We start from the raw sequence: 72,089 nt of genomic DNA, 5'->3' as shown, positions 1-72,089 counted from the left end.
TCTGACTGACTTACCTCACTTAGCATTATACCCTCTAGATCCATCCATGGCGTCACAAATGGCCAGATTTTATTCTTTTTATAGCTGAATAATATTCCACTATATATGTGTGTGTGTGTGTGTGTGCGCACACACACACACACACACACACATATATATACCACTTCTTTTTTATCCATTCATCTATTGATGCACACTTGGGTTGCTTCCATATCTTCATATTGTAAAAATTCTGTAATAAACATAAGGGTGCATATATATTTTCAAATTAGTGTTTTTGTATTCTTTGGTTAAATACCCAGTATGGATCATATGGTAATTCTATTTTCAACTTTTTTGAGGAACCTCTGCACTGTTTTCCACAGTGGCTGCTCCAGTTTGCATTCCCGCCACAGTGTAAGAGGATTCCTTTTTCTCCACATCCTTGCCAACGCTTGTTGTTTCTTATATTTTTGATTTTAGCCATTCTGACAGCTGTGAGGGGACATTTCATTGTGTTTTTGATTTGCATTTCCCTGATGATGAGTGGCATTGAATACCTTTTCATGTGTCTGTTGGCCATCTGTAGGTCTTCTTTGGAGAAATGTCTGTTCGTGTCTTCTGCCCATTTTTAAATTGGATTGTTTGGGTTTTTTTGTGTGTGTTGACTTGTAATAGTTCTTTATATGTTTTTGGATATTAACCTCTTATTGGATATGTGATTTGCAAATATATTCTCTCATTCAGTAGGTGTGCAAAAGCCTTTTATTTTGCTATAGTCCCAAGAGTTTATTTTTGCTTTTGTTTCCCTTGCCTTGGGAGACATATCTGTAAGGCTGTTGCTATGGCCAATGACAGAGAAATTAACTGTCCGTGTTCTCTTCTAGGACTTTTATGGTATCAGGTCTCACATTTAGATCTTTAATTCATTTTAAATTTATTTTTGTGTATGGTGTAAAAAAGTGGTCCAGTTTCATTCTTTCACGTGTAGCTGTCCAGTTTTCCCAACACCATTTGTTGAGGAGACAGTCTTTTTCCCATTGCATACTCTTGCTTTTTTTGCTATAGATTAACTGACCATATAATCATGGATTTATTTCTGGGCTTTCTATTCTGTTCCACTATAGCTTTGTAATATATCTTGAAATCTGGGATTGTGATACCTCTGGTTTTGTTCTTCTTTTTCATGATTGCTTTGGCTATTTGGAGTCTTTTGTGGTTCCATACAAATTTTAGGATTATTCGTTACAGTTCTGCGAAAAATGCTATTGGTATTGTGATAGGAATTGCATTAAATCTGTAGATGGCTTTGGGTAGTATGGACATTTTAACAATATATGTTTTCCTAATCCATGAGCATGAAATATCTGTCCATTTTTTTTTTTGCCATCTTCAATTTCTTTTATCAATGTTTTATAGTTTTCAGAGTACAGTTCTTTCACCTCCTTGTTTAGGTTTATTTCTAGGTATCTTATTCTTTTTGGTGTAATTATAAATGGGATTATTTTCTTAATCTCTGTTTCTGCTACTTCATTATTAGTGTATAGAAATGCAACAGATTTCTATATATTAATTTTGCATCCTGTGACTTTACTGAGTTCATTTATCAGTTCTAATAGTTTTTTTTGTGTGTGTAGTCTTTAGGGTTTTCTATATAGTATAGCATGTCATCTGCAAATAGTGTAAGTTTTACTTCTTACAAATTTGGATGCCTTTTATTTCCTTTTGTTGCCTGATTGCTGTGGCTAAAATTTCTAGTACTATGTTGAATAAAAGTGGTGAGAGTAGTCATTCTTGTCTTGCTCCTGATCCTAGGGGACAAGCTCTCAGTTTTTCCCCATTGAGTATGATGTTAGCTGTGGGTTTTCATATATGGCCTTTATTATTTTGAGGTATGTTTCCTCTAAACTTATTTTGTTGAAGGTTTTTATCATGAATGGATGTTGTACTTTGTCAAATATTGCATCTATTGAAATATGATTTTTATACTTTCTCTTGTTGATGTGATGTATCACATTGATTGATTTGCAAATATCAAACTGCCCTTGCATCCCAGGAGTAATCCCACTTGATCATGGTGAATGATTGTTTTAACGTACTGTTGGATTCAGTTTGCTAATATTTTGTTGAGCAGTTTTGCATCTATATTCATCAGGAACACTGGCCTATAGTACTCTTTTTTAGTGGTGTCTTTATCTGGTTTTGGTACCATGGTAATGCTGACCTCATGGAATGAATTTGGAAGCTCTCTTTCCTCTTCTATTTTTTGAAATAGTTTAAGAAGAATAGGTATTAACTCTTCCTCAAATGTTTGGTAGAATTCACAAGTGAGGTCATCTGGTCCTAGACTTTTGTTTGTTGGGAGTTTTTTGAATCCTGATTCAATTTCATTACTGGTAATTGCTCTGTTTAGATTTTCTATTTCTTCCTGATTCAGTTTTTTTTTTTTTTAAAGATTTTATTTATTTATTTCACAGAGAGAGACACAGCGAGAGAGGGAACACAAGCAGGGGGAGTGGGAGAGGGAGAAGCAGGCTTCTGCCAAGCAGGGAGCCTGATGCGGGGCTCGAGCCCAGGACCCTGGGCTCACGACCTGAGCCGAAGGCAGACACTTAACGACTGAGCCACCCAGGTGCCCCATTCCTGATTCAGTTTTCGAGAGGTTATATGTTTCTAGGAATTTATCTATTTCTTCTATGTTGTCCAATTTGTTGGCATATAATTTTTCATAAAATTCTCTTAGAATCATTTGTATTTCTGTGGTGTTGGTTGTTATTTCTCCTCTTTTATTTCTGATTTTGCTTATTTGAGTCCTCTCTCTGTTTTTTTTTTTTTTTAATGAGTTTGGCTAATGGTTTATCAATTTTCTGGATCTTTTCAAATAACCAGCTCCTGTTTTCATCGATCTGTTCTATTGTAGTTTTGTTTGTTTGTTTCTATTTAATTTATTTCTGCTCTAATCTTTATTATTTCCTTCCTTCTACTGGTTTTGGGTTTTGTTTATTCTTTTTCTACCTCCTTTAGGTGTAAGGTTAGGTTGTTTATTTGAGATTTTTCTTGCTTCTTGAGGTAAGCCTGTTTTGCTATAAACTTCCCTCTTAGAACAGCTTTTGCTGTATCCAAAAGATTTCGGACTTGTATTTTCATTTTCATTTGTCTCATGTATTTTTTTCTTTCTTTTTTGATTTCTTAGTTGACCCATTCATTGTTTGGTAGCATGTGAGTTAACCTCCGTGTATTTCTGTTCTTTCCAGACTTTTTCCTGTGATAGATTTCTAGTTTCACAGTGTTATGTTTGGAAAAGATGCCTAATATGACTTCAATCTTTTCGAATTTGTTGAAACTTGTTTTGTGGCCTAATACATGATTTATTCTAAAGAATGTTCCATGTACACTTGAAAAGAATGTGTATTCTGCTGTTTTAGGGTAGAATGTTCTGAATATATCTGTTAGATCCATCTGGTCCAATGTGTCACTCAAAGCCACTGTTTCCTTGTTGATTTTCTGTTTGGATGACCTATCCATTTATGTAAGTGGGCAATTAAAGTCCCCTACTATTATTGTATTACTACTATTGATTACTTCCTTTATGTTTGTCAATAGCTACTTGAATTATTTGGGTGCTCCTATATTGGTTGCATAAATATTTATAATTGTTACATCTTTTTGTTGGATTGTTCCCTTTATGATTACGTAGTGCCCTTCTTTGTCTCTTAATACAGTCTTTGTTTTAAAAAGCTTATATTTTCCAATGTAAGTATTGCTACTCCAGCTTTCTTTCTCACTTCCATTTGCATGATAAATGCTTTTCCATCCCTTCACTTCCAATCTGCCTTTGTCTTTAGGTCTAGGCAACAATTTTTAAAGTTTGGTTAAATATCCTGACTGGAATTACATTGTGAAGGCATCAGGATATCTAACCAAACTTTAAAAATTGTTGCCTGGATATTTCTTCATCTTGTGATGATGTGAGATGGTAAAATGCCTGCATGAAGAGAGGAAGTGAGGTGAGTGGTGTACGCATTGTGACAGAGCAGGCTGCTATTGGCCTGATCATCTCTCAGAAGAAGGATCATCTGCTTCCAGACTGTGATTGGCTTCAGGTTATTGAAGCCACAGAAAATAAAAACTGAGGGTAAAGTGGGGGATACTGTACCTGAGGACTGAAAGTGAATGAGTTCCTCAATAAGATGGAAGAGCCCAAAATAGTTTGTTGAGGACTGAGCCTTGGAAACACTGTATTTTCATGCAGAGAGAGATAACATCATGGTTGGGAGAAAGGTGGATTTTTTTGTTACTCCTTTTCTAGCATCTATTCACTCTTCTGTTATTTTCTTCTACTCCTTCCCACCATTCAGTGTACTTTCATTGAAATTAATGCCCACCTCCACCCTCAGCTTAGGGAGAAGTCAAGTGATCCAAATCTTGCCAATCAGACCTCTACATTCTTGATGTTACCCAATTAGAGCCACCAAATCACAGTGGTATTTTTACTGGGCGTTCTGGAAGAGGTTTGTCTTCTTTACCTCTGGATCTAAATCTATAAGCATGTGGATTCAGAATTACTGGTAAGTCCTTTTAAACCCTGAGCCGACCAGAAAAGCATCCCCTATAAACAAAGAAGAAGCTAGTCCTGATTACATCCTGTGAGCTGTGAGCCTTGGATAGAGCTTTGTCCATAGCTCTGTTTACATCTAGAATTTTCAGTTCTGTAAACTACTGAATTGTTCTTACCCCAGTAAATGAATTTGGGATTTGGGCTCTCTGTTACTTCAGACCAACTATAATGATACAGAACATATGTAAGCTTTCTTTTTATTTTGTGGAATTGGATGTGAAAAGTGATAAGCAGGACATTGTTTGCTTTCCTTAAATCACTTTCTGAAATTTTAATAGCTGTCTTATGGTGGACATTCGTGGTCAGTTACACCTGCTTCAAATGGTTAACTCCTTATCGACAGGATTAAATCTTCTCATAATATATATTTTCGTATTGTGTGTATGTATGCATGTATGGTACGTACATATGTCTATGTACACATGTATATATGTATTAACCTGTGCTTTTTCTGAAATAACAAACCCAAATTAATAACTTATGAAAATTACTAACTTTTTAATTATAAAAATAACATATTTTAGCTGAGTTTTAAAAAATATAAATTTTTATGTATAATTCAGTACTTTTTTGCTTATATAGGATTTGCTTAAACTTTTCTGGGTATTACCATCAAGAATGAGAAAATCAATTCATGATGTTATTTCTCCTATAATTAGAAGACACTCATTCCTCAGCCAAGTGCTTCAAAACATCAGAGGAATATGATATCGAAAGCCATTTGAAAACTTTCATTTGTGCTTTCATCATCTGATGAGTGACACCGATTATCAAATATCTGATAACAATTCTTCCAATTAAATATTCCCATTTTGCAATTGTATTTCACTTACTTTTTTCATTTGCTTCACTTTTCTTATTGGGGGCAGGAATAAACAGACACTGGTAATCATGTAATATACAAATTGACACTATAAGATTTTCTTTTTGGGATATATGCTTTTTAAAGTCTTAGGTTGAACAAGATGATGAAACAAAGTATTCACCAAGTTGAGATTTACAAGACTATAATTCTAGCTATTAAGATGGTAAGCATGAGGATGACATCTCTCAGAAATGGGAAGAGATAACATATGTAAGAACATTAGTGAAATGTTGACTCCAATGTATTTTTGTCTCCTGATATGTTTAATGGCTTTAAATATATAAATACACCACTAGGCAAAGCCAAAAGGTCTCAGTTTGGGTTCTGATAAATTCACTGATTTTCCCATTGACAATAAACAATTAGGATGTTTCTAAACATTTAGGGTAAATGTTTAAATGACAATAAACATTTAAGATGTTTTCTATTTGGGAAAAGAAGGAAAGTTTTGCTATTAGGGAGAGATAGCCATAGAACCTATGGAAATGCAAATAAGAAATCTATTCTCATATTTTGCTTTCACAGATGATTAAAACCTATTTTACTAGGAACACTATATCTCAGCTACTAATATATTCTGTCCACAGAATAGGGTCTCCAACCATGGAGCAGAAGTCTCTAGAAAAGAGCCCCAGATGAAAAACCAAATGATCTTAGAGGTGGAAGAGGCCTTAGAGATCATCTGACCCAATCCTCTAATTTTACAGTTGAAAAAACTGGAGCCAAAAGAGGTTAAGTAACTTACTCAAGGTTGCACCACTAATTATTGGCAGAGTTAGGAGCCAATAGGCCTCTATTTTATTATTAATTCTGCTTCTGATGAGCTTCATGACATAAACCAAATACCGAATTTCTTAGTACTTTAGCTGCTTCTGTTTAAAATGGAGTTAATACCCCCTGGTTTCTCCGTATTTCAGAAGCATACTGTTAGAGTTTGTGTGACTCACGAGCAAAGTATGTATGCTTCTATGAAAAGCAAATTATTGATTACCAATCTATCAGTTAGGATTCTTTGATGACAAGCAACAGAAAACACATACAGCTGACCCAAGCAAAAGTGACTTGACCAGAACGATATAAGGAGGCTCAGAGTCTGAAAGGGGATGTTGAATAACTGGCTTAGCACAGATGAGAATGAGTGAGCTAGAGAAGGTGTTGGAAGTGGGAATAGCTCTTACCTAACACCAGTGAAATGGTTCTTTTCTGGCAGTCATTTCTACCAGTGTGGGCCTCTTCTGGGATCCAAAACTCTGGAAGGGAGAATTGATTAGCTCAGATTAGATCACAAATGTACCTCCTTTCCCCCAAACAGAGCAGTGAGAGAAATCTACTGCAAAGAACCTCCAAAGCCCTGTTAGCTTCCTTAGCAAGAAGAAAGGGTGCCCCAGTTACAAGCCTTCCAAGATGACACATAAGGAGGAAAAGGTAAATTCCTCAAAGAAAATGGAGATGCTGTTAGGAAGAGAAAATTATGTACTGACTAACCAAAAACATAACAAATGTTTACTATGACCACCACATTTAAGTTGCCTGATGAATTTTGTATTTGGTGAGATAGTGCTAAATTCAAAACTATAAACTTAGGCCATGTGTACTTGATAAAAGAGCAACTTGGTATTGTTCTGATGGCCATTTCAGAACAATCAACAAATCAATTGAGTGTGCCACATAAGAAAGCCAGAGTCACTGAATGGACTTTTAAATGGTCAATTTGCTGATTATGTAGGCAAGACCTGCTTTCATGATTCTTCTAATACAGTTATCAGCGAATGTTAGCTAAGATTTAAGGGATAAAGAAAAATGTTTCCATTTGAATTAGGTCTAGACACTAAATTCAGCATCTGTTGATCAAGAAGCCAGTACAACCTGATCTTCTACCAACTTGACCGAACTTAGTATATAAATACCTCAATGTACCTCCTAGACCTGAAAGACATAGGATAGTGAATAAATTCCTCCATATCAGGTTCAAATAGCTCATTTCTCCTGGGCTTCAGCAGCAATCATTTTATTAGAAAGACTGAGTATCTTGGGCACCTGGCTGGCTCAGTGGGTAGAGTATGCAACTCTTGATCTCAGCGTTGTAGGTTCGAGCCCCACATTGGATGTAGAGGTTACTTAAAAATAAAATCTTAAAAAAAAAGACTGAGGATCTTAAGCAAAATCTTCTTTCCCATCTCTGGCTTAAATTTATTCCCTTCTAGGGAAAAAAGAAGATATTTCTAAAAATATTAATGACAGTGTGAATATATTTTTCTTAAAAATATATATGTACAAATTTGAAGACCCTAAGCTAAATAATAGATAAAAGAGGAGTCAAAAGTATCTTTCTCTTTAAATGCCATGTAAGATTTTCCCCACTATTTGTCCCCAGCTCACCTCTGAATTCCACTATACTTGGGTCATAGTTCATTTCAAGGACAGTGTGATCTTTGAAAACGAGCAAGATCACGTTACTCCTCCAAATGAAATTCTTCACTGGCTCCTCATAACCTTCAGCTTGGCATGCAACTTCCTTCACACCAAGGCATCCAGAGCCCCTAAGGGTCAGCTCTCTGCTGGCCTCTCATCCTCGGCTGTCCTTACTTGCCACTGCAGTGAGCTCTATAATCACGCATGCACGGCTCTTTGATGTCTCCCCAATTTGTCATTTAATCTCTTGCTTCTGCTTCCTGCACTAGAACTCCTTTCCTCCTTCTTTACTAATTCATCCCTCCTTCTGGTCTCCACTCCAGATACCACTCCCTGACCCAAATCCCTTCTTTGATTAACTTTGTTAATTGTGGAATTTTCAGCTCACTTTTCTTCCCCTCCAGAAACTTTTCTTGACCTTTCTAGTTTTCAGGAGGAGACCTCATCTATGTCCTTCCAATAATGCTGTCTGCATGGCTACCACCATCAAAGCACCCATAACCCTGCACCGTCTTATGTATTAATGAATCTAGCTCTTTAATTAAAACTGTGAACCCCTTGACACATAGATCGATGGAACAGAATAGAGAGCCCAGAAATGGACGCTCAATTCTATGGTCAACTAATCTTCGACAAAGCAGGAAAGAATGTCCAGTGGAAAAAAGACAGTCTCTTCAACAAATGGTGTTGGGGGAAACTGGACAGCCACATGCAGAAGAATGAAACTGGACCATTTCCTTACACCACACACAAAAATAGACTCAAAATGGATGAAAGACCTAAATGTGAGACAGGAATCCATCAAAATCCTAGAGGAGAACACAGGCAGCAACCTCTTCAATCTCAGCCGCAGCAACTTCTTCCTAGACACATCGCCAAAGGCAAGGGAAGCAAGGGCAAAAATGAACTATTGGGACTTCATCAAGATAAAAAGCTTTTGCACAGCAAAGGAAACGGTTAACAAAACCAAAAGACAACCAACAGAATGGGAGAAGATATTTGCAAATGACGTATCAGATAAAGGGTTAGTATCCAAAATCTATAAAGAACTTATCAAACTCAACACCCAAAGAATAAAAAATCCAATCAAGAAATGGGCAGAAGACATGAACAGACATTTCTGCAAAGAAGGCATCCAAATGGCCAACAGACACATGAAAAAGTGTTCAGCATCACTTGGCATCAGGGAAATACAAATCAAAACCTCAATGAGATACCACCTCACACCAGTCAGAATGGCTAAAATTAACAAGTCAGGAAATAACAGATGTTGGCGAGGATGCGGAGAAAGGGAAATACTCTTACACTGTTGGTGGGAATGCAAGCTGGTGCAGCCACTCTGGAAAACAGGATGGAGGTTCCTCAAAAAGTTGAAAATAGAGCTACCCTACAACCCAGCAATTGCACTACTGGGTATTTACCCCAAAGATACAAATGTAGTGATCCGAAGGGACACATGCACCCCAATGTTTATAGCAGCAATGTCCACAATACCCAAACCATGGAAAAAGCTAAGATGTCCATCAACAGATGAATGGATAAAAAAGATATATCACACACACACACACACACACACACACACACACACACACAATGGAATATTATGCAGCCATCAAAAAATGACATCTTGCAATTTGCAATGACGTGGATAGAACTAGAGGGTATTATGCTAAGCAAAATGAGTCAATCAGAGAAACACAAGTATCATATGATCTCACTGATATGAGGAATTTGAGAAACAAGACAGAGGATCATAGGGGAAGGGAGGGAAAAATGAAACAAGATGAAACCAGAGAGGGAGATAAACCATAGGAGACTTTTAATCTCAGGAAACAAACTGAGGGTTACTGGAGTGGAGGGAGGTAGGAGGGATGGGGAGGCTGGGTGATGGACATTAGGGAAGGTATGTGCTATGGTGAGAGCTATGAATTGTGTAAGACTGATGAATCACAGATGTGTACCCCTGAAACAAATAATACATTATATGTTAATAAAAAATAAAAATTAAAAAAAAAAACAACCCTGTGAACTCCTTACACAACAGGAAGTGTTTCTTATTCCTCTCTATACTTCCAATGTCTGACACAGTACCTGGCACAAACTGTATGAGAAATTCATGTTTATTGAAGACAACAGAAGCACCATTTTATGGCTAAGGAGGCATCATTATCATGCCCATCCTCATCTTCTGCCATGGCTGAAAGTTAGATATTATCATCCGTCTATTATCCCCATGTTGAGGAAAGGATAACTACATCTTCTCTGCTTAAAGAAAAATTGCAAGGGGATGCTCTACCATCACTGCGTACAGAATTAGGCTTGAGAACAGCTATCCAGTCATCTGGCCTCCTACCTGGAACGGGTGATGACTCCAAGCTTTTCATTCAGCATGAAAACCTCAGAAGACTTATCTCACAGGCAGTCAGGGGATGATTTGAAAAGCATTGGCTTGAATTCTTATAGAGTCTACGATAGAGGGACTAGAGGGTGCAAAAACAGACAGCCTGGCCTGCTCTCATGGTGATTTGATGTGATGGTTTCCCAGTGGAAAGCAAAGGACAGGTACAAGGGCAGGCTGGGCCTGGTACTTTTTAGCAGCATAGAAGCTGTGGCCCCTTGTGCACAAGGGCTCCAAACAAAACAAAACAAAACCCAAAACCAAACCAAAACAAAACAAAAAACCAAAAATAATGATAAAGGAACACCTCTCCTGCCTGCAAATGGATGGGAAGAAGGCCCCTGGACAGGAAAGAGCTGTATTGTGATGTTAAAGGCTACTACTCTTTAGTCTATTTTCCCTTTCTCAGATTTACTGACTAGCATTGGTGAGGTTGAAGAAAGATGAGGTTAGCTACATATTCAAGTTCCTGGGTCTCAGCGAGTATGACCACCGGCATACCTGTGCTTTTGTTTGCATCTTCCATGAGAGCCTTTCTCCATGCTAATTCACCAGCAGCTGGTCCAGAGCGTCACACAATACAACGTATTTTTAAAAGCTGGCATCATTTGGACTTTCTACTCATAGCAAATTTGAAAAGTTGGCATTTACATTCCCTGAAGTATCTATTTCTAATGAAAACAATGTCAGAGCCTTAAGCACTTTGGCATTTTCTGGACACACTATAAATATACAGGATATATTTTATCATGTGCTGTATGTTAGAGCACAGGGACAAAGAACAAGCACCAGGGAAAATGGTTTGAGGCAATCCTTTCAACATATTTTCCAAGGCCATTTCAAATGACTCCCAAGTCCTTGAACTCCCTGGTGATCATTTTAATAGCAATAAGATCCATTTGGTAACTGGCCTGGACAGCAGGTTGCATTTGGTTCTAGCTGATATAAAGTCTACTGTCTTTTGTTACTAAGGAGACAGTATTCTAGCCTATTATAAAGGTGTTTAAAGCTGTCCTCGTACCATATCCTTAAAACTTTAGAATGCTGCTAAGCATGTCTGCGTAGGCTTCTTCTTCTTCTTCTTTTTTTTTTTTTTACCCCCCTATCATTGAACTTCTCATACTCTTTCCATTTAACTACCCTTGACTGTTGACTTTATCATATTTATCCTGTGCTGAAACCTTGGCCAACGAAAGGCATCTGCCAGGACGAGGAAAATAGAGGGTGCTCCAGCTGAATGCGGCTTCATCTCCTCATGGAGTAAGCACCATCTTACTGCAACTCATTTCATTATCTGGTTGGGTGATTTCTGGAACCAGAGAAAACAGGGCAGGACTCCTGGGGGCAGACACACTTATGAAAATAATTTTAGTCTCCCTTCTGATCTTTTCCCCCTTTTGGAAACATCAAAGAGAGCTGAGCAGGCTGGTGATGTTCCAGGCTGGATGGTTGCCATTCGTGAATGGCATTATAAGAACACTACCCTGACTTCTGATTTGCCAGAATCTATCAATTGGATATAATTAGAAGACAGATAATGGAGTTGCCATTTGGAGGATGTCCCTTTATATAACAGAGGAGGCTCCGTCTGTCCAGGATGTAGTCACTGGCTGAGCGACAGCTGTGCGTGCGCGTGACCAAGGTGTGGCACCTCTGGCAGATGGTATGAAGAACCCAGCGGAAACAGGGTCACTTCGCGTGTCGCCATGGAAGCGGCATCTTGACAGAGCAGTACCCATAAAAGTGAAATGTTTAACGATGAATAATTGTGTTTGAAGCCTTCTTACTCCACATTTCCATGGAAAATGAAACCACAGGAGGCATGAAAACCTCTAAAGGACCTTTATACATAGATTAATGTGGTAATTCTCTCATTACTATGTTCTGAAGAAGAGCTCCTTTCACCAGGCTCTGTGTTTTGCCTTCAGTTATAACATGGCTTTGCATTAAGTGTTTTAATAAAATGTGAAATTAAATGATCATCCCTGGTGATATTCGGCTTTGGTTGAGGTAAGGAAAAATGTAACTTCCACAGTACATGAAAGCCAAAGAGATTACTTCGCCCCCAATGAAGAGATCATTGGTCAAATGACATGGTTTCCCATGAGTCTGCACCTCTCCATTAATTGGGAATTTGTTATTACTCTCTCCTGCACCTTTGAGAATTATATGTAATGTAACCAATTTATAGCTGTGGAATACATAGGCTGTCAGAAGCAAACCAATGTAATTTATTCTCTTTTGCAGGTATAACCAGGTAGTATTGGGGAAGGCAATTTTTAATAGGGATAGTTTATGCCATTTTTTAAAAAATTATCTGTACTTCTTTCTGTTGTAACAGTTAACAGGAGACAAACAGAAGTTTCCTGAGCAGCACTGATCTATTGACTGTGGACACATTAGTAATAAGAGACATGAACGATAAAGGGAGATGGGATATGATTCTTTTGTAGAGAAAATGATGAAACATCTTTTTATGTGACTCATCCCAAAATAATGAAACAGTCCTTCAAAACTGTTGAGATTTTTGTTTGTTTTTAAAGTAAGTGGTATTGACTAAAGAGCATAAAGCCTTCCCACTATGGATCTCAGGGAGGCAGGAAGAGTTTTTACAGATTGATGGTTCTCGTAGGGTATTAGTACTCCAATTTTTCCCTTTTCCCCAAGACAAAGCCATGCTGAGGCTGACAAACCTGAAAGACAATGGCTATAATGATCCCATTCATTCTCCACAAAGTCCCACCATTGTTTCTCCCTGACGCTTACACAGCAAAGACTCAGCTCTGAGACCCATTACCTGAAGCAATGGTTTAGAACATGTTCTCAGAACAAAGACTTCCTGGGTTCGAATCCTGGTTCTGCCACTGATTACCACGCAATTCTCTTAACTTTCCTCCAGCTTAGTTTCCTTGTCTATAAATTGATCATACAAATCTCATATTCCCATGTGAAGATTAAATGAGATACTATTGAGGAAGCACTTAGGACAGATCTTGGCATGTGGTAGATGCTCGATAAATGTCAGTTGTTGTCAGATGTAGAATTCTAAACTCCCCTAAACTCCAACTCCTGTCACCCCTCATTTCATGACAGGTCATAACCATGATTTAACTGGACGATGGTGTCATTCCCTTAACGAACACATATTTCTAATCCAGGAAAGCCTGAAAGTTGCCACATTGCGCTCACTGTTTTTGAGAATGTCTGGGGTCCAATCTGTGGGACACACTGAACAGGTTAAATCTTACCAGTGTCTTTCTGGGCCTCAAGGACATTCTCTATTTTAGCAAAATTGAAAGTGCTTGCTCTCTGTGTGGCCTCACATAGAGACGCTTGATTTGCATTTCATAAGTGAGAATAAAGAAAATAATGACAAAAAATGCAAATAATCCTCTGTGGTTATAACAAAATCACTTGTTATTGTCCCCTTTTCCTTCATCTGGCTACAACATTATACAGTGACTTGCACAAACAACATTCTCAAGAGCTATCTGTGAAGTAAATTAATAAATATACAGTGTAGTCCCGCACAAGAAGCACACTTAATGGTTACGTTGTTTTCGCTGTGAGTTTAAAACCAGGTTTAATCCTCTAGTATGCGTGCGCGCGCGCACACACACACACACACACACACACACACACACAGTTCTTGCATTATGTGCCAAATACATATATTAATTGGTCATTGGGCAAAAAAAAATTGGCATCTGTTGATTACAAAGCCAGGTGAGAACGTAGAATTCATCTACACAACATGTACACTTTACATATTTAAAAATGAACATTTGACATCTAGGATTGTTGCATTATTGACTCAAGGTCACAAAATAAATTAGAGGCAGAGCCAGAACTAAAACTCAGACTCTGTCCAGATCTCCATCCACCCTATCATCATGCCTTTATTGGTAATCTTCCTCTGATCTTGCTTTCAATTATTCAGATAAATGCTGAGTAAGACCTTGGGAGAATCTGACAACATACCCTATCTTTATTTCTTGCCCCCACATGCCAGACTAAGGTCAGATTTTTAGTCTTGTATTATTTCTTGATTCAAAAATTTACACACAATTCAGTTATTTCCAGAAGGATTAATGGGTTTCCCTTGTGTTAAAAGATATTTACACCAGAGTCTTAAAAATACTGAGTAGCATTACAGAAAATAAATCAATGAAAGTTCAAGTTACATTTCAAATATCAATCATATGTTGACATGTCTGTCCCTTTCAAATTACAAATTGCTAAGAACTGTCTAGCTGGTAGCAATTGCTAATGTTTTAAATGCAAGTCTTCTGTGAAACTACTACTCCTAAAGGAACAGTTTGTTTCCTGCAAGAGATTTATTTTCACTTTTTAAGAAGTTTTATGTGTGCTGTATTCAATTTTCCTACACTGTAATCACACTATTCCTAGTACCCTCTTGCATGGCAAATTTGCTTTCTCACCCTCTGATAATATTTGGACATATTTTTTTTTTTGTTTAAAAATATGCTAAAAGGAAACTCATGTCTTCATTTGTGATCGAAATCGTTGTTCATCAATTAACTGGCCAGTTCCTAATCATGGTAACTTCGGCCCATTGGAAAAAGGAGCATTTTGGCTAAAAACCCACTGCTGCCACCTAGTGTTACTGGACAAACACTGTCTCAGCTTGATCCCTTGCCTTTGTGTCAGAGACACCACCCTTTGTATTGAGAGAGAGACAGAAAGAGATCAGTTACTTTAGCAATGATCCTGGTAGTTAATTATTTAGGAAACTTTTGTCTCCTTCTATTGACTCTTTTATATTTGAATAGTCTGGGTTCCAGACATGCTTCCTTAATATGCCTGGCATTTGAATTCTTTGAAGGCTTTAAATTGATGAATACTAAAGACAATGTGGAGCTTAAGGCAATCATTCATATTGATGAAGTTCACTATAAATAGATGTATGCTGCAATAACCCACATGTAATAGCAGTGTGTCCTTTTTATTCTACCCCTATTGATTCCAAACCCTCAAGGATGTTGTTGTCAATAGCTGAGTCAACAGCCTCAGAAAAACTCACAGACCACCAAGTCACTTTGCGTTCCAGGGCAAAGACAAGCCCAAGAAAGAATCCCACTACCGTATTCCAACTGAATTGATCAGACAAAGTACAATAATTTTCCTGCGTGAGAAATTATTTCATTGAATAGGAACTACCTTTCAAAGGGTCTAAAATGATGAGATTTAAATGACTTTAAAGATTCATATCCATTTTATGGAGGTGATTACATGCCATTTGATGGAAGCTATTCATGGATGGTTGTTAGAAATGTAGAGTTGGAATTCCATGGTAAAGAGCAAGCTGGAGGGGCCGGTGTGTGAGGACATGAGAAGCAGGTGCCGAGAGAGGAAGGGTGCTGGGACTTCACCTCTCGCTCTGTGGGGGTATAGGAGATGTGTGTCCAGAGATCCAGGAAGTCGGTCGGAGAGGGAGCCTAGTAGAGAGGAGAGCTCTATCTCAGAAACGGTTCGGAGGAACCGTAAAGTAGTAACAAGTGCATAGGACTGACGGTCTCTAGATGTGGATTTTTCCATTAACCTCAATGTGTTCTTTTGAGCCACAATCTAACTCTGTTGGGTCTTTCTTACTCTTGCTTATTCCCACAGACCATACCTGCACAAAACAAAATTGGGAAAGTTTTCTTTATCGATGAGATGAAATCTCTGGGAACATTCTCTTCTGAAAATGCAAATAACAGGAGCTACTTCTTGGTACCTTCAGCTTTAAGATATATACAAAGAAATGGGCTCCCAAATCTCAGTGGCTAACGCCCCGATAAAAGTTTGTTTCTCATTCATATGCCCGTTAAACACAAGTGTTCTGTAGGCAGTCTTCCGTGCTGGGATGTGGGGACCAAGGGCCCCTCTGTTTTGTGGGACATCCATCCAGTTGGACCTTGTACCGTTTCACTCCAGCCGGGGAATGGAGAATGAGCGAGTGTGGAGAATTGCAGGAGACATTTGTATGATCAGATCCGCATTGCTTTCTGTCACTTTCACCCTCATTCCACTGGACAGAACTCACACCTTTGGCCACACATATGCTTCATAGGCTGAGGAAATATTGTCTGGCCAAGACTCGTGCTCAGGAAGTAGAGGGAATAGGTTTTGATGAGTATACAGCAAGACAATGAATGTATTACATACACATCTTCCAGATACCACATGTTTGTCAAATACAGAGGTCAGCGAGCTACAGCTTATGTCTCCAGCCTAGCATACTACTTGTTTTTGTTTAACCCATGAGCTAAGAATGGCTATTACCTTTTCAAATAGTTGGGGGAATATAAGAGAGAAGATACACAACGACCATCATTTATGGCCTACAAAGTTTGGTATTTATTATCTGGGGCCCCTCACAGATAATAATGTTGACTCTTAGTCAACCTATAGCATTTAGTGTCCTGGACAGAACCAGATGTCATCCTCAAGAGGGCATCAAACGGGGGCATCTGGGTGGCTCAGTCGGTTAAGCGTCTGCCTTCGGCTCAGGTTATGATCTCAGGGTCCTGGGATGGAGCCCCATGTTGGGCTTCCTGCTCAACGGGGAGCCTGCTTCTCCCTCTCCCTCTGCTGCTCCCCCTGCTTGTGCTCTCTTGCTCTCTGTCAATAAATAAATAAAATCTTAAAAAAAAAAAAAGAGCATCTAATGAAGGGACTTACATTTGTTTGCTACTGCTGCCAAAAAAATTACCATAAATTTGGTGGCTTAAAACACACATGTATCATCTTGTAGGTTCTGTGGATCAGGAGTCTGGGCACAGCTACAGTCCTCTGCTCAAGGTCTCACCAGTTCACAATCCAGCTGTTTGTGGGAACTATGGTCTCATCACGGGCTTGAACTGGGGAAGATTCCTTTCCAAGTGCCCTCCTCTTGGCAGAATTCATCCCCTTATAGTTGTAGGACTGAGGTCCTCATTTTTCTGCTGACCAGAGTCTGCCGTCCGGTCCTAGAGGCACGCGTAGTTCTCTGCCAGGAACCCCCTCCATGGGCAGTTCACGCGAGGACTGCTTTCTCAAGACCAGCAGAGCCTCAAGTAATACAACCTAATTACGGAGTGACATCCCATCACTTTGTGATGTTGTGTTGGTTAGAAACAAATGAGAGTCCACTTGTGCTCAAGGAGAAGGGATTACATATGGCCATGATCCATTTGTGCGTGGGGGCCGGGGGGGGGGGAACATGTCACCTGAGGGCAGGGCATCTGCCACAGGTTTAGCAGAGTTGAGGGGAACCCATAAGGGACAGGGAAACTTTAGATTGTGGGAAGCTTCTGCCACTGCGAGGCATGAAGAGAAAAGGAGAGACAGTGACCAGAACCGGGTGAGACTTCGAGCCCCAGGAAGGGACCACCCCTCAGGACCCACTGCCAACAGGAGGAAGCCCAGCAGGAGTATCGGGGGAATAAAAGCCAGATCTTCTCTTCCTTTCAGTTCTCCAGCTGTTGCCTGCCCCCGCCCTTCCCCGCCACCACTGCCAGTCCAACAGAAAGGCAGAGGAGCAATGCAGACTGATTGAGGCAATCCACAGAACTCAGCCTCAGCCTCACAGGGCAGAGAACAGGGTGGAAACAGGTAGAGAATGGATCTGGAGGGGAGAATAAAAGGAATCCCAAATACAGGGCTTTTGTCTTTCTCAAGTTTAAAGGAAACCCGCACGTTTCCAATGATAAGTCTAATACTTATCTGGAGCAAAACCAAGAATGACCAGGGTCTGCAACCATTCAGAGGACCGCCAGGGCTACTCAAAATCAGCTGAAGAGAAAACACGACTTGGCTCACCGCAGAGGTGGGTTGATCTCAGACAATGCCGATGCCTACCCAGCTCCTGGAAAGAAAACTGCAGCAGCATCTATTATTCTCATCACGTGATGCAGTTGGAGAATGTTCCTTACGGAAAAATGAAGACAGCTCCACCCAACACCGAGAACAGGTGACACCTGCTAGTACTTCCCATTTGGATTTCTAGCTTAGTGTCTGTTTTTAGATGAATTATGAGCCTTTTCCTACTGACTCAGGCCTGCTTTGGAAACAGAGGCATGCGCCCTCTGGGGAAAGGTGGTATTGAAGAGACTAGCCTTTCAATGAGCAAATTTCTAAATGGTCGAGCCATTTGACTACGAGGCTGGCTTCCCCAGCCAGCCACTGAGCTGCATCGACTGCGGCTAGGAGACCGTGCCCTTAAAAACCAAGAGCATATTGGATCTGGAATTGCTGCTGGATAATTAGAGAGACAAAGACAAAAGAATTAAGGCACATCGTTCTTGGCATGTTTCTGGATGTTTTTGTTTTGTTTCCAGCATATAAGAGAATAGATGGTGATTATTTAAAAGTGAGCTTGGAATTCATATCATTCTTAAATAGTTCATGCATGGAATGTAAGTAGGTCTTGTATATAAGACCAAAAGTACCAGAGATGCCAAAAGTGAGAACAGGTTTTAGAAACAAGGATTTGAGCAGGAGTCTACTGCTAATAAAATTTCAGTAAATCCTTTAGTTAATACTGGAGGCTTTCCTTCATATCACTTTCTCCCACACCCTAGCACCCAATAAGATATTGCTGCCTAATTGAAAAGTTTTCTAATAAGAGTTTAGGTAAAACTAATTTAAAAGAACTCATTAGCTAAATATAATAACACGGCAGACTTTCTACAGCAACTTTACTGGTTCCCTATAAATAGAAAATTAATTAATGGTGAAGAAAATAAAGCAGTAACCACACCAGACTGTGAAAAGTAGTATTGTTTTAAACTTGTATTAACTATTAGTTCATTACAATAAATTACCATGGCCCTGGAAAGTTCGTCTGGATACCAAATTTACTTAAGATTGGTGTTACTGGAATCAGATGCCATCTGAGCTCATAACGATGAGATCTTTTAAAGCCTTACCATAAAACAGGCAGCATGGAAAACTATTAGCAGCAAAGTTTTGCTAACTACCTGGGCTATACAAATACATACATACCTTAAAAATGAGAATCTTTAAGAATTAGGTATAAAGGAATATTTTTAACTACTTTTCTTTTTTGAATCTCTATATCAAAAATTACCTTTATAATACAGAAGTAAAATTATAGTTTTTTTAAATCAGACTGGTATAAAGTAGAAAAGTGTAGCCAGAAACTGGTTTTATACTAACAAAATATAATGGAGAATTTTATGTTTTCTGAAGGGGAGTGAACGGTGGGTTATTTATCTTTTTATCCAAGGGACACTTGCAAAATGTCTTACTCTCAAATTCACTTTAATTTTGTAAAGCCAGTATATGGTGACATAATAGAGTGTTAAGTGGAATTCAGTAGTTATCCATTTAATTCGGACATCAGTAAGATTTCAGAAAATATCACCTAGGGCATGCATTTTCTGGAGTGAAATGGGTATTTATGTTGACCAATTTCCCTTGCAGTAGTCAGATTTTCACTTTATATTGAACAAGATAGAACCAGCACAAGCATCATGGATTTAAAGTAGCATCGCTCCACAGTTTCCAGCCCCCCTGCTCTCTGTATATGTAATACCTACAACACCTAGTCCAGACTCCTCATGCGAAGTTAGCCCCTCTGTAACTCTGTCCTCCTTCATGTCCCAGACTCACACCCCTCCCTGAGTACTCCCCAGGATCCACATAGGGAACTGGGTGCTCTGACTTTACCTTCTGTATTTCTCTGTCTTCACATCATTGCCCATGAGAATTCCTCAATTGGAAAGCATGTCCCTCTTTTCTCAGTCATGTAAATGCTTTCTCATCTTTCAGCATGAGCCTACCCTCCTCTGTAAAACCTCATCACACTCATGCAAAAATTATTCATTCTTTCTGAGATCCCCTAGCACCTGGTAAATATCATAGTATTATTTAAACTGCGCTGTAGTTATTTGTTCACATGCCTATCTACACCACTGAATCGGAGATAGCTTTTTCTTACTTACCCACCACTAGCATGGTGGCACAAAATAGACTTTGATGAGTCATTGTTTAATGAGGGAATGACTAAATGAATGGCTGAATATTAAAGTCGCCCTATTGAGAATCAATAGTCTGTTTTATATAGCACACGAAAGAATAATGGATTCAAAAGTTTACGTATCGGTCACCTGGAATTTAGGGCAATATTAAGAGCAAATAACAGGGACTAATGCATCCTTAACCCTAGCATATATGCCAGTTTTTAATCTAGATTTATGTATATGCAAATAGAGCTTTAGTTTTTCTAGATGCCTATGCTAAAGCTTGAACACATTAATAGGAATGGCAGGGCCATGTGAGATCAGCAAAGAAGGGAACTGAAGTTCCTAAGTTTATTCTGGGGGAAAATGCAATAGAAAGAACCCAGGCCCACTGAAAATCTCTAATACTGGGCAGGAGAATAGGAACTTTACAATCTAGGTTTTTGGAAACCACACAGAGCTAACACAGAGCATGGGCTGTAGTGTTTTCTCTATGCCAGTAGAGGGCAGCACACACTTCATTAACCAGGGAAGCAGGTTGTGCTGAATTCCTACTTTAGCAGCCAGGAACTGGAGTGAGTGTTCTAGTGACGAACATCTCAGGATTCTTCCACCTCATCAAAAGTCTCCTCAAGAAATTGTATTCTTTAAACATTTTCTATGTTAACATCGTTTCATCAAATTCTATCGCAGATTTCAAACTGTGTATTTATGCTTTGGGGGACAGTGTGGCAAAACGGAAAGGATGTAGCCTACGGGGCTGGACAGAGCAGGTTTGTACATCTGGGATCCACCACTGACTAGCTGTGGGATTTGGTCAAGTTACTTAATCTTTCCAATCCTTGTTTTCATCTTTAAAACCTAGATTCTAAGATTCGCCTCCTGGCGTTCACGTAAGATCAAATAAAAATATAGGTATCAGCTTGATGTTTTGTACTTGTCTTCCCACTTCTGTTTCTTTCCCATGTAGAAAAGCAAATATCTACAAATGTGTATCATATGCAAGGGTCTTTCAAGACTCCAAAAGCGCCTACCCAGAACCAGCCTTGAATAAATGGGCCAAGGGAGCCAAATTCCTCGGCCAGCAGTTCAAGCAAAGAGTATTAAAACATTAGGAATACTACTACTAATAATGTGAAGTTTCTTGAAAATAGAAAACACATCACACACTGTGGAATTATGGAAATACAAAAGACAAAGTCATTTAATAATGTGTAGTACAGCCCTGCCGCAGTTCCCGGGATCTGGTAGGAATTCAAGATATGTTAGTCCTTGTTGACAACAGCCAAGACACGCAAACAACCTAAGTGTTAATTGCCAGATGAATGAAGAAAGAAAATGTGGCATTATATATACAACAGAATCTCATTCAGTCATAAAATAGAAGGAAATCTTGCCCTTTGCAACCACATGGATGAAACTGGCAGGTATTATGCTAAATGAAATAAGCCAGACAGAGAAAGACAAATGCTGTAAGATCTCACTTCCATGTGGAATCTTAAAAAGCTGAACTTGTCCAAACAGGGAGGAAATTGGTGGCTGTGGGTTGAAGGGGGCAAGGAGAATGACTTGAAGTTGATCAAAAATACCAACTTCCAGTTATTAGATGAGTAAGTTCTGGGGATGTAATGTCCAGCATAGTGATTTACAGATGACAATACTATGTTGTATACTTGAAACTTGCCAAGAGAGTCAGTCTTAAAAGTTCTTACTACACACACACACAAATGGTAACTATGTGGTGGTGAATGTGTTAACTAACCTATTGTAGCAATCATTTCCAACATATGCATATATCAGTCATCATGTGGTACACCTTAAACTTATACAATATTATATGCCATTTATATTTCAATAAAGCCAGGGATAAAAAGGATGTTAGTTCTTAGCTTCCACCCATACATACACACGTCCCTCAAGATGCTGTTTAATATTATTTACCTTAGTCTGTTTTTTTTAAAAAATATTTGATCACTATTTTTAACATAGTAAACATGAAATTAAATAAAAGCATACTTTAATTTCTCAGTCTTGTCCAAGTCTCATATATTTTATTACTCGAAATGTTTACCATTGGTTTTTACATTACTTTTAAGTGTAAAGCTAAAGCCTAATTTCACCAAGGATACCAAACATTGAGAGCCAAAAACCAAACCTGGGTACCAAACAGAATAAATAGCTGAGAGATTCAAGGTGAAGACAGCAGAGTCCAGACCAATTGTGGACTTACCACGTGAGCGCAGACTCAGCAAGCTGAGAACAGCTCGGCACAAGGGGCCTCTGTGTCTTCTCTAGTAAGGGTCGAAGGATGGGGTCCACAGCTATGGGCGGTGCATACCATATGTATCTCAACATCCATGAGGGCTGTGGAAATAAGTGAAGCCCACTCACATGAGAACAAGAAGAGATTATTTATTCAAAACTTTCCCTGAGCAAGGGGGTCAGCCACCATCACTTGTGTTTGGCAGCAACTCACAGGCAGGCAGAAGAGTGGGAGAGCTTTCTGGTGGAAGAAGGGATGGCTTCCGGTATGCCCTGATTAGAAGCTGTCGGTATGGAGACCCTGCAGGTGGGCTACATAGGAGTAGAGCATTTCATGGGATTAGTTAGGGGTGCATACTTGACTTTCTCTGGTCGGTTCTAAGTTGGAAGAAAGAGCAAAAAGTAGTTATTGTGTCCTCGCCATTTTGGATCAATTGCCACGTGGTTCTGTTTGGCCTCCTTGACAGCATCTTGAGGGACGTGTGTATGTATGGGTGGAAGCTAAGAACTAACATCCTTTTTATCCCTGGCTTTATTGAAATATAAATGGCATATAATATTGTGTAAGTTTAAGGTGTACCACATGATGACTGATATATGCATATGTTGCAAATGATTGCCACAATAGGTTAGTTAACACATTCACCACCACATAGTTACCATTTGTGTGTGTGGATAGCAGGTTGGCCTCCTGGGTTGATTGTGGCAGGCTGTGGGCCAGAGTTGTAGTTTTATATCTGGTTTGGCCATTGCCCCTTTGTGTATTTAGTCTCCCACCATGAGAGAAACAAATGCCAGCCTTGTAAGATGTCTTTCTCAATCCATTAGATCTCCTAGTCTCTGTCTCCTGAGCTCTCTAATTTCCTATCTCTGTAATCTTGGGTGAGTCACTTATTCTCTATTAGCCTCAGATTTCTTTTCTGAAAAATGACAGGCTTCATCTAGAAACTGTTCCCGGCCTGTTGTGAGTGTGGAGATGGAAGGGAGAAATGGCTCTGGGGAAGGGACGTTCAGGTAGTGTCTGGCACTTGTGAAGAGTCCACAGGCTCTATTACCAGCACAGCAAAGTCAAGTGAGTGATGTGAGGATGTAGCTCAGGTAAATGTTACCTGGCAGGTATCTTGCTATGGGGGGAAAATGGTTGAAAACCACTGATCCAGTTAATCTGTCAGGTTCATTCCGCTCTAATTGCAGTAAGAACTGATTCCCAGCTATAAACTACCCACCTCGCCGTCTGTGTATGATCATGACTAGCCTCTAGGGGATTGAGAGCAAAAGTAAATGCTGTCCTCATGGTTGCCATGGGGCCAACTGGCAGGTACGTGCTGATGGAAGGCCAAGATCAAACAGTGATATTGATTTAATCATTAAGTTCCTCTTGGTTTTCTGGTCTCACTGATGTTAATCCTCGTCTTTTTCAAGTGCTTAATTGTCCTTGTGGAGCCACAGTCTTTGCTAAAAATTAAATTACTATTAATATTAATTTCTGAACAAAATGTTAGGTGAAATGCCATGTGCTGCCCGTTTCAGATTATTGAAATAACAGACCACCCTTAGTCATTTTGAGTGGTTTTGCCAGAAATTGTGATGACTTTCCTGTTTTTCCTTAAATTTTTAATCTCGCTCACATAGTTCTATGTACACAATGTTAACCATTTGTCTACTTAGTTAATATTTATCATTCCTAGTAGATATGAGGCATTTATCTAGGTCCAAAAAAACTATCAATTAATAAAAATAGGTAAGTCCTAGTCCTCACCAGGGCTCACAGTTTAATGCCTAAATTGTACTTAAATACTTAATATTTCTAAAGTGATAAGCATAGGAGGTAAGATAAGGAGATACAGAATGATCTATGAACTCATGGTAGATGAATTCTATGATAAATTGATATTTGAACTGAGACCTGAAGAAAGGGAAGGAAAAAGCAATCTAGATATAAGGAAAAAGCTTCTGGGCAAAGAAAAAAGATACAGAGGCCCTGAGACCACAGCATACTTGGCATGTTCTAGATACAGGATGGAGGCCAGTGGAGTCAGAGCTGAGGGAATAAGGGAAGGGAGGTAGCAGGTGATCATAGTGTAGAGAAGCAAGGTCATGGAAGAATTTAGGGGCTTTCTCTGACAAGAAGAAGACATTAAAACAAGAAGGCATTAAGGGTTTTGAACAGAGTAATGATATGATCTCTTTATATTTTAAAGGATCACTCTGGCTGTTATGCTGAGAAAGGACAAAAGGAGAACAGATGGAAGCAGAGGGACAAGCAGGGAGGCCACTACAATGCTGCCAATGTGGGCATCACTTGGCTCGAATTAGGAAAGTAACAGAGAGGAAGGTGAGAGGTCATCTCACTGGATGTGGGGTGTGAGCAAAAAGAAAGTCAAAGAAGCTTCCATGGTTTTTGGCCTCACCAATGGACAGTGGAGTTGACAATCACTGAGATGGGAAGACTTAAGGACAAGCAGATTTGACAGTGATGAAGAGGCAGACCTCAATTTTGAACATGTAAGAGGCCTGTTAGGCATCTAAGTGAAATCTCAAGTAGGCAATTGCACACATGGGTCTGAAGTTCAGGAATTAGGTCAGGGCCAGAGGTATAGATTTGGGAGTTAGCTTACATATCAGTTTATTGCAATGAGAATGGAGGAGATCAATATAAAGTGAGTGGAGGCAGAGAAGGCTTGGATGCTTGAGCCCTCAGGCACTCAAATATTTGGGATCCAGAAGATAAGGTGGAACCAACCAGTAAAGAATCTTGGGAAGGAAAGGAGGACATTCAAGAGAGAACAGTGGCCCAAAGTCCAAGTAAAGAAAGTGTTTCAAAAACAGAGAGATTACCTGTGTTAAATGATGCTAATAGAGTAAGATGAAAACCAAAATGACTTTGAATGGCAACATAGAAGTCATACTTGATGTTGACCAGAGAGGTTTTAGTAGATTGCTGGAGATGAGAAACTGATTAGAGTAAAATCAAGACACAAGCAGAGGTGAGGTGCCTAGGTGGCTCAGTTGGTTAAAGCCTCTGACTCTTGGGGTTTTGGCTCAGGTCATGATCTCTTGGGTCATGGGATCAAGCCCTGCGGTGGGCTCCGCACTCAGCAGGGAGTCTGCTTGATGACTGTCTCCCTCTGCCCCTCCCCCCCACTCACACTTTCATGCTCTTTCTCCAAAATAAATAAATAAATCTTTAAAAAGAAAAAGAAAGAGAGAGGGAAGCAGAGGACATGGAGATCCTGAGTATAAGAGACTGTGTGAAAGAGTTCTCCTGAATTTAAAAAAGGAGTATTACCTCAGAGGGACATGGAGAAAGTAGTTTTTATTTAGTGTTTTGTTTTCAAGCAGAAAAGGAATGACGCAGTTGGCTTTTGCTTTAGATAGACCAGTTAGGTGGTTGTGCAGAAGGCAATGGAAGGAAGAAGAGATCGGAGAGGTGTTAGATGTAATAGGTATGAGGCTGATGAGGACCCAGTGGTGGTGGAAGGAATGGACAGATTAAAGAGACATTTCTGAATGGGGAATACAAGATGTGCTGAACTGATGGTTATGCTGAGCAAAGGCACATAAGGGAGGGAAAAATTTTCCTAAGTTTTCTGCCTTCCCAGATTGGGTGAAAAGGGATATAACGGAAACAGAAATTACAGGAGAGATGGAAAGTTTCTTTTCTTTCCTTCTTTCCTCCTTCCTTTCTTCCTTCCTTATTTTTTTCTGGGGTGGGGGGTTGGTTGGGGAAGATAATGAGGCTTGAATTTTAGCCTTATGTTGGATTTGTAGGTGTCTGTCAGACAGTGAAATACATGGCAGTGCTCTGGAGACAAGTATTTGGAAGTTATGGTTGTTTAAGTGCCAGTTGGTGCCTTGGGAGATGATGATCTCACCAAGTGTTTCTGTCTGCAATGAGAAAAGAAGACCGAGGACTGACCCTGAGAGGAACTACTACTCATTAAGAGGCAAATCAAGATGCAGAAGAAAGGTGTGACCAACTTAGCCAGTGCTCCAAGGTCACCTGGAACCAGGTGTTGGGACTAAGCCATGAGGCAGCTGGTGGTGACTTCGGCAAATACGGCTTCAGATGACACAGCCACATGGGAGAGAATGGAGAGCTCATGGCAGGGGTGGTGATCATACATGTGTCAAAAAAGCAAGAGCATTCATATTATGTGACCCCAGGCATGCGAGCAATGATTAGGAAGTACATGTAGAGAAGAGATGTAGAGTCTATTGTAGAGAACACAGTGCATGGAATTGGAGTATTTATGCTCTACTTCTGAACAGCTGTCCAGCTCAGGTATAGGTTATACACCATAGAGATGTTCTGCTTGTGGGGAAATAAGATGGGAGAGGAGGGAGCAGAATGAAGGCCAATCACCTGGGTGGCTCTGTTGGTTGGGCAACTGCCTTCGGCTCAGGTCGTGATCCTGGAGTCCCAGGATCGAGTCCCGCATCAGTCTCCCTGCTCAGCAGGGAGTCTGCTTCTCCCTCTGACCCTCCCTCCCTCTCATGCTCTCTCTCCCTCTCTCTCTCATTCTCTCTCTCAAATAAATAAATAAAATCTTTAAAAAAAAAGAAGAAGAATGAAGGTCAATGATAAATAACTTCAGTTAGGAAGTCCCGGTCTCTTGGTTAAGGAGAATATATTCTGAAACAGAAAAAGCACCCCATAACCTCTACCCAAGTCCCTTCTTGGAAACCTAACAAATAAACAGATGTACTGTTTTCCCTGCACTCTGAACGAGGCATGTTCAAGGAGACACATGTACAGGAAGGGACATCTCTACTCCTCAGTGGCTCTTTCTAAATTGCTCTGTGATAAGGCCATATGAACAATTTATAGGAATAAGCCATTTGGGATATAATTATTCAAACTCATTACATTGCTTTGTTCTCCAACCTGCACATTAAAAAAAAAAAAAAAAAAAAACCTCAAAAAGAGTAAGAACAGTATTTGTATGGCACTTTTCCATACAAATGATATTTTTTCATGTAGTATCTCACTCAACTTCCCAATAATTCGAAGGACTTGATAATATTTTTATCATCACTATTAAAATGTGGAAACCAGGCCTCAGGACAGGGTAATAAATTTAGCTTGAGGTTGCCTGGATAGGAAAAGGCAGGGCCAGGACTTAATTGAATCCAGGTAATCTGACCCCTGTACTCTTTCCTCTATACTAACTCACTTATTCAGCAGATGATGCCTGGACCCATAGAGATTTCCTTTAATTCCACAAAAAGCAAACTGCTGTTTTAATTGGGCCAATTCCTCTACAATTTGACCAAAGTTGAGAAAGACCATATTATTTGGTAGGTGAATAGTGTTCAAAATTTAAATTAAACAAGCAGACTTTACTATTCACATTCCAAAGTCTATAATAAATATATAATAAAAGTAACAAGACAGAAAAGAAAGTGGCATTTTAAATAGTATAGGAAGCTCCCCGTGAAATACCACTCAAGTGAGTGGGTACTGCAAGCCATGAATGGAATCAAGCTTTACAGAGTTATCGTACGCTAGTGTGACATAAGAAAGTTCTATGTGAATGATTTTAAGCCTTTTTCTGATCATTTACAAAGATCCCCAGGCAACGTGGGTGATGATGGTGTCTTTAAATCCTGGAGAAAAGTATTAAATAACTAGTTGAGGGCCATAGAGAAACATTGACTCATAGAAAGCTTGAAAACATCTGCAGGTTATACGTATAAAATCAAGTGTGTTGCACTGTTCTTCATCAACTATTAAAAGGATTATTGAAGAATATTTTGACAAGACTTGAGTTTTTTTAATTTTTAGGTAGACCCTGAACATAACACTTGGGAAAAGTTGTATACTGTTAACATTTCAAACTGGAGGTTTTGAAATTGTGACCAAAGGACATGTAGACTTCTGGAAGGTATGGTATGACTTAAAAAAGAAAGGTTAGGAGGACAAAATGTAAACAAGTGATGTACACATCCCATAAAACCAAGACAAAGGATTTGTGTCAAATAGCACATCATGAGGGAAAGTCCCTTCCTGGTGGCTTTTCCTCTAAGTAGCAGGAACTCAAGTCTGGTGACTATTTCCATTCAAATGAATTCCATCCAGCTACCATTGCATATATCTTGCAGCACACTCCTGCAGAGACTCGGACTAATCCCTGACTTCTGTAAGGCTACCATTTTCTTTATAACAGGCATTACAACTTGGGCTGGGCTCTTCAGAAATATTTGGAAACATGTATATTTTTTCATATGTATATTTTTCCTGGGAAACTTTCACCATATATGGAAAAGGATCTCTTTAGAGTCGAGCCTACTTTCCATATATAGGAAAGTAATTAAGGTACTGGTTATTGGTAATGTCTTTTCATTGTTGTTGTTTTGTCCTTACTGGATGACATCGAATTGCTATTCCCTAAGGATAAAACAAGGTGAGTCTGAACTTCACCCAGAATAAATCACCTCTGAAAGTACAAACTTCATTTTTTTATTGTAATCGTTGCCTAAAATGATGGCCAACGGTAAACCAGAGACTGAGAATTTCTGTCACCCACAGAACTGAGACCATGTTACTTGAATAAATGGCATGTTAAGCCATGCTTAGCCATTATATTTCCTGCTGAGAGTTTTGACAAATCATAGACTTCAAAATGCCATCATGGGGAAAAATGAGTTCTTTAGGAAAGAACAGTATTTGTCTTCCTCAAGTATAACTCATCATTAAGAACAAGTGTCTGGAAAAGAAAACAGTTCTTCAATTGACATTGTAACTTTGCCCCTTTTAGTAACATTACAACAGAATTTTTTAAAGAAATCTGCATGCCCTTATTAGTTCTCTTGATCATTTGCCAATCTGTAATTAGTGAAGCAGTAACTTGTATAAAAGGTTTTTAAAATGCATAATGCAAACAGGAGGAAATCATGCCTCTTAAAAAGTAATCAATGTCTTTAAAAAAAAATCTAAATACATTTTTAAACTATGCTATCCAAGAATATTTGTGTGTGTGTATATACATATAATATGTCCTTAGTAGACATGAGTAAAAGGAGAAGATGTAAATATCCAGCTTACTGTTTAAAGATTTGTATTCTACATAGATGTTGATTATCAAGTACATATTAAGTAATAATTACACTTATCATTATCTAAGAGGGTGTATTTTAGCTGTGTGTTTTTTCAATGTAAACAAAATAAAGGTAAAGTAAAAACAAAGTATAGTTAATGTATTTCAAACTATTAAATGGAATGCATATCTGCTTTATGACATTGAGTCTTAAATTCTTTCTCTATTCTAGTCAAAAATCACCTTGCATCTCTCAAATAAAGGACTTGCTGTTTAATGTCGACTTTTTTTAATGGTGCTAATCTGCTTCATTAACAATAAGATCAGGTAAAAATTGACATACAGAGTACTTAGCCTTTAGATGAGTTTGTTGTTTTTTTTCTCTTGGAATGATCAATTTCATTTTACATATATTACCTCATTGATCTCTAACATTGTTCAAGAATGGTGTATTACATTTTGTAGAAAAGCTCCCTCTCGTAAAAAACAAAAAACCAACAACCTTGTGTCCATCTTAAGATTCAACTATTAATGTGTACATCTACTACATGTTAATTACTTGAACAAAATTGGAATTTTGCATCTCCTAAATTCCTAAAAGGATTATTCTGTGTGGCTGCTGGATGAGATAGCATGGCCCATTCCATCAGTTTCCCCTTGTTATTCTAATTTAGCTGTCCTTGAGGTGAGGGGCCACATGTAAATAGTCTCAGTTATGCCTTACCTGGGACTCAGGGATAATTTTGATCTTCTGGCCAGCTACCCAGAACTTCATTGCTGAATAGAAAGTATGGCTGATTGATACAACAGACAGACTTTTCAATTTTTTGTAAAAGCTAATCTTCAGAGAGATTTCTCAGTGAAGGTAACAGCCTGCCTTGACAACTTGGTGAGCATAGTATCATCATTTCACACAAAATATATGGCAGGCATTAATTTTCAGTGTCAGATCAATTCATTGACCACAACTATCAAGAGCACAAAGGGACTGGACAATTAATTCCTTTTTGACATGAAATTACTATATAATAGAACTGCAACCTTCACTCTTTCTCCAACCAATTGTCTGATACTATGCTTTCAGAGGTCATCGAAAGCATGGGGCATAAAACCTTTGACCAAAACTCTTGTTGCATTTCTACACTTGTTTGCTGATTGACTTATATCAAATCATTGTTTTCATTTTTTTTTTAAAGATTTTATTTCTTTGAGAGTGAGAGCCAGAGAGATCACAGAGGGGGTGGGAGAGAGAGAAGCAGACTTGCCGCTGAGCAGAGAGTGCAATTCGGGGCTCAATCCCAGGACCCTGACATAATGACTTGAGCTGAGGGCAGATACTTAACCGACTGAACCACCCAGGCACCGTATTGTTTTCTTTTCAATTGCCACCCCCACCCTGCATTCTTCCTAAAGTGCTATTGTTAAGGTAGAAATATCAGAAAGGGATAAATTTTAATATTTTTCACCCCTCCCCTGTAATTTAGTTGATCTTTTAAAAAAATTTTTTTAACTTTTTTATTTATTCATTTGAGAGAGAGAGAGAGAGAGAGGAGAGCACAAGCAGGGGAAGAGGCAGAGGGAGAGGGAGAAGCAGACTCTGCACTGAGCCGGGAGCCTGATGGGGGCAAGGGTTGGGGTGGCGGCTCGATCTAGGACCCTGGGAACATGACCTGAGCTGAAGGCAGATGCTTAACCAACTGAGCCACCCAGGCGCCCGATTTTTCTTTTATATAAGTGTATATGCGATATTTGTACACAATATCTAAACTGATATTTATATTTACATTTTTATTTGTTTTACTGGTTCCTATCAGAAGTTGGCAGCCTCCTGAGGCCTGGAATTTGGTACTCTAAAGTTTATCTCTAGGATGAATTTGACACATGATAATTCAGAATATTTCAATGGAAGCTGTATTTTCAGAGTTATCACCAAAGAGTGAGATGAGGCTATTGAATGGCCTTTACCACACCATGTATCCCTATATATCCAGCTTAATGCCTGCCATGTAGTGGGCATTCAATGAGTCCTTGTTAAGTTAATGAATGAATTCCTTCTAAAGACATTGTGGTAATGTCTAATTTACATAAATTGATTCCAGCAAGTTGAGAGCAGATTGTATTTGTCAATGTTAGTCATGTTCATTTCTGGTTAACAAAGGTGGTTTTTATATTTCCCAGGAATGCTGATGATGCAAAGCATCATGGCAACATTCTAATCTGTAGAAACTAGGTAGCATTGAGAATGAAGACATAAGCAGAAGGGAGCTTAGCATAGGGGTTAAGAATTTGGATTTCAGAGCTGATGTGCCTGGATTTGAGTCCTGGTTTTGTCCTGGGACCTTGGATAAATTATTTAAACTCTCTGTTTAAGGGAAGTGTTCATAATACCACCTTCATAGGCTTAATGTGAGAACATTTGATGGGTTAAAGCCACTAAAACAGTTCCTGACGCAAAGTTTGTGAACCAGGAAAGGTAGAGTACCTCTACCATTGGTCTCCAATGTCAAAAATTCATTGTTTGTTGTTGTTGTTGTTGTTGTTGCTGTTTTCATAATTAATTCCCTTCCCTCTTTGAGCTCATTGAGCATAAATGTGTGCGGGCCAAGGGTGGGCCACCCCAAGATGGGCCACTTTGGCATGAAGATTATTTTGAGCTGAAGGCAATTGAGACCCTGTGGGCTCAAGAGAAACTTTTTACCCCTCCCTTAGCTACATAGAAGAATCTAACTTGGGGGTCCTTCCCAGAATAACGGTTATTAGCAGAGATAAATTTTATCTGAGTGACCTATCTGTATGGTAGGATAAACATCTAATTACCAAACATCTGCTCTTCTTCCTATTGCCTGTGAATTACATTCCTTTCCTTTGAAGTCCCAGACCCCTACACCTTTCTTCTTAGTTCAGCATGACATATACCTCATCATACCCAACTATCTTTGGAATTTCCATGTCTGCATAGTTGACCATATATATGCTATTAAATTTGATTTTCTCCTGTTAATCTGTCTCATGTCAATTTGATTCTTAGTCCAGCTAGAAAGAAATCTTAAAGGGGACGGAATTCTTGCTCCCTGACAAATGTAAATATTAAAATAAATCAAAATATTTTTAAGTATATTTGCCCTCTTATCTTATATTTAAAAGTAAATGACAGTTGGTTTCCCACTATTACAGATCTTTCTCCTGGGAAACCCCTTAGGATACCATGCACTGAGCACTCAGCACTGAGCTCTTCATGACCTCACGGGATGCCCAGACACATGAGCACTCAAATGCTTGGTGGAAATTCTGAAGTCTCTCCAATTATATTTGTCTTGAGAATAATAAGATTCCCTGAATTTGTATTATGTGACAGACACTGTGCTGAGTGTTTTGTGTGCATAATGCCACCACCTACTCTATCCAAGACGGAGCAGTGTTGCCTGACAGGACCCAGGACCTAGAAAAATCTCACAGTCCTGGAACATCCAACCACTCTGCCTATAGCAAAATGTCCGAGGCCATGAAGGGGCTGGAGGATAGGGAGGTAAACCAGCTTTAAATAGAGCACAATAGGCTGGTGAAAATCCAGGCTATGCCGTTTCCCACAGGTCTCACGACTTTGAATGCAGACCTCTCAAGAGAGCCCTTTTGGCCCTTAGTGCCTCAAAAATTCTGTCCTTCCAAATCTCAACTTTTACAGACTCAGACCCAGCCTTCTCTTCTGAATTGACCTTTAGTTCCAATTCTCTGACTGATATATCAACCACCCTTGGTCTGAGTACATCAGCCACGGAGCTTCTAGACTCTTTACCTAAAAACAGATGATACTGCTTATGGCCCACACTAAGGAAAATTACTGATTCACATAGACAGCATTTAGACTGGAATTCAAATTTGGAATATTTAACCCCAACCAGTATGTTTTGAGTAGCAGTGGACAGGTCTCCTAAAAAATATCTTCCTTATTGTCCATCTGCCACAGTCCCCAAATTTCACCATTTAAGATTTAATCACTTCAGTCTTGAAAATGTTCTACCTATTCTATCTAAAGAACTCTTAGAGTTTCCTGAAAATTCTTGATCCCTCAGACTATTTGTACAGGCCTCAATATCATTTGCATAGATCACCAACCATGTACATGTGAGACTCGAGGACTTTATTAGAGTTAATCTGATTATTTTATTATATTTAATCTTCAAGTTAAATCTGCAAGTCACACTTATAATAATCTCAAGGTGAAGAAACTGAGGTTCAGGGTGGACGACATAGATTTTGGGTAGCCAAGTAGTAGATGTGACTAATCCAAAAGCTATTCTCATTTTATTTCCATACCGCCTGCTCAAATTTGGTTGACTTAAATTCACCGATTGTAAATTAAAAGTTTGAATTCACCCAAGTAACCTTTTATACTTACTTTTCCTTTCTCCACAGTTGTTTTGATTCTGTATAAACATCGACCCCGCTCACCAGTTAATTTCAAAGGCTTTTTAAATGTCAGGAGTTGAGCTGAGATTTCATGAATCTCCAGTCTCTGAACAGGTCATTAGTCCAAAGCACTTTTTAGGCCAACCCATCTGCCCCTAGTGACTCCAAATGCCAGTTAAACAGATGCCCACCCTTGATAATATCTACTTAAAACCCAAAGAGTAAATCTTATAAGTAGCTCTGCAGATTTGACTATTGAAAGACTAATGGGTCCATATAAAATAATCTTCTTCCAACTTCTGGGTTTAGGAAAGCCCTAAAAACAAATTAACTTTAATGTTTTTCCAAGGTTTGTTAACCTTGCTCGCTCAACAGCTGCTCTGCTTTCATAATGAAAGAGAAACGAAGCCATAATGGCCCTAAGGTTGCCAAAATTTGGGGGCGAACAGGCTTCCTGTGCTCTTCAGAACATTCCCTCTCCATGAAGTATGATTCTCAGATTCCTACAGTCTCAGGACATTTACATCTCAGCGGTGATGAATGCCACAGAGAGACAGCAAATAGGACTGCAGTGAAATTTAATGCTCACTTTAAATGCTCCAGTTCTTATTAGAAAAGGTCACCCATTGTCCCACTCAGATGATTAATGCAGACTCTTACATCTTTATGGGATATTTCCGCAATATGTGCTGTCTTAAGTGACTGTTTGTTCCTCATTTCAGACTCTACCAGTACTTAATACTCAACATGAATTTAGATGGGTGGGAAAATGCCACTTTGCAGCTTCAGGTTTTTGTAGATTGCCCTGTTAAAAGGAAGCTTAAATCATGGTGTCCAAAGAAAGCTTGAAGCCCATTTTCATCAAATTTTCCATAGCAGTTTTCTTTAAATGTATGCTGATAGCATAATTACTATAATAAACAAGCCCCTTTTCAGTGGTACTTGGAAAACTCAAACCAGAATGATTTTCTTTCAGATGCTGATTAGTTAAATCCTGCCAGACCAGTGGTAGTAGCAATAATCCCCTCTTATTTCCCATGTTAGAAAAAGCCAAATTTCTTAAAGTATAAATCCTCTACCTTACCTGCTAATGAGTTATAACATGGACACACAACACTGCTTATGATATTTTTTAGGTTAGGAAACTTATTTTCTGGGGTCAAGGAAAATAAGTTTTTAGATCTCTCCCTACACTTTTCCAGAAGATCCTTAGAGGACAGAACTTTTCAGTCTTGACCACACAAATTTAGACACCTGAATTTCTGTTTCTCTCGTTTTTGTTACCCTTGCCTCTATTTTTGGTTTTATTTCTTATTTCCCCAAACTTGGGCATCCTGGACAGACTAAGAGCTTAAAGCCTACTGTGACATAACTTTCACTCACATAACATTCACCTGGCTATGCAAATTCATTATCAAGTTTCTACCATTGCCCTGGAAAGTTTCATGGAACCCTGGATTTTAGATGGAGGAATAATATTTTCCAGATGGAGTTGACCTGGAAGAATTTGCCCCATCACTCAAATGGCTTTTTCTCTGTGTCATTTTCCTTCCTCAGCCTACTAATAGTTTTGTTGTTGAATTGTTATATGGCTGCTTGATGTGAGTTACATTTCATAGCACCACCAAGTTCAATATTTGTAGGCCAAATTGTTTTGGGTTCTGTCACTAATGTTGGACACAAAGAACTGATCAAATTGTCAACAGTCAGTGTGAAAGAATCAATTATATAGATCTAGCCCAGAGCTGGAGAAATGTAGGTAATAAAATAAGATTTTCTTTTCTTCTTCTAAGTCAGTCCTACTGGCCAAAGAGGTTAAATCAGTTTACTTTAAATGTCATCGCCTGGATTTGGACCTGGTCTTGTGGATGAGCCAACATCAGGTACTACTGGGTACTTACTATAATTTGTCCTTTTGTTGAAAATACACAGGAAATATCAAAGCCTCTCTTCTCACAATTATGTGTAAGATTTTAAGCATAACTTCAAAACAGAAATGGATATGTGAACAATCATTCCATTTTTACCACAAAATAACTTTGGCTTAAAAATGAAAATATAGGCATCCAAATTGGAAAAGAAAAAGTAAAATCATCTCTGTTGGCAGATGACATCATTTTATATATAGAAAGTCCTAAAAATTACGCACACACACACAAACCTATAAGAATAAATGAATTCGGGCGCCTGGGTGGCTCAGTTGGTTAAGCGACTGCCTCCGGCTCAGGTCATGATCCTGGAGTCCCTGGATCGAGTCCCACATCGGGCTCCCTGCTCGGCAGGGAGTCTGCTTCTCCCTCTGACCCTCCCCCCTCTCATGTGCTCTCTCTCAATCTCTCTCTCTCAAATAAATAAATAAATAAAATCTTTAAAAAAAAAGAATAAATGAATTCAACAAAGGTGCAGGAAAAATTAAAATTAAACACAAAAATCAGTTGCATTCCTACGCAGTAACAATGAACAATTCAAAAAGAAAACTAAGAAAGCAATAGCACCATTGTTCAGAGTGGTATCTCTCTTAGTTTGGGTTGCTATAACAAAAATACCATAGAGTGGGTGGCTGAATCAACAAACATTTAGTTCTCCTGGTTCTGGAGGCTGGAAAATCTGAGATCAGGGTGTTGGCATGATTGGGTTCTGCTGAGAGCCCTCTTCCTGGTTCACAGGTAGCTGTCTTCTTGCTGTGCCCTCACACAGTGGGGATCAGAGAAACAGGATGGAAGCTCTGTCTTGTTTCTTCTTATAAGTGAAATTCATCATGAAGGCTCCACCCTCATGACCTCATTACCTCCCAAAGACCCCATCTCCAAATATCATTGCACTGGGGAGCAGAGTTTCAGCATATGAAATTTGGGGGAACACAAACATTCAGTCCATAGTGAGACCAAAAAATTCCTAGGAACAAACTTAACCAAGAAAGCAAAAGACTTACACGCTTAAAACTATAAAATGTTGCTGAAAGATATTAAAGGAGACACAAACAAATGGAAAGATATCCCATGTTTGTGGACTGGAAGACTTACACTGTTAAGATACCAATACTACCTAGAGCAATCTACAGATTCAATGCAATCCCTACCAAAACCCCCATGACTTTTTTTTTCAAAAACAGGAAAATCCATCGATGAAGCTAGAGAGTATTATGCTAAGTGAAATAAGTCAGTCAGAGAAAGGCAAATACAATATGATTTCACTCACTTGCAGAATTTAAGAAACAAAAACGATCATGGGGGAAAAAAAGGAGAGAGGAAAACCAGACTCTTAACTATAGAGAGCAAAATGATGGTTACCAGAGGGGAGGGGAGTGGGGGATGGATGAAATAGGTGATGAGGATTAAGGAGGGCACTTGTGATGAGTACTGGGTGTTGTATGGAAGTGTTGAATCACTAAATTGTACATCTAAACTAATATTATACAGTATGTTAACTGGAATTTAAATAAAAACTTGAAAAAAATTTATGTGGAATTTCAAGGAACCCCAAATAGCCAAAAGGATCTTGAAAAAGAAAAACAACATTGGAGGACTCACACTTCCTAATTTCAAAACTTACTACAAAGTTAAAATACTGGCATAAAGTGTGGTACTGGAATAAAGACAGACATATAGACCAACAGAAAAGAATAGAGATCCCAGAAATGAATCCATACATACATGGTCAAATGATTTTTGACAAAAGTGCCAAGATCATTCAATGGAGAAAAGATAGTCTTTTAACAAATAGTGTTGGGAAAACTGAATACTCACACGCAAAAAAATGAAGTTGGACTTTTACTTGGTTTATATACAAAAATTAACTCCAAATGGATCAATGACATAATGTAAGAGGTAAAAGAAAACATAGGGGAAAAGCTTCATGATATTGAATTTGGCAATAACCTCTTGAATATAACACTGAAAGCACAGGCAACAAAATGAAAAATGGATTAATATCCTATGTAGAAAGAACTCCTACAACTCAATAACATCAACAAAAAACAACCTAATATAAAAATGGGGAAAGGATTTGAATAGGCACTTCTCCAAAGAAGATATATAGATGGCCAATAAGTGTATAAAAAGATGCTCAACATCACTAATCATCACAGGAATGCAAATCAAAAGCACAAGATACTACTTCACACCCATTAGGATGGTTATATGAAAACAAAACAAACAGAAAGTAACAAGTGTTGGTAAGAATGGGGTGAAACTGGAACCCTCGTGTTGCTGCTGGGAATATAAAATGGTGCAGCCACTTTGGAAAACAGTTGGCCACTTCCTCAAAAAATTAAACATGGAGCTACCATATGATCCCACAATTCCACTTTTGGGTAAGTTAAAGCAGGAGAAATGAAAACATATGTCCACACAAAAGCTTTAACATAAAGATTCATAGTAGCATTACTCAGAATATCCATTAAATGGGGGGGAAAACCAAGTGTGCATCAAGTAATGAATAAACAAAATGTTATATTTGTACAAGGAAACATTATTTGACTATAAAAAAGTACTGACCCGTGCTACACCATGGATGAACTTTAAAAACGTTATGCTACGTGAAAGAAGCTAGACACAAAAGGCCACGCATTGAATGATTCTAGTTGTATATCACATCCAGAATAAGGAAATCCAGAGAGACAGAGAAATGAGATTACATTTGCCAGAAGCTGGAGTGCGTGGGGAATGGGGTTTGACTACTAATAGGTAGTTTCTTTTTTTTTAAGATTTTATTTATTTATTTGAGAGAGAGCATATGAGAGAGAGAGAGAGAGAGAGAGCATGAGCACACAAGCAGGGGGAAGGGACAGAGGGAGAGGGAGAAGCAGGCTCCCTACTGAGCAGGGAGCCCGATGTGGGGCTCCATCCCAGGACCCTGGGATCGTGACCTGAGCCAAAGGCAGACGCTTAACTAACCGAGCCACCCAGGCACCTCTGGACTACTAACAGGTAGTTTCTTTTTGGGGTAATGATGATGTTCTGGAATTGGATAGTGGTGTTGCTTGCACAACTTGGTAAATGTGAGAAAAATCATCTTAAAATTGTATACTTCATGAGTGCATTGTATGCTGTGTCAATGATACCTTCACTTAAAAAATGTAGACCTTAATAAAAGCCACATTAGGTAGACTTGGCTCAATTCAAAGGACATTTACATGCTAGCTGTACTGGTGTTTGAGCTTTCTCAACCACACTCTCAAAAAGGGAAGAGTCATAAATTTAAAATAAATAAATAAAAGAAAAATAAATTTTAAAAAAATTAATTAAAAAAATAAGGTAAGAGTCAAGACTGTTGCTGATAACCAGGAGGGCCACGAGCAGGTGAGAGCCTAGATACAAAACAGCTGCCTTCCTTTGCAGCAACGATAGTCATCTCCACTTTCCCATCATAAATTAGTGTATTTAAGATCGTTTCAATGTCCTCCATGGACAACCCATTGATGGTGGGCAGGCTAGAATTTTCACCTGGGATTTGCATTAATTTGCAGTATCACGGTTCCAGACCTCCAAACCCAGAAATTTGTATTCACCTTTCCATTTTTGTTGGCTCTGCCGTCAGCTTGGTGAGGGGATGGAGATAAAGGACCAAATCAAGAGAATAATAATGTACTTATAAATAGTACTCTAGAAAGCTGAAACTTCTAGTTCATGTATTCTTTTTTTTTTTTTAAAGATTTTATTTATTTATTTGACAGAGAGAGTCACAGCGAGAGAGGGAACACAAGCAGGGGGAGTGGCAGAGGGAGAAGCAGGCTCCCCGCCAAGCAGGGAGCCCGACGCGGGGCTCGATCCCAGGACCCTGGGATCATGACCTGAGCCGAAGGCAGACGCCTAACGACTGAGCCACCCAGGCGCCCCGAGTTCATGTATTCTTACATAGTTCTTGTCCAAGTGGACCTCACTTCAGTCCCACAGAATGTATGAGAGTAGAGCTCAGGAATTTACATTTTTAATAAACACGTCTGGTGGTTTCTATTCAAACTTAGGTTTGACCACCACGGAGTCCTTTTTTCTACCAACTTTATATTTTGACAAATGCCAAGTCTATAGAAAGTTGAAAAATATATAGTCAATGAATGTCCATATACAAGTATATATTTTAGATTCACGAATTGCTAACACTTTCCTAATGTTTTCTTTTTTTTACGATTTTATTTATTTATTTGACAGAGAGAGACACAGCGAGAGAGGGAACACAAGCAGGGGGAGTGGGAGAGGGAGAAGCAGGTTCCCTGCTGAGCAGGGAGCCTGATGCGGGGCTTGATCCCAGGACCCCGAGATCATGACCTGAGCCGAAGGCAGACACTTAACGACTGAGCCACCCAGGCGCCCCTCCTAATTTTTTTCTATTCTCTCTCCTCATCAATCACTTTAAGAGTAAATTACAGTCACAATGACACTTCAAATATTTCACCTTAAAACAAAGACATCTTCCCTTATAACCATAATTTAATTGTCACACCTGGGATATTTAACACTGACACACATATATTATCAGATATACAATCCATGGTCCTATTTCTTCAGTTGTCCCAATAAGGTCCTTTATAGCTTTCTGGGGTTTTGTATCCAGGATCCAGTCAAGGATCACACATTGCAATTAGTTGTCACATCTCTTTGTTCCCCTTCGATCTGGAAGAGCTCTCTCATCTTTTTTGTCTTTCATGAAACTGACATCTTTGAAGAGTATAGAATAATCATTTTGAAGAATGTCCTTCAACGTGGATTTGCTTTATTGCTTCCTGATGACTAGACCTAGGTTAAAGAATTTTGTCAAGATAACGTGTATCCGTTTGTCCATTATTGGTAAGGTTTGGTTTTATCACTTACTGTGCCATCCACCAGATTTCTCCTCTGTAAAGATGTTTTCCTTTGTAATTAATAAATAATCTGAGGGTGATACTTTAAAACTAACCACTTATTCTTATGCATGAGAGTTTTTAACCAGCTTGTATACTACAATTACCTCAACAATCATAGATCTCTGCGTAATTTCTGTAGTCATAACAGAAATCATTAAACTCGGAGTTTAATTGTAATATTTCCCTCGTACTATTTCCTTTTTATCTTGAACTCAAAGTCTAATGTAGCCATCCTTCCTTAATATGATTGTTTCTATGTAATCAGAATTTGAGATACAGATACAAACACTTTTATCTCCTAAACAATTTCAGGTTTCCAAAAATTAGTGTGTGGCAGGAAACGTTTTCTACCCCACAGTTCTCTAAATCACCTTAATTTATTAAGTGTGATAAATGATGGACTGGCTAACATGTTTATCTTTGTATTCTTAGTCCTCTTATAACTAGAAAGGTTGTTTTGTTCTGCTTCATAAATCCTATAGATGTTGAACAATTTTATAGGATGACTGATTTTTTTTAGCAAATGAAAAGATAATGCATTAAGCTATCTTTTAAGCATTGCTGAAATCCAATTGTTGTGTGGCATGGAGTCTTAACAAATTTTAAATACACTAAGGAACATAATATGACAAAGGCAATATCTAGCATTAACTTTGAATATATCTTGTCCCATCCCTTTTTCATATAAATATTTGACTAATTGTACATGTTCTATTTGGCTATAATGGGTATGTTTTGTCATTAAAAAAAAAAAAAACCCTATAAGCTTCTCACATAGTTTTATTCAACCCTACCTCACTTGTCAGTGCCAGGTGCCCTGAGAAAATTCAACTCTGAATGAAATTCTATTCTTTTAAGGAGTATTGGGATTTATTTTCCTCCAAGAAGTGTTAGCTTAGAAAGCACCTGTTTCTCTCTGTAGGTCCTTCCTGTTTGGTTGAGTTTCTCTCACTGTCATGTTGATCTACTTAGTAAATGACTGGCTGGCAGTTGGGATACGCATTAGCTCGGTCATTACCAGCCTTTGCCAAGCAGGAGGCCCGGGCCATTGCACTTGGCTGTGTCAGAGCCCGAGGAGCGTGCTGTTTCAAGGAGACATCACTTGGCGGGAATGAGCGCCATCCACTGGTCCCACTTCCACCGCTACATCAAAGTCCATTAGCATTTTGCGGCCCCGTTTAAATGGTAGTTGCTGATGACGTTCAATATGACCAATATTTATTAATCACTACCTAAAGCAAAGCGTAGTGTTAAGCACTGTTGGAGGTAATAAAATAAGTGCAATCTCTTTCTTCAAGTAAATCACAAGCCAGTAAGGAAACAGGATTTTTTAAAATAGCACTATTACATCTCAGATTCTCGGAAATGCCAGAAAGGAAAAAAAAAGGCGGGGGGGCACAAAAGGCTATGAAAATTTGAAGAAAGGAGGAGAAGATTATCCACTAAATTGAGAGGAAGGAGCTAGCCCTCTAGGTGTTCTGAGAATATGGGATTTTCCAAGGACACAAGATGATAGGAAAGCTTCAGCTCTAAACTGCTGAGAGAATCATGACTTTTAAATAGCAGAAAACACATCACGGTGGGGAGTTAGCCCCTCACTGTCTTAGGCAGATTATTTTTGTAACTTTCCAAATCCAAATCATAAGTTTTGGGCACATTCATTCTTTTCACTATTCAATACATTTTATCCAATGGCAGCTAGAAACCAGAGCGTGCTCTAGGACCAAGTGTTGTAACAGCTAACGAGACCGTCTAGGTGGGTGGTGTAGACAAAGCAATGCAGCAATTTCACTGCAGTTGTCTGTGTTCCTGGGTGCGATGTGCGTTCAGAGGAGGAACGCCTCACCCACTCTGGAGGGTTCAAAGAGAGAGGCTCAGAAAGAGACATTTCCAGACTTAAAGCTAGAACAGCAGTATTCCAGCCCAGAAAGCAATAGAAGCCAAAGCCCTTTTTGTCCCAAACACTGCACTCCTACGTCCCAAGACCCTCCAATTACAGATACCTACCTGGAAATAAAACTGTGTACCCTCTAGTGGGCACAATAATATAATCTTCATTTTGTATTATAGTCTTATTGAGCCACAAGGATACAACATGCTGCTCAATTTAGAAGGTATTTACTTACCATGATCTGGAGATATCAAATAACCGTGCAAATCAAATCAGCCCTTGGTTAAATACTGTGCACTAGTGATGGCCAGCCGGTCACACTATTATGGATTTTATTTTAAATAAAGAGAGAACAAAATTATTTATGACCATCCGAATTTGTAGGGCATTTGTTTAGGAATGAGTTATGGACTATTGGTAAGAGAAAAAGATCAGAGAAGCCTGGGCACTTAATAAATACGGCAGTGGTGACCCGATTTTCAGTCTGATTTAGGAACTGTAGAGACAGTCTGGGCTGTGCTCGAGATGCAGCGGAAGCTCATTGTGGATGATCAGTGAAGTGAGGGAGGTTGAACATTCTCAGTGCAGCAGTTAAGTGATGTTGGCAGTACCAGAGAGAACCAAAGAGATTTGTTCTAGTTAAAGAAATGAATATTTGGAACTACTTCTGTGGCACTCAGGGGAACATTTTTCTTATTTGCTAACATGAGCTAGAAAATAAATTCATCACATTTGCTAAGGTCTCTACACAAGATATCATTGAAAGGGGCTAGGCAGATTTCACAGGGGCATCTGCGATGCTTGGTGTTAGGGAGCTCCTGTGTATCCACATGAATTGCTCTCCTGCCCAGCCCCATGTGTGAAATGGGGAGCATGATAGAATCTTTTCCTGTTGCTCTGGGACCTTGCCCTATCATCAGCTCTTCTTTCTCCCTCGTGTATCTTCAATCCCTTCCACTCCAGTGAAGCCTCCTCAACATTTAGACATTCTCACATCTTCGAAAATATTTAAATATAACAGGATATTTTCTAGCCATGCTTCTCCTGGCTTCTCTTTTGTTGCTCTTCTTCCATTCACAAACAGGATTCTTGACAAATACTCTGTATTCACCATCTCAACTGCCTTACCTTGCATCAGTTCCCAGACTGGCTTCTGGTCCCACATTCTGCTCTACCTGCTCAGAGACAGTGGTCACCAATGGCTAAAACCGAACGGGCTCTTCTTGATGCTTTGTCATTGACCTCTTGCTGGCACCTGCCTGGTGACCACGCTTTTCTTCATAAATACCCTTCTTTGGCTTCTGAAATATCTTCCCCATGTCAAGCTCTTTCTGAGATCGCTATTTCCCTCCTCTAATATCCCTTAAATATTGCTGCCATTAATCTTCTACCAGTTTTGGCACAGCCTCAGTATCTTCTTTCCCCTAGGAAATCCCAAATCTGTGTTATCAGGAGAGGATCATCTCCTGAGTACCATGCTTGTAATGCCATCTACCTGTGCACCAGCTCTACCTGAATGTCACATAAGCACTTCAAACTCTCTATGGATGAAACTGAAGCTATCATCTTTCATTCCTGATTCTCTCTTCTGCTTAAAATTGATCAGCTTGCCTTGGGGGAATATTTTTTGTCTATCACTGACCTTTCTGCATGCATTTTTTAAAAATGTTTTTTTAAAAAACTTATCTATTCTACTTACTAAACTGTAAGTCCTCTAGGGAAAAGAGCTCTGCCTTCTTTGTTTTTGTATCCTCAGCAACTAGTAATGCCATAATTATTTGGGAACTATAAATGAATGAGTGAAGTGAGGTCCACTGCGTAGCTCTGTTTTTTTGCACTAAAAGAAGCGTATCAGATCAGAGTCCCAACACATCGGTGGAGGTGCTCCCTGGCATAACTGCTCAGTGAAGTCTCTCTTTTATTTCTGCTGGCAGCTCTCAAAACACTGCCACGTGCCACCGTGTTCTCTTTCCCAGGCAGGTACAGAATGCAATCCCAGGAGAATGTATAAGGAAAGAAAATTGCCCATAAGAGTACAGCTATGAGGAATGAGTACATTTACAAAGGAAATGCAGAGCCATGCTCCAGGGAGAAGTACTAGGTCTTTCTTCTATTTTAATGTTTAACATTCAGCAGACTGAAAGCATTCAGTCTGTAGTAATGGAAAACAGCCTTGAAAAATGTGAGAAGATTTTATCATTAAACCTGACAAATCATAAAAATCTCAAAGGAAATAAATTTAGTTGGAGAGAGAAAATTGCTATAGGGTAACATCAGGACTTTCAGCCTTCAAAAGTACATATATGTCGGTATCCAAGGACCCTTTGGAGTTTCTAGCCCACATTAAAATAATTACGCAGAAGATTCTATGAAAACATAGAGGAGGGGCACCTCACTTGGTCTGAAGGAGTCAAGAGAGTTTTGCCTGAGAAGAGTTTGAAAAGTTAACTTTTGAACTGGATATTTAAGCAGAAGGAAGAGCTTGTACTAAGGTACAGGTGGGTAAATACATCTCATTTGGGGAACTATGCCAAGTTTGGCAAGACTTAAATGTGAGTGTATTGGAGGTGAGATATGGCTGTGGAAATGTAGCAAGGAACAAAGCATGAATCGCCTTGTACACTGTGTTTGTAGTTTGACAACCACGGTAGAAGGGGAGCCATGGAAGTATTTTGAGCAGGTAAGTGGCATGATCAGATATGTATTTTAGAAAGATAATTCTGGAGCCAACACGTGATGAATTTGAGAGGAATATGCCTAGAGAGAGCAAGACAAGCACGGAGACCATTGCAATAACTTGACAAGAAATCACATTAGGAGAAGAAATCAAAGGAACGGATTCAATAGTAATCCAGGAATTTGAATTCTAGAACCTAGTGCATTGTGGAATAAAGAAAGGGTCTAGGATAATTCCCAGGGTTCTAGTTTCTTTCAGTCATTCAAGATATGTATCTAGTACTATCTATATCCCAGGCTCTGGCAATACAATACAAAACATAGCCCTAAGCCTCGAGGAACTCACAGTCTTGGGGGGATTATGGACAAGTAAAAAGGGTCAAGTGAAGTATGCAGTAGGAACTTCTAACACAAACTTGGGATTCAATAAAAGATTTCTCAAAGGAATAGTATATCAGCTGAGATATCAATGACAAAAAGTGCTAAGTAAAATGGGCTAGGGAAATATTCTTTGAAGATGGACTAGCATGTGCAGAAGCACAACGGTAAGAAAGCATCTCTTGTCTATTTAGGAAGCTGCAAGAAAGACTGGGTAGCATCATATATCATACATCAAGAGAGGGAATATAGGAAGATCAGGGGGCTTAGTGGTGATAAGCCTAAATTCATGCATGTTGAGATGGAGATGTCCATGGTATGTCCAAATGGAAAAACTGGGTCCTGGAGTCATCCTAATTGTCTGGACTGGACAAAGAAACAAATTTGAAAGACAAGGCAGGAGATAAAGCTGTGAGGGTGGTTAAGATTTCCCAGGGAGAGGGCAGAGAATGAGAAGAGAGAGTGCGGAAGACATAGTCCCAGGTAACACAACCAGATTTAAAGGAGGGATGGAGGAAAAGTGTCAAATGACACCGAATCAGGAGAAGAAAGAGGGATCAAGGGAAATCTAGAAATCAAGAGGGTTCTGAGAAAAAGGGATTCAACATTACTAGATGAAGCTGAGAGCTCTAGTAAAATAATGACAGAAAACTACCGATTGGACTTCATGTTTATGAGATCATCAGTAACCTTGTCAAGAGCACTTTCAGTGAAGTGGGAGCCATAAAGCCAGGTTAGGAGGAGAGGCTGATAGGTGAGCAATTGAAACAGTGAGTACAGATTACGCTTTCAAGTAGCTTGATTGTGAAGAGCCAGAGAGATGGTAGCCACAAGATCACTGTGTGGAGTTGGGGAAAAAAAATTGGTCGAGTTTTTGTATGAAGGGAGAGGCATAAACAACTTTATCAGCTGAGGGGAATAAGCCAAGAGAGAGGGAAGGTAAAGAGATGCCATAATGACCTGGAGGAGACAAGGAGGGATGAGATATACATTATGTGGAGGATTAACCTTGAATTTCAAAACAGCTGGTCCTCCAGGGTTGGAAAGGAGAGGTGAAGGATGGATGAAAGGAGCAAATAAAGTGGTAGATGGAGTTCTAAAGAGTTGAGGGAATAGTGTGATGATAAGGTCATCTTCTTAGGGAGGGGACGGGATGTGAAGGCAGAGGAGTGTCCTTACCCCGGAGTCCCCAGTTTCCAGTTCCTCTCACCTTCGTAACTCTAGCCATCACCAGACTGAACACCTGTGTTTTGTCAAGATTCCAAATGAAGGGGGGGAATCAGAGGGGGAGACGAACCATGAGAGGCCATGGTCTCTGAGAAATAAACTGAGGGTTCTAGAGGGGAGGGGGTTGGGGGGATGGGTTAGCCTGGTGATGGGTATTAAAGAGGGCACGTATTAAATGGAGCACTGGGTGTTACATGCAATGAATCATGGAACACTACATCAAAAACTAATGATGTAATGTATGGTGATTAACATAATAAAATATTTAAAAAAAAAAAAGATTCCAAATAGGTCACTTAGTAATCTGGGAATGGTCAAATGTCAGCTCACCTGGAACACTACAAATAAACATAAAATAATCCCTGAGGCTTCCAGAAGCTTAGTTTGTGTTTTTGATATGCAGCATTTAATAGACTAAATAGAGAAATAAATATTTACACAGAAAAGACATAGGGAATTTTTTTCTTCACTTCTTCACTAGATATATTTGTGTTGTATGCATGATAATTATATTCCAAAACTATAGAAGTAATCATGATTATGTGCAAATGATGGTCTTTAGCCTAACACTTTAAGGATTTAAGAGTCTGATAATTGGTCTCCTCCAGAATGAAATAATGGTACAATTTTAGTTTAAGTTATTGTGGGTTTAAATATATAATAGTTAATGGACAGTCTATCAAGCACTCAATAAAATGCCTTATAACTTGTCTGAATCATAATACACGCGATCTAATTTTTTAAACCTACTTTAAGTAATGATCTGAGGGCAAATTGTCCAAAGAATTGGGTTTTATTTTTTGTACTTGTTTTCAAGGTGCCCGCATTTGTTGTCCCCAAATGAGCAGTCTCTTGGTCGGTCTCCAACTGGCTGGAAATTCGAATGGTTCTTCTGAAGATGTGGCACTGCCTCTAGTATCATTTCATATTTTTTATGAACATCTTAACTACAAAATTGAGAGAATTAAACAATGAATGACACCAGGATGGCCAGACTGCTAACATCCCAGAAGAATGAACTAAAATTACAAGTGACCAAGGCCAATTACAGAAACGATCTACCCAAAACAGAGAAGTTCAAGAGAAACTTAAAATTATACATTCTTATCTGCTTTATTGCACCTCCTCTTTGTGAGGGAATATGATAATCATCATTTTTATGACTTATTGCCTGTGGATTTATTTGCTGATGTTACCCACAGTCATAGTGGATAATAGTGTGCTTCCATGTGAAGCACAGATCAAATATTCTGGTCAAAAATTTGAAGGGCACTCATTCATAGCAAAGCAAATCAGTAGGAATGTGGTTAAAACAGGATTAAATTCGGGGTGCCTTGGTGGCTCAGTTGGTTAAGTGGCCGACTCTTGGTTTCAGTTCAGGTCATGATCTCAGGGTCCTGGGATCGAGCCCCGCATCAGGCACCCTGCTCTGCGGGAAGCCTGCTTCTCCCTCTCCCACTCCCCCTGCTTGTGTTCCCTGTGTCTGTCAAAAAAATAAAATCTTTAAAAAAAGAAAAAATATACATAACAAAATTTACCATTCTAACCATTTTATGTGTACAGTCCAGTGGCATTAAGTACCTTCACACTGTTCTGCAACCATCACTCGCCATCCATTACTGCAACTTTTTCGTCATCCCAAACATTTCTACCTATTCATTAATAACTCCCCACATCCCATTCTCCCCTCAGCTCTTGATAACCTCTACTTTCAGTCTCTATGAATTGGACTACTTTAGGTAACTCAGGAGAGTGGAGTCATACAATATCTGTCCTTTTGTGTCTGGCTTATGTCACTTAGCATAATGTCTTCAAGGTTCATCCATGTTGTAGAATGTGTTAGAATTTCCTTCCTCTTTAAAGCTGAATAACATTCCATTTTTATGTATATGCCACAATTTGTTTATCCATTCATTTATCGAAGAACAACTGGGTTGCTTCAATCTTTTGGCTATTGTGAGTAATGCTGCTATAAACGTGTGTACAAATATGTGTTTGAGTCCCTGCTTTCAATTTTTGGGGGAATATATAATTATATATATTGTTATACATGTTATTATACTATTATATATATGAGGATATACATATTATTACATAATATCTAGAAGTAGAATTGGAATTGTTAGGTCATATAATTCTATATTTAGTTTTCTGAGAAATTGGTATACTGTTTTTCATGGTGGCTGCACCATTTTACATTCCCATCAGTGATGCACAAGATATCCAATATTTGTACGTCCTTGATAACACTTGTTTTCTGTTTTGTTTAATAATAGCTGTTCTAATGGGTATGTTCTAGTATGTTATTGTGGTTTTAATTTGCATTTCCCTGATGATTAGTGATGTTAAACATCTTTTCATGTGCTTATTGGTCGTTTATATATCTTCTTTGGAGAAATGTCTTTTTTAGTCCTTTGTCTATTTTTTAAAATCAGGTTTTTTCTGTTATCACTTGTACGGGTTCTTTATATATTCTGGGTATTAATCACCCTCTCTCTTAAATGTTCCTTTCTGGAAATCACATAGGACATTTCTGTTTATATTTCTGGGGCTATAACTAGCTTCAAGTGAAGCTGGTAAATGTAGCCTATTTCAGGAGACCATGTACCTAGCTAAAAATCAGGTGTTTTATCATTCTGGAAGAAGAACAGATGTGGTGAGTGAGTAGTCTCTGCTAAAAAATTTACATTCAGGGCTTCTTGTTAATTAGGGGCTTTGTCTATAGAACTATTTGCTAAAAGGGGAGTACTAGTATCTTTCTTACAACCAATGTCTCAGTCAGGTTTCCTATAACTTTGGGATTACCATGTTTTTCTTCTGAATTTTGCCCTCTAGTTTAAAAAGTAACAAAGACTATGTGCTTTTTTTATATTATTAGATATTATATATTACTATATTATATATTGTTATGTATATTTATGTTTTATATATGATATATACATACACATAAAATATTATATATGTTATATATAAATGTATTTTACATTATTTTTATATTTAAAACATAGTTGTATAAATAGATAAATAAGGTCACCTAGGTTAGGGCTCTTCTGCATTAATAACCTATTTATTATTACTCTCAGGCTAATATATAGTTGATTTTACTCTAGGCTTTAGTTGAATTTTCTTTCAATTCCATCTGCATCCCTAAATGTCCAGAACTTTTAAAAAATTGTATTGAGGTGTAACTGACATATAACATATTAGTTTCAGGTACACAATATGATTCGGTTATTTTTATATATTGCAAAATCATCACCACAATAAGTGTAGTTAACATCTGTCACCATAGTTACCAATTTTTTTCTTATGTTGAGGACTTTTAAGATTTACTCTTTAAGCAAATTTCATATATGCAATACAGAACTTTTTTTCGATGGTGTCAGAGTTCCAAAGAATTTAGCCATGCAGTGTCCAAACTTTTTGCAAAAGTGTGTTTTTTTTTCTCATGAGCCTATTGCCTCCCTACCTTGCAATGACAAGGTATTCATGCAGCTTGGCCATTTGAGTTAACAAGTAGCAAGTTTACAAATAATACACAAAGATGCATATTTTTGAATGAGTACTAGATCAGCATTCAGGAGAGTGGGGAAAAAAAAGATGCTTAAATTAAGAATCTAGCAACATTAATAATTGTTTATAAAGATTTTTTAAATTTTTATTTATTTATTTAACCCATCAGTAAAGGAGTAAATGCTAAGGGATCAGGGATACCATTGACAAGGAATCTATGTTCACTCTATTCCAGCATGTTCAAAGTATGTTTGGAAGACGAGGTCTCCTCTGGGAAAGAACTCATCCTAAAGGAATACTTGGTCCAGGGCAGTAAGGGCTAGTCGCCAAAGGAAAGAGTGATTCTTATTAGAGCTTTCTGTTTTCTCATGGACTAATATCTGAACTCTGGGAAGATGAAGTTCCACCAACAGTGATAAAAAGATAAAGAACCATTCACTAAAATAAGACGTTGGGTCAGAATGGCCTTACTGCCCACCTATATCAGATCTTGGCCAGAACCTCTATTTGGGGTGACTGCTGAGCCCACTGAAGCAAAGAAGGGACACAGGGCCAGAGCAGCAGGTAGGACCAGCCCACATGTATGACAGAGAAGGCACAAAGAAAGGAAATCACACAAAGGGAGGAAAACGTTGAGAGTCACATACAAGTTGAGGGCCAGCTCATCGGTGATCTCATGACACCGAAAATGCCCTAAAAGAGAAGGGGAAACTGATAGAGCTTGGATCCTGGAATTACAGGTGTGGGGGCCAGAGATGTGCCCTTATATTAGTCTCACTGTGGTTCAAGGGCATCTCAAGCTGTGTGGCCCAGGGAGCGAGAGGTTCATAAGCATATGATCCCTAGGAGAGGGAGCTGGGGGAGAAGAGAGGAGAAGAGACATGAGTAACTTATATTTAAATAAAGATACTTTAGGGGCACCTGGGTGGTTCAGTCTGTTGGGCGTCTGCCTTCGGCTCATGACCCCGGAGTCCCTGGATCGAGCCCAGCATCGGGCTCCCTGCTCAGTGGGGAGTCAGCTTCTCCCTCTGCCCCTCCCCTTGTTCTCTCTCTCGGTCTCTCAAATAAATACAACCTTTAAAAAATAAATAAAATATAGATACTCTAAAGACTAAGATATTAATCCCATTTATTTTCAATATTCAAATCATGTTTTCCCATGTGAAAACAGGACTTCATTTGAGGATTTTACTTCTTTCACAAATCTGAGATGTCTGGCTAGAAAGGCATATGTGAACCATTTTCTACCTCACTGGCCACAGGTATAGGCCATTGATCAACAACAACAACAAAATATCTTGTAAAAAAATTAAAGCAGCAAAAACATATAAGCGGTCTTAAAATAGAAAACCTGGTGGCAGAAGTACCCTCAGTTTCTCTGGCACATGAAGCTAGACGCAGCATCTGCAGTCTGTTCATACAGCCTTCTCAGAGATGGCTTGTGAAGCCAACACTCAGACTCACATGAGAGCCTCAGGGGAAGCCAGACTTCACACCTCCACCCTTCACAGTTCTAACATAAGGAAGAAAATCTGATGTCATGTCATCTTTAAGAGACTTCGTGTAGAGAGAGGAGATGCTTGTCCCGGAATGTCCAATGCCTGCCAAGGGGCTCTGCCTGGTGACGTGTGTGTTCATGAAGGAAAATGCCCAGTCATGACGGTCTTCAGCCCTTTCAACAATGTATCTAAAGGCAACAATAGAGAGGAAAGACAATCCCTCTGGCTCTGTCATGAAACGAAGAACTTGCATCCCCAGAGACTCATCCTACTTCATAAACACTGTAAGGAGGCCACATGGAAGAGGAAGAGGACAATGAGCATAGAGTTCCTGACACCATTATGCCGCCATATGTCTGGCACAAGGGATCATAAAACTGAATGAGAGCAGTGTGGACCACTGAGCAGAACCCTCCCTCGGATTTATGACTAACCTGCTCTTCATTTTCACCCAGTGAGGGCACTCATGTTCTTAATAAAATCCTTTGAAATCCTGACATAAGAAACACAAAATGTTATCATTGCTAAAATCCATAAAGTTCTCGGTGCTTCACCACAGAGGTCAGCTAAACCACGGAAGAGAAAAAACAATGGACTCCTCACCTTATTCAAAGATAAGCACATAAAAATATCTGGCCTCAGAAAAATGGTCTCTCTTGTAAACAGGTTTTCTGGTCCTAACACAGACCTCACCTGCAGTTACCTAAATGCAACATGTTTCCCTCTGAGTGAGTGCCTGAGCCCAGACAAGGTCAAGCACACTCCATCTCAGGAGGCATTAGCTCGTGACTCCTTTTTAACAGCAACACTTTAGAAGTGACTGATGTGCACACCCAGAGGTTCTTAATGGACCAGTTGCAATCACCACAATAGATGCTGTTTAAGGAGTGGTCTTTCATATTTGCTGTGCAAATCATTTCTGTAGATGTGTGGGTTTATTGATCTGAATAAACCATCCCTTGATGTAAAGAAGATCTGTTAGTCATCGAATATTTCAATACCAATAAAGCCACACTTTGGAAAATTTGTTCCCTTTCAGACCTATTACTTCTTGTTTTGTTTGTGTGGTTGGTTGGTTTTGTTTTAGCTTTGAGTCCTTAAAACCTCTAACTATACAGTTAATACCATTTAGGGAAAAGGTCTCAACATTTCTCTCTTTTCATCTTCATAGCCTCTATTACAACGCTTGGTATAGGGAAGCCTGGGTGGCTCAGTCGGTTGAGCATCCGACTCTTGATTTCAGCTTGGTCATGATCTCAGGGTCATGAGATCGAGCCCTGCTGAGGTTCCTAGCTAAGCGTGGAGCCTGCTTAAGATTCTCTCTCCCTATCCTCCACCCTCTCTCTCAATAACAAAAACAACAAAGCTCAGTGTATAGCAGGTAGGTTAAATGAAGATTTATTGTGCTCCTGCATCCAACAGTTCACTATATATTCACTAGCTAACCTACCAGAAAGTAAGAACAATGAATAGAAAGGATCTGTATCAGTTTAAAAGTTCATTTCAAGCTGGTTGAAGTTAAATAGTGCAGTTTCCACTATGGCATAATAATTGCAGGAAAATATTAAAGGGGGTACTGTGTAGATTATCTTTGCTTTTTATTCCTTTTCAGTGTCTTCACATACAATAGTTAATAATTTCTGGATGGATTTTGTCACACACAGTCAAAATATAAATTCCAAATTCAAGGAAATTCTTTTCCACTATGAAAAACTGTGTATGTGAGGAAAACACTTCATGTACCTTTGCCTTATCAAGGGAAATCAGAGGCATCCAACACGAAAGAAATGTCTTCTCATCTTACCTTTTCCACCCCCTCCCCTAATTAGTTTTTTTTTTATGTCTGCTCCTCTTCTTCTCCTTCTCCTTTTCTTTGATTGCTCATCAGCACAACTACCTAATTAGGCACTTATAATTTTTAAAAAATATTAGGTATTCAACCAGTTAGTACTTCATGGGATGGTCCTAGGTGGCTGGGCAGGAAAAAGATTAGTGTTTAAAACTTGGGCAATAATAGCAATGGGCTAGTAAGCAATTCTGCATGATTATCATAGTGTTTATTTTTATATTATTTCATACGAATAATCTCTGAGATGCTCCAGAATAACCTCATTATTAGGCATATATTCCTCACATGTGCATGTTGTCACTTTAAATTTTATTCACAAGCTTATATGAAGTATGTGGTGAATTTTCTGGCTACATAAAAGGCACATGATGAAACAGAAGTTTAAGGTTCTCTGAATATAATATGAAAGGAGTTAACTTAGTGACAAATGGTTTCCTATAGTGAAGAGGGGTTGAGACCATTGTTACTTAAGAATTTTATCTGCTAGTTAACCAGCTAATTAATCAGAAAAGGGAAAGATCCATATGAATACTTGCTCTCTATAGTAGGTTTAATGGGAAGTTAGCAACAATGTGTCACAAATGACATAATAAAACTGAATTGATTTGCTTTCCAACATAATATTCCTTTACCTGATGTACCAAATTTCAATTGTTTACATTTTTGGTCTAGGAATAGTCATTATACTTTATATTAAGTCTATAAACTTGAGTACCAAGTTAGCAACGTTAGAACTTTAACTTATTTAGGTGTTAACAAACAAGAAAAAACAGCAGTTTTTATTTTTTAAAATCACCTAACAGCAAAAATTAATCACACACAGATGTAAACACTTAGCTTGTAAAAGCAATTCCTTGAATTGTTTTAAACTCATGTGCAATTTCTAACTTCCTCATATATCAGAAAGAACATATGCAAATATATCCAGTTTGGCATTTGCGGGAGAAAATCCCTTAGATGCAGAATTTCATTGGCTGCTCAGATAGGAAAGTCATTTTGGTTTTGCTTAAAAATTAACACATCCTCTTGCTGACATTTAAGACCAGTAATTGGCTGCAAAGTGCTCAGTGATGCTTTTAGATGAACTGTGGTACATATTTATACCAAATCTATATATAGATATCTGTATATAGATTGATAATACAGACAGATCATACATTATATTAGAATGTAATTCTCTACACCATCCTGTTGCCGCATACCTTATGCCACCTTGGTATTACAGTGTATGGCATAATATACTATTGTAAATGACGGCCTTTTTTCTCTCTTAAAAATGTTGAGATGGTAAAATATGAACCAAACACCTTCTCCAAATCCTAATAAAACTAGTCCCTGGAGAGCAAAAGGAGAGAAGGCCCAAGGAAGTTTTCTCACACAGATTTCACTATCTTTTCATTATTGTAGATCATTGCATCGAGTTTTTATAGCAGCTATATGAGAGATCCAGCCAAATTTTAGTTATAAATTACAAAATATGAATAAAAAGGAAAGAAAGGTTGAGAGGAAAACACAGGATCCTAAAATACCTAAAATATATGTACTACTACGCAAGATGTTTTCTATTTTTACTAATAAATTAATTTCAGATTGTGGAATAGTTAAGGGCAAACATCCAGATAAAAGAAGAAGCAGGCAGTAATTGGAAAACACAGTATATTGTCTTTTTTCTCTTATCATCAAATTTTACCCCTATTATTCATCTCCCAAACATTTAGAAAGGATACAATGAGCAACCGCAATCCACCATCAGACCTTTGCACTTCTATCCCAGAAACATGCTCCAGTTAAGGAATATTCAGCTTTAGTTGTAACCTAGCTGTAGAGCAAACCACTGAACACCCACTCTGTGTCAGTTTCTTAAATGTTCCACTTGCACATTACCCTTACCATGTTCCTTCTTGCCCAAACACATGTAACAGTGCTACCCAGAATCTCTAATCATGAGAAACAGGTAATAGTGGCATTTATTGGAAATTATTCCATTAACTCTCAGAGAGAGCCGACTACTTGTCAGAGTTGTAAGAAATTTTTACTGGATATATATAAAAAAAAAATGATACAGCAATATCTGCCATATTTATAATTCTCTCTGAAACAGAAAAATTATATGTACTAAAAATATCTTCCAGTCCATATTAATATTTGGATTCAAGAATCTAAGGAAAATCATGTTTGCTTGCTTTATTATTTATTTATACTAAAGGCTACTTGGGAACACTTTTGTTCGATATAACGCATTGTGTTGACTACACATTTAGAGATAAACACAAAACCTGATTTGTAATGCCTATTTTTCAATAAAGAATGTTTTAAAAATGTGTGGTTCAATGAGAGCTGAACTTAAGGACCCATTTTTAAATATATTTTGTGGAGCTAGGATAATCCTATTCCTCCACACTATTGCCTTGTAAATAGCAATCCTGACTGTCACATAATGGTGGTTTCACTTTTCAATGAGGAAGGAAGAAAGTTAATGAGAACCCCTCACTTTTTTTCTGACCAGAGTATAATAGTAGAAGTACTCCAGAGAACATAAATCTATTGGGTCTATTCAAATTACAGTATTAGCTCTTAAAATATTAATAAATTATAAAACAAAATAGTTAATCTCTAGCATTTTACCTTGGAGAAAGCGATGTAGATGTTTTTGAAGAATTTCTCTCAAAGGATGGGATCACCCATAGTTTTTTTTTTTTTTTTAAGATTTTATTTAGTTGACAGAGACACAGCGAGAGAGGGAACACAAGCAGGGGGAGCGGGAAAGGGAGAAGCAGTCCTCCCACTGAGCAGGGAGCCCGATGTGGGACTCGATCCCAGGACCCCAGGATCATGACCTGAGCCAAAGGCAGACGCCCAACGACTGAGCCACCCAGGAGCCCTCACCCATGGTTCTGAAAGCACGGCACAGGAAAACCATATAGGTCGTTCACTCATTTTACATATGCTTCGAATATTAAAAATCTACCTAAACAATGAAGAAACATACCATACTACTTTCAGCCAAAGAATGCAATCACCCATTTAGCAAATCAAACAAGAACTTGTATAACTGTTGTTTGAAATAGGAGTTATTACAATTTTGGGAAAGCATTATGGCAATACATACCAACAGTCCCAAAATATTTATATCCATTTTTATCTTGTACTTGCATTGTTATAAAACAATTTGAATTTTCTAAAATCTTAATACATTAATATTAGGATTTTGATAATAGAATACACTACTCATTAGAAATATGAAATTAAGGTCATGGCTGAGTAAACTATATTATGTGCATAGAGATAATATTACTAAGTCATTATAAGCATGTTTTTAAAGTTTTTAAAATTTTAATGTATAAAATTCATATAAAAATTCATAGAGCTGGATGAATTTTTACAAAATAAACACATGTATATCCATGCCCTAATCAAAGAGAAAATTACTTTCACTCCAATGTGTAAAAAGTTTAAAAACCTATCATGGGAATTTGTTAGATCCTCTAATTTACAAATACTCAGATTCCCTCTTAGACCTACCCAATCAAAAGGCCCAGAGATAATAAAGCCCAGCAATCTGTTTTATCACAGCCTGTAGGTGATTCTGTGGCACACTAAAATTTAAGAACTACTAATCTAGGGAAGTGCATTTTGTTATAGAATGAAAAATGGGCTTATACATATTATTTTAATGATGTAAAAATGGGCATAAAATATGAATAAACATGACAATTGATGGTAGTGCTTATTGCTGGACAGCAAAATAGGTGATTTTATTTTTATCTATATATTGTTTTATATCATCCAGATTTCCTGAAATGATTGTAATACTTTGGGTATATTATTAAACACATTGCTTTTTAATTTATTTAAAAAAAACGATTTGAGACAGAGAGATTGGGGGGTAGGAGCAGAGGGAAAGAGAGAGTTACAAGCAGACCCTGCGCTGAACACAGAGCCCAACCCGGGGCTCGGTCTCACGACCTCGAGATCACGACCTGAACTGAGACCCAGATTCCGATGCTTGACGGACTGTGCCACCCAGGCACCCCACGTTTTTTTAAAGTATGTTATCACCAGCTAAAGCAGAACAGCTTCTCACAATGGCACTATACAGTCAGTTGCCTGAACTATCATTTCAATTTCCATTCTGCATAGCAACATCTACATGTGGGGTACATAAGAGAGAAAACCCTACCCTATTATTCTTGAAATATGTGGGAGAACAAAGGTAGACCGTTACCCACTGAACACACTGATGGTTGCACAGACGGAAATAAATATTGCCTTGCGTGAACATAGGAGGCGATCTTGAAATTGGAAGGCAAGTTAAATCCTCAAAGATTTTAAATTTACTAAGCCTTTTATTTTAAGGAACATGACCTTTTCTAAAAGCAGCTTTTCAATTCCATCTCTCCCTAAAAGGCTAAAACAAATAGTTCTTTAACATAGCAAAACAGATCCTCGGCAGGGATAGATTAAAAGAGCAATTCAAGAACTGCAGATCATGGAACCTAACTCCGATGATAATGAAGTAATTAGAGCAGCTGCTGTGAGTGCCCAGCCCATATCCCTTGGTCCTCATTCCTTCAGAAAGTAGGACTTCCACACACCAGTATTGGGTTCTCCGTGCCTGAAGGCTTTTCCAGAAGGATGCTCTGTTAGGGGGCCCACAGATCAGCAGTGCCAAGGAATTAACATTCTGAGGAGCAGCCCTCAACCAGTGACTGGTAATATGAGTGTATAAATACCTCAACTCCCTCGGCCCATGAGTGGGGTAATTCTGAAGCACACATTTCAACAATTCTCAGAGATTTCCTGTGGGATTAAGCTTCTCTCATACTGTGCTAACACAGATACCTCATGGGCTGCCTCCCTCCCTGTTTCACTTTCCTGTTTCCTTTCTGGTGTTCCTTGTACCTTCCAAATAAAAGACTTGATCTTGAACCCTTGTCTCAATGTCTACTTCTTGGACAATGCACACCAGTAATGTGTTAATCTGCTGGATAATGTAGAAGATGGGGTAGGTATTTAGAATATTTATTAAAATCCATTTTTATAAGCCTTAGGGATTATATTCATTGCCATGATTGTAATTATCAACCTAAATGAACCTTACAAATTAGCTCTTGCTTCTTGAAGATTTGAGCAGTCCCCAGTTTTCCTATGAAGATTTAAGCAATTATTAGTATTTGAGGGGATAGTCAGAATTATTTAACAGGTATGATACGACTGTTATTATAATGATTGTAATAACAGACATTGCTATAGAGCTAGACCAAATCCTGTTTGCCATATATTAACCATTTGGTGGCAGGTGTTGGGGAGCATCTGGAACAATGGAGGGGTATTTGAGAGTCTCAGGCAAGGGGATATTTAACAACCAGTTTAGAAGAATTCCAATACTTTAATAATCAGTAAAGCCCTACTGATGCTTACCAACTGAATATTGACATATTCAAAGAAAGATCTTGAACACTGTATATATGTCTTCTTTTTGTAATACAAACAATCTAGTTTCCAATGGGATCAACATAGTTAGCATATAAAATAACTGCCAAGAGGCACTCTTTCCTTGGGAATCAAGTTTTCGAGGAAAACAAACAGGAAGAATATGGATAATTTCAAAATATAACATAGAAATGCTTTCAATCCAGCAAAATGACTATCAACAAAGAATAAATCCCCAGGTGATGTGAGTGCCACTCCTCAACATAAATGAATATAACATGCCTATTGAAATACAAAAGCCTTCTGATTGAAATGCCTCCTTATTTATACTCTGCTATAAACACACAAGGAATTCACCCTGTGTCAAATACTGAATAAAAAGGTGAACAAAAATACCCAGTTGCTAGAAAGGTTTGTAATCTCCAAGTACCACAAGGGAATTCAGAGGCCAGTAGCTGGTTAAAGCTGAAATATAGGGTGAGTGGCCACTGTTATCAAAATAATTTCCTACAGACTTGGGCAATTAACTAAAGTGTGAAAGATGACACTACATGAAAAATACTGTTCCTACCACAGTTGTAGAGAAAAGAAGAAAGGGGGAAAAAGGAAACTAGCAAGCAAACTCTGGCTCGAAAGATTCAGAATTTATAGTTTTCAACAATATTTTATGAGCCTCAAGAACACCTTATCTAGAGAGAGAGAAAAATCAAACTGAAATGACCTCTTCCTGAACTCAAGCAAACAGATAATGAAGCAAATGATTTCTGTATCAGATCTCAACACAAGCTATTTAAAATATTTCTGCATCCAACAGAGGTAGCGTTTCTGAACAAGAGGTTTTTGTCCAAGTCTCTGACCATACACCCTGAGAGTTTATGTTTCAGCTAAAAACATAGTACTATTTAATAATGACAACAGAGCACAATTAGCCACTTATCCTTTAGGCTTCAATTGTAAACTATTCATTTAAGCAATTTTTCCCCATTCAACCTCAGATATACAGTATTCGATGAATTATATCTTTGTACTGTGACATTAACATCATTGATGCACACATGCCTTGCTTTTATTGGTTATTCATGTTTTTTGAATAATGTAACAAGCACCTGTTAACTCACCATCTCAAAAGTTACTATACTGAGCATAACTTATACCTAATTACATGGTTTCTCCATCAGCACATCCCTCTTGGCTCTACTATGCAAATGGTCATCATCCAAAATTCTGTGTTCATCATTTCCTGGTTTTCCTTTAAAAATAAGTTGTTGCATCTGCATTTGTTTTAGTTCTTTTTGAGGTTATAAAAAGGATAGCGTGCTACATGTAATCTTTTGGAACTCATTTTTTTCCTATATTATATTGCTATGATTTTCTATGTTGTTGCTTGTTGCTATAATCCATATAATCACTTTGTTGATAATATTCTATTGTGTGAATATGCACTTTGTTTATCCATTCTCTCATGAATGGACATCTGAGTTTTCAGTTTTTACCATTAGAAACAGTACTGAGGATAGTTTTGCACATTTCCTTTGTAAAATGCAAAATTCTCCCTTCAGTGGAGATTTCCCCTAATGTGGAATTTGCTGAGTCATGGTAAAATGAATGCCCAACTTCAGGAGGTAATGCCCAAATTACACTCCCACCAACAGTGTATAAGAAACACCATGGAACTCTATCCTCCTTGAAAAGTATTACTGTGTGGAAATACCGGCTAACCTTGGTTTCCTAGTGTGAAATACAAAATATGTGAGATTAAAAGGGCAGTACTAGTGAGATAGAAAAAGTTGCATTTATGATAAGCCACATTAATTTATAGACAAAACTATAATGTAAATACAATTATAATGTCTAATTTAGATTGTTCTGTCCATTTCATTTAACCAAATAACTCATGAATATAAATTGCATAAACTGTAAATTATCAAATAAATAATATAGCCAACATTTTTAAAAACACAAGATTTGTAAAAGTTCTCAACTTATCAAGAGAAAATAGAGGAAAATATTAAATATGCAAGAAAAAATTCATAGTTAATACAACAAAAGAGTAGAGGTTTTGGTAGAGGACAGAATTCAGAGCCCAATTAGCAGTGTAAATGGTCGATAGCTCACAAGCCACCATGTAGCCTTCCCTAACTTGTTAGTAACGTTTTTGTAAAGAGTTTAAAAAAAAAAAAAAAAAAACCACAAAAATTATCGTTAAAAAACTATCACTGCCTGTCATTCTACAGAAAAACTGAGGCTCACTTCAAGCTGTACTGAGTGGCCACTCATGCTATCCCTGCCTGAGGGTGTGTAAGGAGGGCATCCAGGCCCTCCCCACAGTCTGCTGCCTTTCAGAATACATGGAAGCCACCATCCCCACTGTCCTCCCCCTTGCCATTACCATTGGAATTTCTCTGTGTCCTGTTAGAAAGCAAACTTTTGGAAAACCACCAAGGTAGGAAGTAGGAAGTCAATGCCAATATTCTATATCCTGAACATAAAGAACTCTAGGTGATTTGACACTGCTTAATGGTCACCATAGTTTTTCCTACATTTAGGGATCCCAAATATCAGAGATGTACCGGTGAGGAAGAAGAACATGCTATTTTTTACTTAGCAGGGCCACAGAAGATAAAGGTTATCTAGACCACAGAAATGATGTAGCCATTGATTACCTTCTCAGCTGTAGGTCTGAAAAGGGAATTGGACAGGCATTCAAGTAGATGAGGAAAGTACATTTGGTCTGTTGACAAATGGTAATTCTGGAGAGATGGCTCCTTATTAGAAAACAAAATGAAAGAAAGAGAAAAGAAAAAAAACTTCAATAAGGCTTGAGGGGGAAATGTCATGAACAAGGAAAGTAAATCATCTTGTCTCTGAAATACTCAGAAACATTATGAAAAGTATTACAGATAACAAAACATTAGATATTTTTTGGCAGTCTCAACTGAATTCATGAATCACAAAATGAAAAAGCAAACTGATTAAAAGCAAAACAGGGCAAACAGAATGACATGCAAAGGGAGAGAGGTGAGACTGTGAAAGACTGCAGTTAAATTCATATTAAACATCAGATTGAAGATGCATTGGAGGATTTAAAATGTGTCGTCCGACTGATGATGAGGCCTCCTAGCACACAAGGGACCTACTACAAGGAAAATGTCATGGTGCAGAGTAGTGAATGAAAAATAGGGACATAGAGAAATTAAAAAATAAATAATTCCATCAATAAACTTGATAGTTTTAAAATTAAAAGTATTAAACTAGTTCATAAAAATCAAGGAATTACAGGTGGGAAAGGCGGCAGACAGAAGATCCCAATGAGTGAAAGAGTTTTCAAATACTAGTAGAAAAATTTGTCATTGGCTGAAAGAAAAGAAAGGCAATCATTAATGGAACAGGAAAGTAATAAAGAACTTCCTAATTTACAAGAGGAAAAATTAAACTGAAATGTAATCAAGTGACAAAAATGAAGTTAAAAAGAGGGGAAGAGTAAGACAAATAAAGTGAGATGGAAAGTATTACAGCAAGAAAATCAGTCATTACACTAAATGTGAACTGACTGAATTCACTTATGAAAAGACAGATTGCTAGGTAGGTCAGAATCAAAGCACAGTTATATGCTATTTACCTGAAACTACTTAAAATGAAGTAATAAAGGAAGGTTGAGTATAGAGTGGATTAAGATATAACAAGCAAATATAAACAAAAAGACAAAACAGAGTGGGCATGGTTAATACCACACCAGGTGATGTTTTAGATTCAAGGTACATATAGGATAAAGAGGAACACTGTAATGATACAAAGTTATATATAAAGGAAATATCACAGACCTAAGTGCATGTGTACCACATATCATCACAACTAAATATATAAAGCAAGAACTATTAGAAATGCAAGGCAGACTTTATACAATTGCAAAGTAGTATAATGTGAGGTTTCCATTCTCAAATGTTATAGTCAAATGTTACAAATAAAAAAACATTGTACATTGAATTAGACATATATTATAAATAAAAACAAACAAGGACCTAGAAGAATTCACTAATACAATCAGTAAACTTGATTAATAGCTATATAGACATTATATAGACATTAGACATTAATAGCTAAACTTGATTAATAGCTACATAGACTTTATATAGACATTACATAGACATTAATAGCTACATAGCTACATTCACATCTAACAGAAAATATATAGTTTTTCTTTGTCCATGGAACATTTACAGAACAGTCTATAATCTGGTCACAGAGAAAACCATGATAATTGCTCAAAAGTTGATACTTCCCAGGTCTCTATGTCTGATCATAGTCTGGTGGGAAATTAGAAAGGAGGAGTAAAAGTTGATCTGGAAAAATCCAGAAGTATATCCTATTAGTCATATATATTTGTTAAGTATAGGAAATAGGTGGTATTTCCATTACATACAAAAGGAATTATTTAGTACAGCACAACTGGCCATCTACCTAGAAGAAAATAAAACTGGAAATAAATGTTTTAGTGCAAAATATAAAATAAAATTCATACATTAAAGTGTGAAGAGATCCTTATTCAGTTGAAAGATCCAGAAAAATATAAAAGACAACATAAATACAGAGCAAAATTATCAAAAGCAAAGTCAATAAATGATGTATTTTGAGAAAAGTTAGTAAAACAGTCATAGGACTAATATTTAAATTTACATAAGCATTATTTCTCATATTGACAAGAAAGCAAACCAATGGAATATTGAAAACAAGTCACAAACAAGCAGTCCTGATGGCCAAAAATATGTGAAAAGAAGTTCAATCACTAATAGGAAAATACAAACTAAAGGAATTAGATATCTTTTTATAGCCATCAGAGAGGCAAAACTTAAAAGACTGAGAACATGTATTGTAGGTGAGAATGTGAGAAAATAAAGTGGGAATATGAAGTCCTGGCACTTTCTGGAAGTCCACCTAGCAGCATTTCATAAAATTAATTGGTATACCTTTTGAGCCAGCAGTCTCATTCTTGGCAATGAATCTCCTAGAAAGAAAATCCTAAAGAATATAAAACAATTCAAAGGAGAATGGTTAAATAATGCTGGCTTATCTGTAAGGAATAATATGCAGCTATTAAAAAGAATGAAGGTGAGTAGTAATTTGTCTTTGAGGAATTTCCAGGAAGTATTTTCAAGCAAAAAACAAAAACAAAACCAAATAAAAAAAACAAGATACAGAAAGTGCATAATGTACTTTTTTTTTAAAGAAAATGAACAATAACAATGGAAACCCTGTACATGGAGGAAACTATGGAAGGATGCATTCCAGCTGTTGACATGTGTCATTGGGTAGAGGCAGGGGCTGATGGATTAAATGCACCGAACCTTCCTTCTTCCATAGCCAGTGAACAAAATGATGGGCCAGTGATCGGATTCAATCTTTTTTTTTTTTTTTAACTATCAAAATGTAGGCAATACACCTACGTTTAAAACGGGCTACTCAAAACCACTCACATAGTTTCATTTATAAAACAGAGTATTTCATCCCCATAAGAAGACATTTCATTAAAGACATATGGGATTTGCTTTCAAAAGTCCTAGCATACTCTCTATTGGTCTGGAAAATTAAGTGGGCAGGGAGTTTTTTGTTCTAGAGACTAAAAAGTCCTACAATCCTTTATTGTTTATTCTTTTTTTTTTTTTTTTCCGACTCCTTGTCCTTTACTCTCCCTCAGGATGAAATTAATGGTCAGCTGCACCTGTCCATCTTACCAACTTGGTTAATTTAGAATTAAAATTCACTGATTCAGCAACCTTGTGACTCCCGCAGTTCTAGAATGATAGCAATAATTCCAATTAAAAATGTACCTATTCCTGGATGTATTATCTAACCCATAAACCCCTTTTAAAAAGATACTTAATGCTGCTTCTTGTTGTCTCTGGGTTTTCAGTATATCTGTTGATAATAGCTTCGCTTGTAATCATTTATTCTTATTAAAAAGCAGAAATAAGCAGAAAGAAGAAAAAAATCATGTAATTTGTGTCTCTCTAGTGAAATTGCTTGGATGCTGTCGAAGTTTCTTTAGACTATTTAGATTAAGGAGGGTAGGTTTTCCAGGAAATGTGAAACAACATATGAGGTTGGGAAATTCACTGTGAATTTTTTTTTTTTTTTCTTTTTTACATTAGGGTACCCAGTGAATTGAGGATATGTATTTGTACGTAGGCCTGCAAATCCTTATGCATTTGTAAGAATCTGAAAGTGTATATGCTTCAAGTATAAAAATCTCCAGAATGAGATCAAACTGATATTTTTTAGTAGCTCACAGCAGTGCTAGGCTCCCTTGAGTGAACATACCACGCAACAGAGTAGATCTTGATTTACACGTATAGTCAGTAAATAGTATCTCAAGCATTCTTTAAAAGGAAACAGGCTCCTCATGCCTCAGATATATCTACACCTAAGAATTAGGTTGTCCTTATTGGGGGGAGATCCTTGGGTACCTTCTTGAAGATAATTTTTATCCAGATTGAAACCAACCAATCAACAAGCTAGTATTCTCCTTTCATATTTACTAATAAATCTTTGTCTATTTCTTTAAAAAAAGACTTTGAGATAGGGAGAATGAGAGAGTGTGCACGTGCACAGGGCAGGGGAGAGCAGCAGAGAGAGAAGCAGGCCCCCATGGAGCAGGGAGCCCGATGTGGGGCTCAATCCCAAGACTCTGGGATCATGACCTGAGCCGAAGGCAGACACTTAACCGACTGAGCCACCCAGGCACCCCAATCTTTGTCTGTTTTTATATTAATGTTTTGTGTTATTTAGGTTTACTTCTATCTCTTATAAGAAACAATGGTTAGTTTATTTTCTTATCCTATTGTCTTTTATTATGGAATTTTATGCTATTTATTCTTACAGTGTCTGATATGCCTAAAGTTAATTCTGCAATCTTATTTCTTGCTTACAGTTTTTACTATTCTTTCAAGTTTTCTTTATATTTTTGTCTTTTGTTATGTGGACTGTGGTTTTTGTTTTTTAGAGATTTGCATTCTCTAAGGATTTTGAAATGTACCTACTCTTGGTTTTTTACAACTTCTGTGGGCCACTATAAGTTCTTTAGAAGTATCCATTTCTTGTTGTTCTCAAAGTCAAGTATGAAACATTCTTTTGATACTGCCAATATAAATCTAGGTATTTAGGGAATATTTATATTCCCTTACAATAGGCTCTTGTTCCTTTTATTATTATAATCAGGAATTTTTAGCATTTACAAAGACTGCTTTTGGTATTCAACCTAATTTTATTTTTAACGGATTTAAATGTCATTTCCAAACCATTTCTTCTAGGACTCTGAATTTTTACTTTGATCTTCTATCTTTTGGCTAGAGTGTGTTTTGGAGTAATTTTCCTGGGAAATTTCCTGAAAGAATGCCTGCCTTTTGTCTCCATACCTAAAGCTTCTGGGCATAGACTTCTTGTGGCACAATTCCTTCTCTCCCAGCCCTGTGTCTGTAGAGTTCTATTTTCCCTTGATATCTCAAACTGCAGGGAAATATAAAACCGATCTGGTTTTTGTTCCCTTGTAGGAACTTTTCCAGATGTTTTTACTACAAGATTTGCGTTTCCTCATAATTGAAAGAAAAAAAGAATCATAGTGTGTGTGTTGAGGCATGGTTCTCTTTTTTCATCATTCTTCCCAGCTATAATATGAGCATTTTTGAACATGTATTTTAGGTCTCTTTTATTCAGAAATATTTTTCTTTCATTATATCTATTATTATGTCTTCTTTATTTCTAATTTCAGTGGTTTCAAGCATTCCTAAAGAACACAAACTAAACAAAGACAAGTAGGGATACTCAGTTTAATCACAGAAGTTCATTTAGAATAATTTAATGTATAAATCTTGTTGTCAATATTAACGTTTCATCCCCAGAACTGGTAGCCCGTCTGCCACAGTATCAATACGTTGAATGTCTAGATTCTTTCTGGCTAGACTCCAGGTTTGAGCCCAGGTTCCTCATTGACTGTTAACTAGCTCACATGTACGGTTTCTCCCTTGAAGCCCGTGAATGTTCTCTGTATCTAGGGCCCTGACTTTGATCAGATCTATAAACAATTACTCTTTTTTTGTTTTGGACTTTAACTCAAGGTTAAGGCTAGACCTTAACTCTAGCCCCAATATGTCTTCATTATTTTTTCTTATCTTTCAACTCTTTCTTGTTATAAAATTAGCATCCCCAAACTCACTTCCATAGAAGAAAGGATAATACACAAAATGCCTACATAATTTAGAAGATTATTGATCAGTTATACACTATGAAAAAAAACATGAGTAGACATAGGAGATACATCGATAAGCCTGCCACAGGTCTTGTTTCACAACTCTGATTGAACACCAGGTTGTAAACTGCAGGTATAATGTTGATGTTTTTTATAGGTGATAAAAAAAAAACTTTATTATTTGACCTATTTTGGAAGGCCAACTTTGTCTACCTTTCTTGTAATCATGAAGTGATAAAAAGTTGAAGCTATGTTGACAATCATATCTCCTTTTTCAGACAACAAAAGAGTACCTGCAAACTTTGGAACTGGATAAAATACATCTTGTTCAATATCCTACCCTTAATCTGCAGGTAGTTCCATCAAAGTTCCAGGAGCTGTGGTGAGATACTAAGTAATACCATGTACTCACTGCTATAGCTCCCCATTTCAACCATGCTGTACCTGAAAACAACAGTCAGCCTATTCTAGGGACTCTTTGTTTCCCCAAATACTCATTTTCACCTCCAAGTTGCTAATTTTCTAAACTTCTTGAGGATGGATGGGCACTTTGTCTTCAGTATCTTCAATACAGCATGTGTTCAATAGAAAGTAAATGCTGAAAGAAAAAAGAGGAAAGGAAAGGAAAGGGAGGGGAGGGAGGAAAGGAGGGAAAAAAGAAGAAACAGTTGTAGATCCAGATTCATACCCATCTTCATTCTGTACCCATCTTCACTATATCAAAAGTGAAATCCTTGGGTGCAGCGAATTAAAGTTGAAACTATAGTACAAAGTTCTTCTCACAAACATGTCCATAGCCCGTGCATACTCTCTGTAACTTTGCTTGGTTCCCTGGAGAAATCTCTCTTAAGAAACATACTTCTCTCAGGTGTATGAATAGACCTGGCGCCTCTTCCCTGAGCCAAGTCGAGGAGGCCCTGACGATTCTGGGTGCTGTCATTGCCCTCAAGACAATTGCTGTTCTATTTTAACCTCAGTCGTTTCAAGCACTTTGGAATCTGAGATAACCACAGCGTTCCCTGATGTATTGAAAACTGTCCAAATTCTTTCCCTTTTGTTCCTACTCCTTGGCTGACTGAGAACATTGTATCCAACCCATCTCCCGGTTTCCCCCAGGAGATTTGAGATGGTTTGTCAAAGAAAAACAACAGTAAAGAGAATAATGAATGATCCTTTGATGCCTGCCGGCTCTGAAGAGGTACTTACCTGTGGGCTTTCAAGTGTTCCATAATTACCTGACAGCACCAACTGCCTATTCATCTTGCCAGGTTTCCACATTTCCTTCAGATTACTATAGATGGTGTAAATACCTGCTAGGTCCCCACTGCACTACAGTTCAGTCCATTCAGGTAATTCTTCTCCATTAAAATGATCACCGTACATGCATGGTATGCTTCAGAAATCTGTAGTTATGGTGGTATGCCAAGTATTTTCTCTGAGAGGTTGGAGATAATCATGGACATCCTGTGAGATGTTTTTCTTTCTTCCACTTCAACACACAAAGGAATTTAGAAAACCTCTCCTCTGAACAAACTTCAGCTTTTCTTTCAAATAAATTCAGAAGTCTTTCATCTCATTTTGCTAAGGGCCGGACCATTGAGGAGGAAATAAGTTAGTCTGTGTTCTACTAAACTTGGCTACTACTTTCTGAAAGAGGAATAATACAAAAATATGTAATAAAATAAATGGGGGCTCAATGGGGCTAAGTATGAATTGGTATAAAATATGTATGTCAAGGCCTTCTTGACCTCTTAGGAGTTCTCAATATGCCCTATGCTTCGCTCTAGCCCTGACTTATGAGCACAGGTTAACATCAATAGAACCAGAAGTAAAGTGTAGGAATGGGGAGGCAGATCGAAAGAACAGAATTTCTAATTTCAAGCGATTATTATTTGTTTGGGCAACTTAAAAGGCCATTCAAAGAAAATCACTATGAAATTTTGTTTCATTTTACTTGAAAAAATAAATTTCTTCCATAAACCTAATCATTTTCTCAGCTTTCATATCTAAAGACAGATGTTGCTAAGTATCTTTTCCTTCTTGCAATACTATTTCTGTGAGCATAGAAGTTTTTAGCAGAAGTTCTGTTTCGAGAAGTTTCAGAAGCTTCAGGGATACACTTTCCAATACGAGTGGACCAAACATCTCATCTTATAAAATCACAGAACAGGATGGGTAAATAAGACATTAAAGGGTTTGTCTTGAGATAGGTCACCCTAGGAAGACATTTTCTAATTTCCAAAACCCTTTGGGAAAATTATGCCCCAAAGTACCACCATTTCTTTAGGGTTGTCATGTATTACTGAGCAATTCTGTGCTACACAGCTCTAAGAAACATCCACCATTTAGTCTACAAGCGATGTCGACACTGTGGCCCCAAATCCATCTTTATCATTTTGTAAACCTGAAAGAAAGTTTTCATTCTAAGAGAATTAAATTTTTTTTTAAATTTTAAAAACTTATTCTGAATGCCAATACATGAAATAAATAAAAGTATAACTGCTCTGTTGGAAGGGTAGGTAGGGAATCCCTTAGGCCCACCCCTTCTTAGCTTCCTAGAAGGGTTTTTATGTCTCTGTGAGAAATAGTTCAAAAGTGGTACTTTAAGGCAAAAGGTTTATATAAGAAAAAGACGTATTTTCCAAGATTACTTGAAGCCAGGGAAGGTGGTGCAGTAGAAAAAGCACTAATGTGGACTTCAATAAACCACTCCAAATTTGGCTGTGGGTGACAGACAAGGTCCTGGGTAAGTCACAAGTGTTCTAGGAAGTTGGACTAATAAACGAGAAGTATATGAGCCTCGTTGGAGCCATGGCTCTCTGGGAGTCTGAAAAAAGTTATAGGTCATTTCCCTCTACCCTGTCAAAGCCACACAGACCCATAATTAAACTTTTAATGTTCCAGGATCACTGGCCCCTCGGATCTCTGAGTGCTCCATGAGCACCTACCGTTGATAAGTGTAAGGTCATTCCAGATCTCAGTGTTATTTTACATTTTTTAACATCTTAAGTCATTTTAAAGTCTAACAAGGAAAGTTACCTCTACATTATGTTTGCTTTCTGAATGGGTCAGTTACTTCCCTCTGCTCTTGGCTGAATAAGCAGAATATTCTGCTTATAGATGCAGAGTAAGATTACATCCCCAGCCCTAAATAGCATTATTGGAAAGTTTGCTACCTTAAAAAAAAAAAAAAGACTGGTTGTAATGAGTATAGTTCAATGCAGCACTTCTCTCCAGGCAATGTGCTTTACACAGCAAGTCCTTGGGAAGTGACACTAGATCACAGGATGCATGAAGACCGCACTGCCCATCAGAAGACACTACCCGCATGTCTACAGCTGTGTCCAGTAAGCTGGACAGGGAGAATCATGATGGCCACCAGCCTTACAAATCAGAACATCTTAGTACCTGCTTATATTAGGCACTTACTCCTTGTTGGAAAATCTATGACCACTCTCACTTCCAAACTATAGTATTGCTTATAACTAGATTATTGAAGTGATGGAAATCAGTTACCTCTGGCCCCAGAAGTGTCCAAGTTTCTAAATGTCTGAACCTGTTATTTTTCTTTTTCTAAATCCTCCTGCTCATCAACACTTCATTTTTCCCCTTCTAAGATGCTGATGAAATTCTAACTTGCATGCAAATTCTGTATATACACTTGGAAAATGTGCATTTCTTGAGAGCAAAAACTAGATTGGAAAATGTGCATTTCTTGAGAGCAAGAACTAGATTCCAAATGACAAATAGTTTCTTCTCTTATGTCAACTTCTATTGATTGGATTGAGTGAGGCTGCCTAGAGCACAGAGTTAGGAGGATTAAAACAGTTCCAAGGACGGAATTTTGTAATCAAGTAATACCTGAGTGCAGAAGGTCTTTTATGGACCCTAAAACACATCTTTACCAGCCTTTTTCTCAGAACCCCTGGGAGCCCCTCCTCACTCATAGCACATGAGAATTACAGAAAGCACTAGTTGAGCAAAAGGATGGATAATGCAAGGAAGGTAAAACATACCTAAAATCTCCACAAAATCTCTATTTCTTTGCCCACTTACATTTAAGAAAATGCAGAATATTTATTTTTAAATATATTATCTATGTATTTCAATATACTTAGAAAATGTCTAGAATACACAAAAAACAGTGATTCTTTCTTGAGAGTGAGGACCCAACCAGTTGGGGGAAGTCCTTTGCTAGGAACATAATTTCTGTAGGCGGGTCCTCACCACCTACATACTGCTTTGGTAGAATATGAGTTCTGAGAGAGTTAATGCTGATATCAAATGTAATCTCTAGACTTTGACCTCCTTCTCAGGAGGGGTCTTTTGTCATTTTAGGACCCTGGTCACTTTCCAAACTAAAATAAGTACTCAGTGTAAGTTTGTTGAATGAATGAATCAACCAATTAATTAACCGATCAATGAAAATACCTTAGACATGGTTCCTAAATTATAACTGTGGGCCAACGCCACCCAAATTTCTTTCTTGCTTCATGGCAACCAGGTAGACCAGAATTCATATTTTGTCTCTATTATGTATAAGCTGTAGGCTTTGGGCAAAGTCCTAAATTTTTTGAGTTTCAATTTCTCC

The sequence above is a fragment of the Halichoerus grypus genome, chromosome 13, assembly GCF_964656455.1.
Source record: "Halichoerus grypus chromosome 13, mHalGry1.hap1.1, whole genome shotgun sequence".
NCBI classification, from domain to species: domain Eukaryota; kingdom Metazoa; phylum Chordata; class Mammalia; order Carnivora; family Phocidae; genus Halichoerus; species Halichoerus grypus.
Note: the sequence above shows the minus strand (reverse complement) of the source record.